A 72,089-nucleotide genomic window follows, 5' to 3' on the forward strand; every position below is an offset into this window, starting at 1 on the left:
ATATATATATATATATATATGTTTCAGCCTCATTATGGTTAGGAATTAGCATTTAAAAAACCTTAGAAATTCACTGAAAAAAACCATAGGTTTCACCCATGTTATAGTTAGCTGGACATTTCTCTCATACAAAACCATTGAAATTCCCCCGTTATAGTTAGTTCAGCTAACTATAACTTGCGCGCCCGCATGCACTGCTGATGACGTCACATATTACATCACTCATCACATGGTCAGTGACATCACTGATGACATCACTGACGACATATCAAATGACATCACTGATTACATCACTGGTGACATCATCCAGTGAATGTGTGTCTTTCTGAAAAATAAATATTTTTTATATATGTATATCTAAAGGTCGATGGAAGAATAAATGGGCAAATAAGTGTCTAAATGGATGTTTTTTTTGTAAAATTGATTGTATAACCGACTTATTAAGTGTATCTTAGTGAATACATGTATTAGCGAGTAATGTTTAACCCTTTGCATGCTGATGACGGCCCCCTGCCGTCATGTACTACAGTGCTCGTGTGCTGATGACGGCTGGGGGCCGTCATGACCGCACCCGTTCTGAAATCTGCAGCACAGGAGCAGAATCGCAGCAGCATGGAAGGGGTTAAATATGTAAATATCTGTATCAGTGTCTCACTTTGTGTATAAGTGACTGCATGGGTTGGTGAGTAGCTACACGACTGTCTATATGGGTTATTAGTTGTTTTTTTGAGTATCAGAATGAGTGTCTGTATGGTTTGGTGGCGGGTATTACTTAGGGCACAGATGCATGAATGACTGACTCACTGTTTGTATGTTTTGAAGACAGCATGTGTGCAGGACTGTACTGGTGGATGAATGTGTGTATGGGTGTGCTAGTGAGTGTTTGACTGCCTTAATGGTGTCTTTATGAGTAAGTATATATGTTTTAAACTATGTATGTGAGTATTGATGTATATAAGTAAGGATATATGACAGTGACAGATTGAAAAAGTTCCTGTATAAATAAGTATGTCTTTCTATAACTATTAAGAGAGTAAGTATGTGTACATTTCTGTAAAAGTAAGTGTACTGGTGTGTGTATATCTGTATATGCAAACAAATGGATGTTTGATAGTTTATTTGCATGTGTGAATATATGAGAGTAACTGTATGGATGAGTATCGGTGTGTAACAGGATGTATAGATGTATGAGTACATATAATGAGTGAGTACATGTTTAAGTGACTATATAGAACTGTTAGTGGATCAGTGGATGTGTATGTAGATGTTGGAATTACTGAATAGGTGGTTGTAACTGGTATTGGTATAACCATTTTTTTGAAAATTTTAGTATCTATTTTTGAATGTGTGTATTATAGGTTATATTAGGGTGAGAGGAGGTCTGCCACTCTTTCACATGGATGATTTCACCAGTGATGTCATTTGAGAGATCATCAGTGATGTCATCAGTGATGTCATCAGTGATGTCACTGACCATGTGATGAGTGATGTAATATGTGACGTCATCAGCAGTGCATTGCAGGCGCGCGAGTTATAGTTAGCTGAACTAACTATAATGGGGGAATTTCAATGGTTTTGTATGAGAGAAATGTCCAGCTAACTATAACATGGGTGAAACCTGTGTTTTTTTCAGTGAATTTCTAAGGTTTTTTAAATGCGAATTCCTAACTATAACGTGGCTGAAACCTATGGTTTTTTCAGTGAATTTCTAAGATTTTTTAAATGCTAATTCTTAATTATAACATGCCTGAAACCTATGTTTTTTTCAGTGAATATATATATGAACTGGAAATCTAAACACCCACTTCCTCTACAAAGAAATGGAAAGTTTGCATCTCTGCAACCTCTCTAATTTTTCACCTTAATCATCTTCCACTCAATGAACTCAACAACCACAAATACACACACCTATTTGCTACCATTCTTGCCTAAGCTTATCAATACTTCTTCTTTAATTCAAATTCAAAGTGCAGGCCCTTTATTCAGCCTTCTTGGTAACTACTACCTGTGAATAGCAGTCGGTAATTTGCACACTTCTGTCCTTTCTTGCATCTTTTCTACCACAACCTGTGACAGGTTTACAAGCCCCTTGCGCCACTTTTGCATAATTTTTCCAACGACCTTGTAAATCTGCCCAACTGTGTGTACTTTATGCACTAGATTTCTTCCTTAGTCGTTGTACTAGTTTCTCTTGCTCCCACTGCGGAATCCAACACCCTATCTGTGAAATGACCTGGAAATCCAAAGATCCACTTCACTGACAATGCAGTGTGTAGTTTGCGTCTCTCCAACCTTTCTTATTTTTCACGTTTTTCATCTTCCACTCAATCTACACATCATCCACACATACACACATCTAATTGCTGCATTCCTTAGCTGTAATTATCAACTATTCTGATATTTTATATTCATATTCAAAGTGAAAGCCCTTTATCGAGCCTTTTAGTTGTAACTACTGTTCCAGGAATTCTGCTCATTCACAGAACTGTACATAAAGACTTAGGACCTCAGTGAATTACGGTGTTCCAAAACCCACCTTACTACACAAACCCCCTCCCAAACCAGCAATCAGTGACTCATTGGTTCTATGCCCTAGAGCAAAAACACCAATGACTAGTCAACCTAGAACATGCGACTTAGATTACATGAAGTAAAGTGGATAACAAAAACACTCTTTCAATATAGTCTTACACCAGTCGAAAAGAAGATGTAAATAAAGACACGTGAAACTTTCAAATGTTTATTTCTAACACCATAATCTCATGCACAGTACCTTAGAAAATACAGCCAAACATATTATCAGAAACAAGGTTGTCAGCGTTGTTACTATTCTATGAAATACAAACGGAAAAAGCATCCTATAATGCTAAAGGTAAACAAATTAAAAATATACCTACATTTCACCCTCCCTACCTAGCAGATTAGTTTATAACTACAGAAAGTCTCATAGGATTACATGGGCAGACCCATACCTCTGGTACTCAGCAGTAGTGGATCACATTCAGTGCTCCACAAACTGTCAAGATACGAATGTTCTCCAACTGTGTGTAACTTTGCGTCCACAATGGATTATGAAACACGCAAGTATCAGAGGTGGCCACAGCTCCATATGTATTATGGCTCGAACATACAAGGATCATTCTGAATAACAGACACAGTATTCAAGATACCCTTGATGTTCGATGCTCTCAATATACACACAAAAGTAGTGAGGCAGTTTACAAATCTAGCATACCAAATTATTCTCATATAAAGCAAAATACTCAGCCTTCTCTAAACCATATCATAAGTACGTGTCGTGTGCAAAGCAGAACAGGAAAGCAAAAATAGTATATAAGCTTCTAATAAACTCAAGCTAACTTAACAGGGTGTGAATGCAACGCTCAGCCCCACGGCACCCTTTCTTGATCAAAGCACGTGATATAAACGAGGGCGAATTGAAAAAGCAGAGTCCAAGCATAAAAAGCAAAGTCAAGTTCACATTTCCAAAAAAAAGTTACTCGCTCTTTGATAGAAAGCAGTAGCTAAAGTAAATATGTAGAAAGAGTCTTAATCCTACAGCGTATAAGCACAGTATGTAGCAACAGCCTCCAACAGGAAGTCATTGTTCTCATCTGAAAACATTTCAGCCATCCAATTCAATAGTGGGAATGAACATACATGTTTCTCAACGACCGGAGCCTCAATCACCATTGGAGGAAAACTCGGGTCATCTTCAATGTAACAGTGCCAAGAACTCAAGCGCCGCTGCAAAAACGTTCCAACGTCCCATTATTCCATGTGTCGCTGCTAAGGCCATAATCCCGCTGCCAGAACAGAGCACGTCATGAACCAATAAGGGGCTCATCAGCTGGTCATAATCCTCATTGGGAGACACCGTACTGCAGAGACACAAATCCAGGGCCCAGTCGAAATCACAGCTCAGGCAATGGAACACAGGTTGAACGCATGTGAAAAAAGAGAATCGAAACGATAATCCATATACTGCTCCATAGTAACTAATCATTCGGGTGCAAAGCAGCAACAGCCGGGACATATTATCGTCTGCTGCAGGATGTGCATCCATATTTATGTAAACAAATTAATAAAAGCACACTGGCAACTAATGCGAGCATTAAGCGCAAACCATCAAAGATGCTGCAAAAAATCGAATGAAAAAATCCCGAAAAGACACCAAATATACTTTCTACAGAAGTCACAAGGCCACTGCTTCTAACTTTAAAAAAGTAAGGTAACCCCGTAGTCAAGGACACATTAAAGATATTCTAAATTAACTCCCCAAAATTCAAGAGCACGTCTGTATTTAATAAAGCATGCACTTCTGCACGCGTGTTTGCTACATGAAGGACAAATGTTTCTGTACCAGATATAAGAGCGACCTCTTTTTGAGACAATAGCGCTCTTATACAACGTATTTGGTTGACTCTGCTTTCAAGGTCGAAATCGACAGCCAGATGGAAACATCCAGCTTTCCATACAGAGGAGTTAACACAACTTTTTTTTAATCAAACCACACGCTCAGGTACCGTAATCTTGTAAGCGATGCCTGCTAACATTGCACAACAATCTCCATTATTTCAAAGTAAATAACTCCCGTTTCCAGTAAAGTGAACGTTGTTATGATAGCAGGTGCCGGACTACCTTTCAAAACTCAGTCCAAATTAGGTGCATCTTGTAAACAAGAGCCATGCAATTGTATGTGTCTACAAGTTAACTAGTGAACTGCTACTATTGTGCAATCCTCGCCATTCACATAAACTTCTTTTCCCTCCCTTAGACACCTATATGTAAATGGTAATAACCAAGCTTCATGCAGATAAGCGCTCCCTAAACATCCATATCTGCCTATAGCATAATATTTCATGCAAACCTCCAACTTAACCAGGTTAAAAAATAACGTTGTGATACTCTGGATAATCCACACACCTGAATTGGATATCCAATGAGTGATCACTTCTAACCATTCTCATAGCGCGCCCTGTGCTCTGATTTGACAGTGAGAGAGTGATCGCACCATAGTTTGTACTGCTAATCATTCTCAGCATACGCTACGAATACCCTTTGACGTTACACGTCGCATCAAAGCTTCCGTGTGACGTCATGTACTGCACCCTGTACAAAAAAGACGTGAATGTTTTTAATTGTTTAAAAACATATATTCATGTATTTAATGAACATACTAACAGAAGACTTAATATAGGATAATTATGGAATAATTTTTTTTAAGTTTTAAAAATCCAATATTACCTCTATATTGTATAAGTGCAGCTGCGTGCCCCTCCGCCTGGTACCCTAGACTCCACCACGCCCAAACCCGGTTCATAAGCACGCGCGATCGTCACCACAAAACCATTCGCATGCATATCGCTTTTCCACACATGCTTTTACAACTAGTATGCATTTACCACACATGATAAATGCATAATCTTAATAATGTTTTTTTGTTGACCAACACGTGTTGTAATGCCTGTGCCTTACGTCCTTCAGATTAGTTTCTAGCTATACGTGTGACCAAGTCTGATAAGATCGGAGACCAAGGACAAACACCGTGGTATCTGTGGCACGAAATCTCATTGATCACAGATAAAATATGCACAGGGTAAAATGAAAGTAACAGGTATAAATAACAAGCATTTACAATGCAACGGTTTCGCTTTTGTAAAAGTTAGAGCTTTTGTCATTGCTCATGACAAATTTTCTTGTATATGTTGTTGTAGAAATCTAGTGAGTAAAAGGCATGTAATTGATAATGACAATAACTTAATGTTTTTAATTGTGAGTAGTGAAGAGTTGTAGTAGGGTTAGTAGTAGAGAGTGAGTATTATAGTTATTTGATGGTAGAGTAGTAGAAAGTGAGTATTAGAGAATGAGTAGTACAGTAGTAGGGAGTGCTGGTGATGAGAGTAGTAGAGTGAGTATTATAGAGTTATTATAGTTGTAGAGAGTAGAGAGTGATTAGTATAGTGTGACAAGAGTATGAGAAAGTCCACCCTTGAGGGGTTCATTTTAAAACGTGTCACAGCGTCACACTGCGAGGCAGGTGAACACCGCACACTGCCACAATCTTCCTTTGGGGGTCTAGGCTGGTACCGGGGCCTCTGTGGTAAAAGGAGGCATGACTCTGAAAGTGCGCTCCTCACACCGTGGGCAGGAGGTGCTAGACTGGTGCATGAGGCGCTATGTGAATCAGAGAAAACGCAAGAGCACTGGGGGCGCAAACAATGGAGGGGAGTGGTGGAGTGCCGTGGCATGCACGGACGGCCCAAGAGGCGCTTCGCTAGGATCGACGGGGTTCATTCCTTCATTCATTCACTGAATTGTCTATTCAAAGATTGATCTATTGGTCCCTCACAACCGAGGGAGGGAGGGCTGGGGCTATGTCTGGCACACACATATGCGGTACAGTCTCCTCGCCTGCCATCTCCCTTCCCCCACCCCACGTGGGTGCAATGCACCATCACCCCGCACCACTGAGCCATGCCTCTAATGCTGGTGCCACGTGCTCTCGTGTGCACAAGGCCTGTTATCAAACTACAGCAGTTTTGTTTCTGCTGCCTGCTTATGAGTTCTTCACTATTTTAATATTCTTACTCTGTGTAATTTTAATTGTGGGTACTTCGGTAGCATCTAACCCAGACAGCAGCAACCCCACTTTGTCTTTACTCCTCTTGTGCCATCATTGCTGTCTTTTGCAACCATCACTCCAGTTGGAAGGAGTGTCGATGCATTAAACAAACTTCTGTGGAAAAAATAATTCCACTTCTGACCCCTGTTGTTAAAATCACAACCCACACCATCCACCGACGGTGCAGTGAAGGCCTGGTGTGTGCCAGGCCAGCCCTGATGCGACGGTGAGGTCTCCTGCAGAGGCACTGGCAGGTACAACGGGCACAAACACACACGATCATATTTGTCAGGTCTGAAGGCACTGAAAACCTGTCCTTTCTTCCACATAACATTAAAGACTCTGGATAACAATGAACAACTGTGGCCTAAATAAACAATACATCCTTTTAAACGACATATATACAAAGCCTGGCATGGGCAAACAAAGTTGCCGACTTCTTACAGCCACGTGGTTCCCTGTGTGTGTATAGAATTCTCAACCTGTAACCAAAGTAACCATTGCAGGGGTTATACATGGATGCATGTCAGGGAGGGAGGCAAACAGTGAAAAATGATTTAATTTAAATGCATTGACGGGCCCCTGAACAGCATGGCGCCACGCTGCACAGAGTCCCATACTTCATAGTACTGGGACAATATGCCCCCTAAACTTCAGGTCTGTGGACAACCTCCCCCCCCGTTTACAGGTCTTTCAAAGATGCATCGTGACATCAGTCCATGTGACCCTAACTGGACAAAATACAAGTTAACAATTGGTCCTTGTCCTTGCAGCTATCAATTGTTATTCTTACCTGGCTGGTGAACTGCTGCGTTCACATACACGCACTGCACACGACGTCCATCAGTCTAGACAGCAATCTGCAACCATTAAATCAAGCTGCTGGCACTGCAGTAAATCATTTGTCTCACTGGCTCACCAGACAAACACACAGTGTTAAAAAAAAATGGCGTCCACTCAGCTTAACAGACAGGCTCTGGAAGCCTCAGACACTACAAGTCGAGTCTGCGCAGGTTCATACCATCTTATGTATATCTTATATCATGTTACGTAAAGCGCTCTGACATCTTCGGCTAAAGTTCGCGCTATAGAAAAACGCATTAAATAAAAAAATACCAGGGTGAGAGGAGGATCCCCAAGGATGCGGCGGATTCGGAGCACCAATGAAGTTGTTGGCAGGGGCAGAGACCGGCACACGGGTTAGGGTAGGGAGTGTAGATACTGATCAGAACCGGCGGCCGCGATGTTCGTCTACAACTTAGCCCACGTCTAAGTGCAGCCTAAGAGGAAACAGACTTTTGGACATAGACGGGGTACTACTCGTTGCCTAATAATAGTGATGATCCCATTCCAAAATGGCGTCGGGTTCGAGTTAAACTGAATTTTCTTCCCCAGCGGAAGATTACTTTTATTTATTTAACGCTTTCTAGAATTTTTATTTGGTGGTTGTGGTACAGGCTGTTTAGAATAAATCAAAAATGTGAAATGTCTGCACAAGTTGTTCTCAATTCATGCTGGCTTCATTAAGAACTCCACCAAGCGACAGTGACAAACGAAGCCTGAATGAACAGCTGCAAAACAGTCTGTTGATAAAAGACTCCTAGAAAGGCTGTAATGGTTGCGGCCGGGAGAGAGAAGTACAGTGGCGCAGGCCGGAACGGAAGACAAGCATTTACAAGTGGGGCCGGAGACACGGACAGCGGGAGGGGGGGCGGGCACGGGCACACGGACAGCAGGAGGGGGGCAGGAACGGGTACACGGACAGCAGGAGGGGGGGCGGGAACGGGCACAATCTTTGAAGAAAAAAAAAATAAGCAACCGCCCACCGCCGCATGATGTTCAAAAAGGGGCGGGATGAGAAAAATTCTCCGGAACGCCCACGAATCTGTTCGGAGAATAACGGACAGATCTCTCTTCCATTGGCTAGCCTCCATTTATGGGGCTAGCCAATGGAAGAGACAGGCGGGACAAAGCCCCGTACTGCTAAACAAAAGATTTCGCCTGTGCGAACACTGCTGCGCAGTGGACGCCAGGCGTAACCTAAAAATAACGGAGAAAAACTACTAAAATGGAGGTTGGACGGAGTATGTAATCAACGTTTGGTGCCTCGACACTACATTTCAAATAAATATACATACAATATGTTTATTAATATATTACAAAAGTATAACACCGGATGACATACATGACCAGGGAAAAGAAAGCAGAAAATGTAATACCTAAAATCAGGAGAGGTTTGCTTGGCGAACTTGAAAAAAAAGTGCACTTGCAAACAAGGCTGCGCATGCGTAGAGAGTACAACTGATAGAAATCATAGAAATAAAGCTCTAAAAATTGCCCCCCCGGACCTAATAAACAAAACGGACTTCTAGTTTTTTTTCACCTTTTCCACTGCGTACAAGTACTGCACGAGTACCCCACCATTTTTTATTTTATTTAAAATAAAAGTTGAGCCTAAACATTCATGTACCATCCTCCTGACAAAGACTATAGGGTCGGAATCTTTCTACCCTGCCCCCTTTCCTTATTTCACAACTTTCTTTTACTGTTTTCTTGTGACTCGGCTCTCACGACAAACAAGATGGCTGCCAACATTTCCTGTTTTGGAGTATTGACAACCAATCAGCATAGAGCTCTTGCTTGTAATTGTACGTATTTCCATACGCGTACGCCGCGATTTTCCTTTAAAAAAATAAAAATGAGAAATAGATCCTAAACATCCATGCACAACCCCCTGAGCAAGCCTAGAGGGTCAGAATGTTTCTAGCCTACCCCCTTCCCTTATTTCTCAACTTGGCTTTACTGTTTTCTTGTGACTCGGTTCTAGCGAGGCACAAGATAGCTGCCAACACTTTCTGGTTTCGAGTGTTGACAGACAGTTCACAGCCAATAATTCCTGGTACCAATTCTGTATTCAAAATCATGTATTTCTGTCAGTGTTTTTAGAACTGTTGTACTTGGTCCTTATAGTGCCAAAAGATTATCCCATGCTAGTCTCATATCATTATACAATAGTGCCTATTCTGCTGCATAACTAAATACTAATACTAATAGGGTCCAAAAAGCGAGACCTATTGGCTATGCCAATGCTTGTTTCTATTGGGAATGGGTAACCCAGGCTTAGTAAGTTCCTAAGGCAAATGCCCCTCCTGTATTTAATGCCTGGTCTCGGTTTGATGAAGATATTGAGGTATATGTCCTCCCTTAAAATGTGCCAGTGTCTGTTCAGACTCCTGAGAGGTACTTTTGACAATGTGTTGTAATTAGTTATCATCCTTATTTTGTCATCGTTATTCTTTTTTTGCAATGTAGTGCCTTCTTTCAGAGTTTCTTGTCTCTTGATTTTACTAATCCGAGATCTTGCTGAGTTTACACACGACTATCGTACCCTCTCCTTCTGAAATGTGCCAACATGTCATTGGCACACTCATCAAACTCAGGGTCATAGCTGCAATTTCTCCTAGCTCTAATAAGCTCTCAATATGGGATTGCTTTGATTTGATGTGAGGGGTGAGCACTTGAAGCGTGCAGTACTGCATTGCATGATGTGGCCTTCCGATATAGTCGGCCTTGTATCTTCCCATCTCTAATATATAGTTCTGTGTCCAGGAATGAGATCTTGTCTTTACTGTTTTCATACGTGAATCTAATGTTAAAATCATTGTCATTAAGGTGTCTCACAAACCCATCTAGTTTCATGTTATCTCCTGTCTATACCAACAGGCAATCGTCAATGTATCGCCCCAGTATAAAATGGAGTCATTCCAATTGCATCCCACGGTGCGCCAGATCCACACCTCCTCAAGCCAACCCATGAAAAGGTTGGCATACGAAGGCAAGAACCTGGAGCCGATGGCGACACCCTGTATGTGTCTGTACTATTTGTCCTTGAAGATGAAGATGTTGTTATCCAGAATAAGTTCTATCATACTGATAATCATTTCCATGTATTCCCATGTACTTGCTGACCTGACACTGAGCATCTTTCTAATGGCCTTCAGCCCACAGTCTCTCTTAATGCTTGTGTAGAGAGCAGTGACATCTTGAGTCACTAAGTCAAGTCAAGTTTAAATTTGTATAGCGCACTACTCACCCAAAGGGTCTCAAGGCGCTTGAGGGAGGGGGGGAGCTTTACTTATCAAATATCCAAGTTTTTTGTTGTTTCCTGAAGGAGAGGTGGTTCTGTGTGAGCCGGAGGTGGGTGGGGAGGGAATTCCAGGTCTTGGCCGCTAAGTAGGAGAAGGATCTACCTCCCATGGTGGATCTTTGTATGCGTGGAATTGCGGCGAGGGCTTGATTGGACGATCGAAGTTGATGGGTGGGGGTGTAGAAGGACAGGCGCGTGTTGAGGTACTTGGGTCCTAGGTCGTAGAGGGCTTTGTGTGCGTGGGTGAGGAGGCGGAACGTTATTCTTTTGTTGACTGGGAGCCAGTGGAGGTCTCTCAAGTGACCGGAAATGTGAGCTTGGCGGGGGATGTCTAGGATGTGTCTGGCTGAGGCGTTTTGGATGCGCTGGCGTTTTTTCTGTAGTTTGGTTGTGGTTCCGGCGTAGAGGGTGTTTCCGTAGTCTAGTCGGCTTGTGACCAGTGCATGGGTGACAGTCTTTCTTGTTTCGGTGGGGATCCAACGGAAGATTTTGTTGAGCATACGTAGGATGTTGAAGCATGATGATGAGACGGCGTTGACTTGTCTGGTCATCGAGAGGGAGGAGTCCAGGATGAAGCCCAGGTTACGTGCGTGGTCTGTTGGTATAGGTGCGGTTCCTAGGGCCGGTGGCCACCATGAGTTGTCCCAGGCAGAGGGGGATGATCCTAAGATGAGAACTTTCGTTTTGTCTGAGTTAAGTTTTAAGCGGCTGTTCTTCATCCACTCGGCTACTTCTTTCATCCCTTCGTGTAGGTTGGTTTTGGCGGTGTTTGGGTCTTTGGTGAGGGATAAGATCAGCTGAGTGTCATCTGCGTAGGAGATAATGTTGAGGTTGTGTTGACGCGCAATGGATGCGAGGGGACTCATGTATACGTTGAAGAGGGTGGGGCTGAGTGAGGATCCTTGGGGTACGCCGCAGATGACTTCGGTGGCCTCTGATCTAAAAGGGGGGAGGCGGACTCTCTGAGTTCTTCTGGCAAAGAACGAGATTATCCAGTCCAATGCTTTTCCTTGTATTTCGACGTTGATGAGGCGTTGTATGAGGGTGCTATGACAGACCGTGTCGAAGGCTGCGGAGAGGTGAAGTAGGATGAGGGCCGTAGTTTCTCCGTTGTCTAGTAGAGTTCAAATGTCGTCTGTTGCTGCGATGAGGGCGGTCTCGGTGCTGTGTTTGGCTCGGAAGCCGGACTGTGAAGGGTCGAGGGATTTGTTGGATTCGAGGAAGGCGGCGAGTTGACTGTTGACGGCTTTCTCAATGACTTTGGCAGGGAAAGGGAGGAGCGAAATGGGGCGGTAGTTCTTGAGTTCAGTAGGGTCCGCTGTAGGTTTCTTCAAGAGGGCGCTGAGTTCGGCGTGTTTCCAGCTTTCTGGAAAGGTGGCGGAGTTAAGGGAGCAGTTGATGACGTCTCGGAGATGGGGTTCGATAATGGACTCTGCTTTGTTGAAAATGTGGTGGGGACATGGGTCGGTTGGCGATCCTGAGTGAATGGTGTTCATCAGGCGGATGGTGTCTTCAGTGGTGATTGGGTTCCAGGGGTAAAGGTAGTTGGAGGGGGGTTTTAGTTCGGAGGTAGGTGGGGTGGGCTGGTCTTCAAAGCTGTTATGTATGTCGGCGATTTTGCTGTGGAAGAACGAGGCTAGAGAGTCGCAGAGGTCTTGGGAAGGAGTGATGTCGTTGGTGCCGGCGGTGGGGTTGGTAAACTCTTTGACGATGTTGAATAGTTCTTTGCTGTGTGGACGTTGTTGTCGAGTCGATCCTTGAATGCTGATTTCTTGGTGGATCGGATCAGTTGGTGGTGTTTGCGGGTGGCGTTCTTGAAGGTGGTCAGGTTGTCAGTGGTTGGGTTTTTTCGCCAGGCTTTCTCAAGGGTGCGACAGTTCTTCTTGGATTTCTTAAGGTCATCATTAAACCAGGGGGCTTTTTTGCTGCCTTGTTTGATTTGGTGGTTTTTCAGGGGTGCTAATTCGTCAGCACTGTGGGTGATCCATTGTGTGAGGTTGGTGGCTGCTTGGTTTGGGTCCGATGATTTTGCAAGAGGGTTTTGGTGAAGCGATGTGAAGAGCTGTTCGGTGGTAATTTTATTCCAGTTTCTCCGGGGAATAGGTTGTGGGTGGTTGTGGGTCGTGCTCTTTATGAAGTTGAAGTGAACGCAGCTGTGGTCCATCCAATGGAGAGCTGTGGTGTGATTAAAGGAGATGTGCTTGCTGGAGGTGAGGATTGGGTCGAGCGTGTGCCCAGCAGAGTGGGTGGGGGTGTCGACAAGTTGTTTGAGTCCGAGATTGGCGAGGTTGTCCAGAAGGGTGGTGGTGTTGCTGTCGTTGTTCTTTTCCAGGTGGAAGTTGAGGTCTCCCAGTAAGATGTATTCCTCGGAGGGGAGGGCGTGAGGGCTGATGAAGTCAGTGATGTCTTCGTTGAATTGTGAGCGGGGTCTGGGTGGTCTATAGATGAGGGTGCCTCTGAGTGTGGTCTTAGGGTCGGTGTGGATCTGGAAGTGAAGGTGTTCGGCGGTTGTGAGGTTGTCATCGGAACTGTTCGTGATGCGGATGGTGTTCTTATGGACGATGGCGATTCCTCCACCTGTTTGGTTGATGCGGTCCTTTCGGATGATCTTGTAGCCGTCCGGGATGGCTATGGCGATGTCGGGCGCTGATGAGGCGTTCATCCAGGTCTCTGTAAGAAAGGCGACGTCCGGTGATGTGGTGTCGAGTAGGTTCCAAAGTTCAATGGCGTGTCTTTGGACCGAGCGGGTGTTGAGTAGGATGCACTTCAGGTGGTTAGTGTCGGATCTCTGTTTGGAGTTTTTTGATTTGGTGTGGGTCCTGATGCAGTCGAACTTGCAGGAGTGGCAGGAGAAGGGTCCATGGGTGTGTCCTGGGGCGGCTTGGTAGCAGTTTGGGAGTCGGCCGGGGTTAAGTGCTGAAAGGGTAGCGGAGTCGTACGTTCTGCGGGTGGAGAGGAGTTTGGGGGGACCAGGGGGTTTGGCGCTGGGTGCGGTCCAGACGCGGACGGGCGTAGACGGGCTTACCTTTGGCACGCCTTCGGCGCGCATAGGGCGCGTTCGCTGTGCGTGAACGCTGCACGCAAATGCGCCTGTCATAAGTGGATAGTGGGGGGGGGCGGAGCGAGGGAGGGTCAGCTGGGAGGCGGGAGCGGGTGAAGAGGCGGGCTGGGAGGCAACAAAACAACAACAAGATGGCAGCAAACCAAAGTCGAAGCAGGACGAGATTGGGGCACAGATAAGGATATTGCACAGATGTGGGCACCGGCACAATCAGGCACAATTACAATTAACAAGCAATGCGATCTTACACAAAAAGCGCTACAAGGTCACACAGGCACGATGTGGGCTATGCACTGAAAGCGCTATAAATATCACTTAGGCAAATTACAAGCAGCCACAATTAATGCGAGCAGAGCACAGATGCTGATAATGCGATACGATTTCAATTGGTGATGGCAGCAGAGATCAACAAAGCGCTACGATACCAGAATTTGAGGAGGGAGCGTGGGGAGCGACCGCTTCTTATCGAGTCAGGACGGTCACAGCGTAGGTGCGGAGAGGTTGGCCTCTAACTTCTAGTGGGAGGGAGGGTCAGCTGGGAGGCGGGAGCGGGGTGGAGAGGCGGGCTGGGAGGCAACAAAACAACAACAAGATGGCAGCAAACCAAAGTCGAAGCAGGACGAGATTGGGGCACAGATAAGGATATTGCACAGTTGTGGGCACCGGCACCGGCACAATCAGGCACAATTACAATTAACAAGCAATGCGAGCTTACACAAAAAGCGCTACGAGGTCACACAGGCGCGATGTGGGCTATGCACTGAAAGCGCTATAAATATCACTCAATATCTAATTATCTAATCTAATCTAATCTAATCTAATTATCTAATTATCTAATATCATGTTGTCCTCCCAAGTTAAGTCAGACAGTGTTCCTATGATATGTTTTGTGCAAGAATATAGGAAGGGAGATTGCTAACCAAGGGTTTGAGGTAGATGTCAACATATTCAGACAATCTCTACGTTGGTCCTGTGTTACCCAAAATAATTGGTCTCCCTGGTGTGAATGGGAGATTCTTATGTACCTTGGGAAGCGTATAGATTCATGGGTATCTGGGTCTGTCAAACTTCAGGTAACTCATCTCTTCATCATCAAGCAACCCCATACCATGCCACTGCCTAAGGTGTTTATTAATGTGTTCTGTTAATTTCCAGATGGGGTTCCCTGGGAGAAACTCATAACAAGCCTCGTCATTCAATTGAGAGAGAATTTTCCGCATCATAATCATTGCTAGTCATAACCACAATATTTCCCCCTTTGTCTGCCTCCTTAATAGTTATGTTATCATCCTTCATCAGACTCTTTAGTGATTTTCTTTCCCCCATTGAGAGGTTGTCTGCTAATACTAACTCGTGGAAGATATCAATGTTGTTCCCCATATGTAAAGTCGGTGTCCATTACTATTTGTCTTTAAGGCCGCTTGGTACCAGTGTGTCACTGATCACATCTAAATCTCTCATGACAATAGCAGTGCTCACAACCTCATCCTCACGCTCAGTCAGCGACAATAGTAGCCTAGTGTCCATGATCTCTTGAATTTTAATTTCACTCAAAAGTTGTGTGTGTTTCAGGCGTACTGGTACTTATTCATTTCATTACATAACAAAAAGTGTTTTTTAATCTTTATCCGTCTAATAAACTTAAACAAGTCAATTTTCAATTCACATATATTGCCATAATTTCTGGGACAAAAGCCCAGTCCCTTTTTCAAAAATGACAAATCATCATTTGTTAAGTTTTGCTAGACAGGTTCATTACATTCACATCATCTATTTCCTCTGATCCCAAGAGCGCGTTCTCATCCCTGGTCTGTCCTCTCCTGTTGCCCCCTCTTTTCCCCCTCCTTGTTTTATGCCTGTAATGGGACACCTATTTTGTTCTCTGTCCCCCCTCTTGACACGCTATACTTCCCGTAAAAATATTTTTCACTATTTTCAGTTTCTGTTGAGCCTTCCCCTCTCTCTGATTCTCCTCCACTGGTCGCTGGGGCGTCTAATGATGTCGAGCTTGAGCGGAGTGAGGCACTATCTTTTGATTTGTTCTGATTGTCTTTGCTGATTAGTTCATCGTATTTCCTAGCGAACGTAAATATTCTACCGTTAAGGTAGTCATATTCGTCTCTCTTGAGTTTTTTAGTTTTTTTTAGTTTAATCTCAGCTAGGTGGCGTTGAAGCACTTCATTCAGTATCCCATAGTTTTTTTCTGTGACTAAAAGAAGCCTATTCAGGTTTGTGTGGCATTTACCTACGTTAGAGTACACATTTGGGTGGCAGGGCTCTCACGTGTGATGTTTAAATATAGGGATAGGAATAGCACCGTGTGTTTACAGGCAGAGTGGCGAATAGTCACATTTTAGAACTATCATCACACATAATTCATGATCATTTTAATTGAATCACTGTAAAGAACAACTGCAACTGGAATGTTTGACTGCATAGCAATATACAATCTGTAAATAGTAAACAAACTATATGGATGATGGATGATGGTCACCCTAAGAAGTATTAAGTGTCACAGTGGAGGGGCTCAAGTGCAATGTCTTAGAGCCATGAACAATGGATCATTGTGCTATGATAGTGACTGTAGTCTATCTCTCATGTAGCCTTGAATAAGTTGCATGTAAAAATATACAGAGGCGACGAAACACGTGTTGGCATTTGGGCTTTGGAACAGTCACAGTATCTTACATTAAAGAATGATCAAGACAAAGAATTAAAAAGACTGAAGAATCACATTTATTTTTGCATCGGGATTTCCTCTCTACAATAACATACTCTAGTACTGTTGTTTTGTACAGTTGTTGTGTGCTAGGGAATCTTATGTACACATATCTAGATTCACTGAAAAAAACTGTAGGTTTCAGGGACGTTATAGTTAGAAATTAACACTTACAAAACCTTAGAAATTCACTGAAAAAAACCACAGGTTTCAGGGCCGTTATAGTTAGTCGGACATTTCACTTGTACAAAACCAGAGAAATTCGGCCGTTACAATAAGTTCAGCTAACTATAACTCGCACCCCCACAATGCACTGCTGATGACGTCAAATATTACATCATTCATGACATGGTCAGTGACATCACTGATGACATCAATGATGACATCTCAAATGACATCACTGATGACATCATCCATGTGATAATCTGATGCACCTCCTCATACCCTAATATAACATTTGATACATGGTGAATTTATAAGTTCTTGGGTTTTGGCGGAGTGATTGGATGAGTACATGGTGCTGGCTTGGTGATTGGAAGACTGCCTGGGCAGTACAAAGGTGATTCAACCACTGCATGTGTTAGCACCTGGGTCATTGCATGAGTACATGGGTAGTGACTGGGTGATTAGAGTACTGCAAGGAGAGTGCATGGTGATTCTATAAGAGCTTGGATTTTGGCAGAGTGATTGGCTAAGTACATGGTGCTGTCTGGGTGATTGGAGGAGTGCATGGGTAGTGACAGGGCGATGGCTGGACTGCATGGGTACTACCTGGGTAATTGCAGGAGTGAATCAGTACTGTGTAGGTGGTTAGAGGTCTTCATGGGTAGTACACAGGGGATTGTAGCAGTGCATGTGTTAGTACCTGGGTCATTGCATAAGTACATAGGTACTTACTGGATGAAGAGCGTACTGCAAGTAGAGTGCATGGTGAATGTGAGACGTTGGTTTGGCATATGCTGTCCACTATTCTAGTGGGCACCTTTCACCAGCCCAAACAACCCTTATTGATGGTAGATTAAAGACAACCTTAATAGAAAGCTATCCTATTGGTAGCTGTGGAGAGCAGCCATCAGGCTAAGTCTTGGAGGAATGTAAAGCAGCTTGTTTTACCAGTCTATATCTTGTGAATGATCAAATGAAAGGAGAACCACACCAGGTATATATATAAAATATATGTATTTATTCTAAACACATCCCTCTAGTCCCTTTATGAGGCAAGAGGCAAAAGTACATTCAGTAAACGTATTAACACACAGTAAATTAGCACAATATATGTTGAGCCCTAGGGGCATACCAAACCATATTTTAAGAAAGTGGTATAAGAACCACGACTGGCATAGAGACACAGCCTAGAGCCTGTAGAACCGCTGGGGCCACCAGGAACTAAGCATGGGCGGATTTTGCGGATTGGCAATCCGCGAACTTGCGTATTTACGGATTCGCAATCCGCGAAGATCCGCGAACTCTAGCGGACTTGCGGATTTTTCTGTTTTTTGTGTTGGCGCGTGTTCGCGCCGATTTTGGGACAAGTTCGCAATTGCGAACTTACTTTTCGGCTTGCAACGGCCGCGACTATGTTGTTTCTACGTCTGGTTTATCATCACAGGTTCACAGCACCCTCTGTTTCACCACTGCCACCCTCTGGGACACCCATGCCACCCTCTAGTACATCCTCACAGGCACCTATTAGGTTTATTTATTACTGTAGATTATGGTGGTTGAAAAAAGCTAGCACACCTGCCCTTCTTCAACTGCCATCAATTAATTTGTGTTTCATTAATGTGTCAGTAATTTTGAAAGTTCCAGTCTGGCTGGCACCTGCTTCCTTCCTTATCTGTAATTTGCTATTTGTTGCAGTGATTTTTTTTTTTTACAGGACCTTTATGGTGCTATTCTATGAGCCTGCTGTTTGGGTCATAGCAGGGTCATAGAATTGTTGCAAACTCTGGAGGGGCCCATCAGGAAGCACTACCTTGAATGTTACTAATGTTAATTTTGAACTTTTGCACCTGCTCATTGCTTTCATTTTAGCTAAAATCGTTTTTTTTGCAATTTCGCGCGTTATTTGGGGCGCGAATCCGTGCGAGATCGATTTCGGAAGCCGCGAATACGTGCGAATACAAAATTGTTTTTGTTGCGACGTGTATGTTCGCGTGATCTTGCGCGTGTTCGCGAGGCGCTTCTAGCTATTCGTTTGCCAAGTTACCCTATCGGTCGTACACGGGCGCGGCCATCTTGTTGGCGTGACGTAATTCCGTTTCCGCCCGCTATGTGTAATCTCGCAAAGTGTGCTGCTCGCGAGTACAAGTTCGCGCGTACTCGCAAGGAAAATCTCGCGCGAACTTACCCACGCGGTCGTGAACGGGCGCGGCCATCTTGTTTCTCATTCATTGCTATGGTTCTGGGCATGCTTTCTCTATCCTCTCTCAATCTCTGCCATCCTTTGCTTGTTTGAAGTTTTTTTGATCTAATTTTACTTATTATCTAACCCTCTATTTTTCTAGCTCTATATTTTTGTGTTTTCTGCAGCTTTTAGTTACTTTTAAACTACTTTTTTAAACTCTTTTATTTTCTTCTTCACTATTCTATTTCTTCTTTATCATTTAAGTTTATTTCTGCCCAGACCATGGTAAAGGGAGCCGGGAAGCACCCTGAGAAGGGGAAGGGTCCCGCACCCCGTGCCCGGCTCCCGTGCGGGCGTTTAAGGGGGGAGCAAGTGGTCCCGAGGGAGATCTTTAGCGCGGAGGAAGTGGCGGCACTGATCTTCCATGTCCAGCGCCGCCTCCCCAAGACGATCCTGGGAGGCGGCAAGATCGCGACCGGCTATGGCATCCGGGAGCGCCGCCAGCGGTGGGAGAAGGTGTGCCGGGCCATGTACAAGATCTCTGGGGTCCGGCGCACGTATAACCAGGCCACCCACCGCTGGACCGATGTCATGGACCGGGAGCGGGACTTGCTGGACGCGCTCGGCGTAGAGGTCCCCGGGCTTGGTGAGTAGTAGTAGTAGTACATTTACTACTCTGTTTTATCCGGCTCTGTTATTTGCAAATCTTTGTTCTTTACCAAGAGCAATAATGCTGCCGATTACATTGAGGTAAATTATATTTCAAAATCTTCTATGCATTTCATTTTCAGGTGCACTGCTCTCCTTCTCAGTAGCCTTGCTTGCTACTATGCTTCTTTGTTTTGTATGTTGTGTTCAGAAGCATTTCATTGGCCTGAGAAATTATGTATCAGTGTACTGTAAAGAAAAGAACTGCGTAATGCTAGACAGTAAGGGTCATATTTTCAATTACCGGCGCATCCCTGCAAAGTAGCAGGGATGCGGCAGTAATTGTGTGCCATGCCACCACCACCCATTGGCCCAAAACGTCACAGAAGCCTTACGCATCTGTGCCGTAAAGGCAGCGCATTGCTGGAGTTGCGTGCCAACGATGGCGCAGCTCCAGCAATGCTCTGGGGTACCCTATCTCCCCAATGCTGCATCAAGCCGTACGTCGGCTTCAAGCGCGCAGGGTTTGAGTCATGCATCATTGTCATAAAAATGACTGATTGACATCTTGTAGATTTCCCTCAGCCACTTTTAGGATTCGTTCCTGCGCAGGTACGCCCTCCCTTGCGCCGGAACGCCCCCTGATGGCGCAGGGCTTTACAACGTGATGCATCGCCCATATGCCCATATGTGTTTTTTTTTTAATATATACGCCGCACCAACACCATGGCGAGTCTTTTGTTCTGCCGCTGCGTCAGAAAAGGCACGCAACAATGGAGGAAAATCAGCCGCAACTTCCGCAAGGGACTTATAAATCAGCCCCAACAGACTGAAGTCCAGTGTCCTTCCTTTAGACAGTCACATGGCTATCAGAAGAAATAGTGGCGGTGGTGGCGGGTGGATTGATAGTTTGAGTATTCACTGATCTGCAAGCAGGATGGACTTTGTCTGTCACGTGTTGTGCACTACTGCCTGCAGTGCCAGGCCTAGGCAAACCTCTTTAGTAGTCTGTTTATTGAGTTACATAGGAACTTTCTAAGTCAACGTTCCGCAAATCAGGCAATACGAATAACGTAGTATACCACATGAGATAGATCCCGTGGAATAGTTGTCTATCTATTTGCTATTTTTCCAAAATATGTTGTTATTGTTCTTTTGAAATGTTTGATTTGGTTGAAAAATCTCATCCATGTTTTATGGTTTTTCTTTCTTTCATGTTGTACATCAGCTCCCCCCAAGGGCAAGAGGACACAGGAGGAGGGTGCTGAGGATGCAGGCCAGGATCGGGCAGGCGAGGGCTCCTTTGCTGGCCCCAGTAAGTTTACATTTTACTAAACAGTACCTATTTTTTCCTAGCGTTCCTCATTCGATTTTTTCTAAATCGTCTTTGATCTTCTTGTAGACTGAATATAAATTCTTATCCTGCCTCGAATATGATGACTCCCTGTGGTATTACTAGACTATTTTTATTAGTCTGTCTGTGTAGCTAACTAAGATTGGACATTTGGCAATTCCATTGGACTCCCATTATATTCAGCAATACCTCTATGCACTGTCTCCTTACTGACTAGATAGTGTGGCAGAGTCATTCAGCTCCCGAAGTCACCGATTATAGATCCCCAATGATCTCTAGATTATCGTACGCAGGACAAGAGAGTAGTACGGAGTCACAGCACAGTCAAGAAGTGTCAGAGGCACTCATGCTTGCAAAAATTCCAAAACCTTTAGCTCATCCACTCTAGTCTAGAGGAACAAAAACCACAGAGTCTATTTAAGTGTAAAAGCTTTATTAAAAGTAAACACATTTATTGAAATCTACTTTGTCATAAAACTATTTAACTGTAAACGGAAAAGTGGTTAGTGCTGACGATTAATTGGACACATTTCTTGTGGTCGAGCCGAACTCTCACCTACTTTGAACTTGATCCTGGTCGTGTTCTTAGGACTCAGGAGTCAAGCTTCTGTCTGTTAGGAGAAAAAGTGGTGCGTGTTAAAAATCAAAAGCAAGCATTCATCAGTTGTGCATAAAAGTGCAGCAAGACAACAGCCTTCCCTGGAAAATGGGACATTTTTACTATGGAGTAGACAGTCACAAATTATTACATTGTATTCTGTTTTTTTAACATTTCTCCTAGACCAAATATTATATAGTAGTGAGTGGTGTATTCTAACTTTCTTAAATGTACTTTGTAGGTGTAACATCTGGTGACGGGGCCAGCGCGGAGGTGGCTGATGTGTTGGACTTGGACTCGGAGGCCTCTGGGGAGGATGCGGCGGTAGAAGAGCTGGTGGCCGTTCCTGTGGGGGATCAAACGGTGGTGGCGGAAACAGGTAAGCTATATATTCCTTACTTATTGAGATTGAAGACTGCATAGTGTGCTTTCTGCACGGGTGTATTACAATTACAAATCAACCAGGTAGTAGCCTCCTCGAAATGTACTTCGACTTAGCTGTGAAGTTTTTGGTGAGAAGAATCCCAATAAGTTCTTAGACGAACGTGATGGATGGGATGAACGAAAAGCGAAAGAAGGGTGTAAGTAAGTGGGACGCGAACTTGTATGATGGCTGGCAAAGAAGAACGATATGTGTTTGCTTGGACCCAGAGGTGGCTGGGAAGGAAAGAATATGGTATGGTGCATGGCTGGGTCAATGATGAAGCAAGGATGGGTGGAAGGACAGCAGCCTGGGTGGGTGAAACAGAAACTGTATGTGTGCGTATACTTTGAATGAATGGATGCCTGGAGCATGGTATTCTCTGACTCTTACATAGCAAATGTGTATCTAGAGAGAGTAGATGGTCGCCAGGTGAAGTAAGTGTTACCTTGAAGAGCATGTACCACCGCACCCGCACGTCCGTCCCAGTGCAGGGAAGGCAAGGAAAAGAAATTGTAAATGTGTCCAATACTTCCATGAATAGTAGCAGTACTTTGTATTGCGTTTGCATTCACAGCATATATCTGGTTATTACGGTGGACACTCCGTACCTCTCTTAATAACTTTAGTTTACTTGTAGTACGTCATTCATGTGTGGGTGTATCACTGTGTTCACTCAATATTAAGCAAAGCACCTAAAGTCATCTCATCTGTCATTAAATACGTCCCATGTGAAGTGATAGATAATCAAATTAGTTAGCTTCTTCAGTTTCCTTTTCTAGTACTCATTTGCACTGTAGGGTGAAAGGTAAATTAATTAAGCAGTAGCCCTTGTAACAGAGTATTCTCAGTGCCACCCGTAATAGAAAAGTAATAGCTTCACCACCTGCATGTACTGGACCGGTACAGTAACGCAAGTCTGTCTCCATCATCATGGTGTGCAACTTTTTTTCTCGGGTGCAACTTCACTGTGCTGTGTCCATGTCATTCTGCCGGCTTGCATAAGATAACGTACCCATTTCCCTAAACAAGAGAGAAGAAGAAGAATAAGACTGGTGTACTGTCATAGTCGACTGTAATGGAAGTCCATAGTGGTCGTAGAATTAGTTCATTAAACTACCACTACTGTTAGAGCAAGGATGCAGAAGTGGGAGGGTTACATAGATACTGTCCTCAATAGTTATGTACTGTGCTTTCAATTTGCTACTTGTACTCTGTGACCCAACTTTCGGCTCAATCACTTTGTGTTATTAATAAGGAGCATTGGTTACAGACTATGTCTTTCTTTCTTCATATAGTTGCTCCTTCTTCCAAATCAACAACAAGGAGGGAGCAGGCTAGATTGGCCCGGCAACGGAGGCTGGAGGCCACAGTCGCCGAGTATCGGCGGCTGGTGGCCCTGGAGGAGGAGGAGGACACGCAGTCGAGCGGGGCAACATCTTCGACTGCATCCTCCTCCGTGACTAAACCAGCGGGACCGAGCCGGGCTAAGAAAGCCGACCGCCACCGCCAAGCACCGGAAACACCAGCTGCCCCCCACAGGAGCTGCAAGGAACGCCAACACCGCCTCCGAGTCCGCATGTCCAACCTGGAGCAGGAGGTCCTGAGGTATAAGACCTTGGTTAAGGGCCTCCGCTCCGAGCTTGCCACCCTCCGCAAGGAGTATGATGCCCATGCCGCATCATGCACCAGCACCAGCACCCTCCAGTAGTGGAGTGTCCCTTGCCCTTTTTTTATAGACTTTTGGGGGGTGGGATTTGGGAGTTGGGATCGTTTTGGGACGTTTCAGAGACAATCGTTGGGGTTAGGGTGGGTGAGGGAGATTATTTTGTTAGGGATAAATAAATATATTTTTCAACTACTTTATCTGACCATACCTGTTTTTTACTGCTTTTCAGTCTGGTGGGTGGGGGGCGGGGGTGTAACAGTAACTTTGTTTTCCTGAACAGTCGTAGGACTTTAGTAGTACAACCGTCAAACTCTTGTCTACTCCGAAATAATACTCCATTATACTACCTCCCACCAAACGCTTATCTTACCTGTAATTTGTGTTAGAAATTAGGGCTAGGCCCAGGGCTGGCTCCAGGTGAAATGGGGATTAACGTTGTCATTCCTGGGCGGGTGACATTTCCTCATTGCGGTGTTACTAGTGGTGTGACACAGTGGCAGTTGCATGCCTATGGAAAAAAAGAAAACGAAACCTTGTTTGTACTCCTTACTGTAGCATTACAACGGTTACGGTACGATCGAGAAAATAGCAGGTGACAGTACACTAGAACAGTGCCATAATGTAGCCTAACAAATGGTAAAGTATTGCAAGTATAACTAGTACTTGCGTTGAATTTATTTGACATTGGCTACTACTACTAGAAGATATAGTACTGAAGCTGAGTAAGTCTAGAAGATATCCTCGTATTCCTTCACCAGCCTGTTGCTGCTATCACCTTATCCTCCCCAGCAAGTGTGTGGAATTATTGATGTCATTTTAGTCAGACATCAAGCAAAACAACACAGCCCGGGGGAAGAGGGTTAGGGTTTGTAAAATGGATGGGAATGGGGGTTTCTTTTTGGGTAGGTTTTGTTGAGAGAAGAAAAAAAAAGCAGAGCATGGACAAACAATAATTGAAGATACAGAGTTTACAGACAATCTTTGGTTACAAAGTAAAGGTAAGCACATGCAGTCACACTCATAGAATAAAAGACAACAATGGATACTGTATCTGTATTGCGTATGTTGTTGGAGTTGTCCTGTTGAAATTGGTAAGTAAGTTGCATGCAGCAAACAATTCCTCTTATTGGCGGCACTCCTCCATTCCAGCTGACGCTTCGTCCATCAATGTGGTGGTGACCACTGACAGAAGAGACACCCTGTCCACTGCCTGCCTGGCGGATGTTGACTGAAACCCGGCCTGTAATTATTGAACGGAAAACAGGAAGTGCTATTACAATACCACTGATAAATAAATAAAAGGTATGTACGCTGTGTGGTTCAAAAAGTCACACTTTGATGATGCCTAGCAGAAAAATGGTTACAAAACGTACTTTGAAAGTAACAGTAGACCCAAATACAGACCGTGGATTGTATTCAAACCACTTGCCTGCAAGCAAAAGTATCCATAGCCAGCATCGCTCCAACAGTGCTCTACAACAACAGAACCGCGTTGCAATAGAACCCCCCTAAACACATGCAATCCTGCTGCTAGGGCTAACCCTAACGAACCCTAACTTACAAAGTGCCAAAACTGGTGTTTCCTTATGGATTTTGTCCAACTAACTTCTAGCCGGTATTAGACCTTCCCAGGAATGCCCCAGGCAAGACCCGCCAACCCACCCGCAAAAAAACACCCGACACAACACCACCAAACAGCGAAAAAGCTAAATCTCATACTTACAATGTCTCTCGGCCTTCGGTCCAAACGCGGCGCTGTGCAGCTAGGTCGTCATCATCATCAATCATCATAACTCCTGTTTTCCACCACGGATTTCCTGAAAAGCAAATGCAATCAAGATTAGACTGTCGCAGCAGTGCTTCGACAGAGACCCCGGCCGCAACCCACCCACGAACAGCAGGAAGCCCCCCAAAATGCTACATTGAGCAAGATGTCTGAAGAAATGGCAAAAAAAAGGCTGTTCCTTATGGATTTTGTCCAAAACACTTGTATCCGGTATTAGACCTTCCCAGGAAAGCCCCAGGCAAGACCCGCCGGCGCCAACCCACCCGCAAAAAAACACGCGACACAACACCACCAAACAGCGAAAAAGCTAAATCTCATACTTACAATGTCTCTCGGCCTTCGGTCCAAACGCGGCGCTGTGCAGCTAGGTCGTCATCATCATCAATCATCATAACTCCTGTTTTCCACCACGGATTTCCTGAAAAGCAAATGCAATCAAGATTAGACTGTCGCAGCAGTGCTTCGACAGAGACCCCGGCCGCAACCCACCCACGAACAGCAGGAAGCCCCCCAAAATGCTACATTGAGCAAGATGTCTGAAGAAATGGCAAAAAAAAGGCTGTTCCTTATGGATTTTGTCCAAAACACTTGTATCCGGTATTAGACCTTCCCAGGAATGCCCCAGGCAAGACCCGCCGGCGCCAACCCACCCGCAAAAAAACACCCGACAACACCCCCAAACAGCGAAAAAGCAAAATCTCATACTTACAATATCTCTCGGCCTTCGGTCCAAAGTAACGCGCTGTGCAGCTAGGTCATCATCAATCATCATAACTCCTGTTTTCCACCACGGATTTCCTGAAAAGCAAATGCAATCAAGATTAGACTGTCGCAGCAGTGCTTCGACAGACACCAAAAATTACACACAAACCCCCGGAACCCCGCCAAAGAGCACCTCAAAGGCAAGCAAGTCAGCAAAAACGGCAAGAAATTTTCACCTCATATTTGGTCCAAAACACTTTTGTCCATTATTAGAGCTTCACAGCAATGGGCCCAAAACCGTCAACTCACCCGCAAAGAAGTACAACACCCCCACAAGTGCTGAGTCTTTCTTCATTGTGCGTAATCCAGCACTCTGCTTGGAGGGAAATCGCAGTCTGGAGGAGGAGGATAGAGGAGCATGTTCTTCAGAACTTGTGAACCTGAGGAATGTAGACTGCGGCACCTTCAAATCAATAAGCAAACAAGTGAAGACAGTACTGATGATGGTCTTCTTTTTGGGATTAGGTGATTAAAGTTTGAATTAAATTAACTGTGCAAAACAAAGAAAGAGAGACACAAAGCACACAGGAATAAAAGTGAATAAGGACGAAAAAGAAAGTTCTTGATTGATTGTCTCATTTTCAGGGCTCGGTGTCAGGGAATAAGAACAAGATTTCGTCATCATACTCTGCGAATTCAGGCTGGATGAGGTCAGTGGCACCGAACAGAGAAAAAATCCCCTCATCTACGTTGCTGTCCTCATCGTCTTCATGTGGCGTGCTTTCTCGCACTTTGTAATCTGGTGGTATGAGGTGCTGATTCATCTTGATCATTGTCAGCCGCTCCACATTTTTGGGCGATAGGCGGCTCCGTTTGGCAGTTACAATGCCACCAGCAGCACTGAAAACACGTTCAGAAGACACACTTGCGAGTGGGCAAGACAAATAGTTTATAGCCAGGTTGTAGAGCTGTGGCCACAATTGTTTTTTGCCATGCCAATACTGCAATGGCTCCTCATTAAGAAAGACCACTGTTGAGTCATTCAGATAGTCCTGCACCATCGACTCAAGGTCATCAACTGTTCCTCCACTTTGCTTACTTTTTGCTGTGCCTGTGACATTTTTTAGAGAACCATACCCCATCAAACTTAGCCAATCCTCCTCCCCAGCCACTGTTAGTGTTGTCATTGTGTGTGGTGCAGATGATCCAGTTGCCGGTGTCTTTAACGGCTGAGAGGTCACTTGTGCCCCAGCCACAGGTGCAGAAGTGGATTCTTGTGACTGCGGATGGCCTGCTGATGCTGATGCTGATGTACTGGCTTCTCCTTCAATAACCTGCCGTTCTTTTTCAAACCTCTTGGCTGACCAGGCTAACCAATGTTTGTACTTTTGAACATCTGCATCAGCGAAAGGAAAGAATGCGTTGTCTGCCAGCGCCTTTTTGTAGCGTGGATCCAGAATAGTAGCACAAATGTAATGCTGATCTGAGTTGATGTTTTTAAGACGTTCATCACCACGTAGGCGATGTAATAATTTCTCAGACAAAATGAAATGGTTTTTTTTTTTTTCATCTTTTTCAAACTCAGAAGAAACCGCCATCAGTTGGTGCTCCAGTATGCACAACAATGGGATAGCTTTTCCCAAATTACAGTCCTCCTGGCTGACTGCACGCGTGAAGAACTCAAAAGGACGAAGCATGTCTGTCAGGCTTTTAACTATGGCCCATTGCGCCTTACTCATCCGCAGGTCCTCCTTCTGAGATGTAGCCTCTGTCAAGAAATAGTGATCGAGTACCGTATACTGCTCATGCAGACGCTCAAGCATGTAGAAGGTTGAGTTCCAACGTGTTGCCACCTCCTGGATGAGTGCTTTCACTGGCATTCCACGTTGAAGTAGCAGTCTCCGCAGATGCTTCCGGGCCTTAAAAGAATGGCTGAAATGGTTGCACATTTTGCGGCAGGTGGCCATTACCTCGAACGCTGGACTCTCTTTATCACTCAAGAATTTTTGAACTACCAGGTTGATACAGTGCGCCAAACACGGCACTCTAACATGGTGACCCTGTGACATGGCCTTAACTACATTGGCGCCATTATCCGTGGAAACATAACCAATCTTGCGTTTTAGGGGGGATAGCATTGACAACACCTTTTTGTCAAACTCTTCCAAAAGGTTTTCTGCTGTGTGACTTTTCTCCAAGGCAAACATGGCTAGTGTTGCATGTTTCCGAGCAGCTTTGAAAACTTGGTCCGGGTCAACACCTGCGTTTAGCTTTGCTATAACACCTGAAAAAGAGACCCAGTGTGCAGTGATGCACATGTAATCATCGCCTGGGCCACTGGTCCACATGTCTGTTGTCAGATGTATTGTGTGAACAGCACTCTTCTGCAAAGCTGCCCCAATCGCCTGCAGCACATCTTCATGTAGTGCTGGAACCGCAACTCTGGCAAAATAGAACCGGCTCGGAACCTTCCATTTAGGGCAGAGCGTTGCAACTAATTCAAGAAAACCTACCGCTTCTACAAAAGAAAAAGGTAGAAGGTCCACAGCTAGCATTTTAGCCAGCTTAGTGTTATACAGACGCGTCAGTGGGTGGTTGCGTTCATATGGCACGTCTGAAGTAAGCATTGTTCTAATGTTGCCCTGGACCAAGCATTTACGGGCTGATAATGACTTCGTTGACCCAATTTTGCTCGCTGGTGAACTTTTGTGCGTTGGTGTCTCACTCGCTCCAACACTCTTAGTGTGCCTCACATTGGGTGTGCTGCTGACAGGGGTACTGGGTGTAAGGGAAGTGTTTGACACGTCTTCTTCCTGCTCGTCATCATCAGATGAAACATCAACGTTTCCTTGAATTTGGCCTTTCTTGATCGCATCTAGGTGCGCAAACCATTTGACAGTGTGCTGTCTCCTAAGATGACCTCTCTGGCCTCCGGTACCATAGTTGGTACCTGGCTTACCACGACTAACTGCTTGCTTACAAATGGTACAAATGGCAAACTTTGGATTTTTTGGACAAACAGTAAAGAAGTCCCAAACGGGGGACTTGAAGTGTCTGTGGGACATGGAGGAGGCGGCGATACTGGTGGTGGTGGTCATGAAGCTAATGCCAGATGAAGTGGAGGATCTGGATTGCCCAACTTTTGTACGTTTTGCACTTTCACCGCCACTAATTAAGGTCGAGGTTGACGGAGGTCTCTTCTTGCCAGAAAGAAATATGGAAGCGGGACGAGTTGGTGTACTACTTAACTCCAATGATTGTGGTGTTTCCACTGCCTCCTCATCGACAACATCATCATCATCATCACGCTCAGCAGCTCTTCGGGCTAGGGTCAAAATGTCTGTTTGCTGCATGCCCGCTGGGGCTGCAGTGACCTTTATGATGACTGGGTCGTCGTTGGCAGAGTCTTCATCAGCAGCAGTATCCGCCACTTCTTGTTGAGCCTCATCACACTCCATAAGTCTGAGACTTTGGACGAGCTTCCTTTTACGCTTAAGTACCTTTGTTGGATCATGGTGTGCCTCACTCTCAGACGGCTGTGGTGCTGGTTCCCAAGTTTGATCCGTATCATCAGAAGGAGGTGTGCTTGAAGAGGATGTAGACACCACCCTTGATCTCTTCCTTGCTAGGGTTGTGGAAGACAATGAAGGATCATCAGGAGGAGTGGCTTCCTCAAATGATACCTCGCCTTGATTGTCGATTTCCTGATGTGCCCCTACTTCGGGAGGAACAACTATTGTGGGCACTTGTTGTGACCCTCCATGCACCTCTGCATGCGCATCTCCTTGCGCTGCCTCTCCTTCCACATGTACTTGGGCTTGTACTTGCACATGTGATTGTTGTTGCCGCTGTGGTTGTTCAACACTCGTCAGATGAGCTACAACAACCTGTGTTGATTGAGGGACATTGCTGCTGCTTTCTTGCGATGAGCCAACATCACTGGTCGATGGTGATTGAAGAAGTATACTGGCTGCCTCTGCAGCACTCAAGGGCTTGGACTTAAGTTGGCGTGGTGGTGGTGGTGGCACTGAGCCCAATGGAGCGGGGGTGCTGCTGCCAGCTTGGTCCCCAGCAGATCCCGCTGCAGCTGCTGCAGGCATACTTTTTTTTTTACTCACAAAAAAAGGGGCGGGCGGCACACCAGTGTCCTTGGTAACTTGCTTCTTCTGCTCCTTACTGGCACCTTTCTTGCTAGAGGAGCTACGGGTTACTTTTTTTGGGGCCATCTTCTTCAGAGCAGGTCAGCAGGCAGCAGTTGCACGAGTTGCAGAGGGTTCTGTGTCCAGACGTGACGTCGCGTGACGTTATGCTGCACACACCGCTGCAGGACTTCTTCCTGGCACTGGTGGTTCTATTGAGTCTTCTTGTGCACCTAAAAGCAATGGAAGACAGAGGAACATCAGTTCAGTTATACACCCCAAAAAATCGACAAAACACAGAAAAATGAGCACAATCCCATGCCATCCATGATGTTTACATTGAAGACACCCCACAGAAAGACTAGGGACATGCAAGTATGCAACACTCACTACCCCTGGGCATAAGGGATGAAAAGTAGGCAAAATAAGTGCAGGCCTCAGACACTGCCTCTCCTCAAAATGGCCCCCTTACACCCCAAGCACATGTTGCTGCCTGTACCAGCCAGCACTCAAGATGGCCACCACCACCACCCACATGGCCAGTCCACATCAACAGTACACCCCCAAAAAACAGAAAAACAGCCAGAAATCACCACAATCCAATGCCATCCATGATGTTTACATCAAAAAGAGTGAGACAACACCACAGGCACACTCAGTCCATGCACCACCACCACCCCTGGGCAAGCAAAAGGCCACACCAGCAGCCCCCCAAAAACGACAAAAAACAATAAAATAAGCACAATCCCAGCCCATCCATGGCCTCAATTATGTTTAAATTCAAGAAGACACCCCACAGAAAGACTAGGCCCATGCAACACTCACCACCCCTGGGCAAAGGGCCACACCAGCAGGCCCAAAAAAACGACAAAAAACAATAAAATCTGCACAATCCCAGCCCATCCATGGCCTCAATGGTGTTTAAATTCAAGAAGACACCCCTCAGAAACACTAGGCCCATGCAACACTCACTACCCCTGGGCATAAGGGATGAAAAGTAGGCAAAATAAGTGCAGGCCTCAGACACTGCCTCTCCTCAAAATGGCCCCCTTACACCCCAAGCACATGTTGCTGCCTGTACCAGCCAGCACTCAAGATGGCCACCACCACCACCCACATGGCCAGTCCACATCAACAGTACACCCCCAAAAAACAGAAAAACAGCCAGAAATCACCACAATCCAATGCCATCCATGATGTTTACATCAAAAAGAGTGAGACAACACCACAGGCACACTCAGTCCATGCACCACCACCACCCCTGGGCAAGCAAAAGGCCACACCAGCAGCCCCCCAAAAACGACAAAAAACAATAAAATAAGCACAATCCCAGCCCATCCATGGCCTCAATTATGTTTAAATTCAAGAAGACACCCCACAGAAAGACTAGGCCCATGCAACACTCACCACCCCTGGGCAAAGGGCCACACCAGCAGGCCCAAAAAAACGACAAAAAACAATAAAATCTGCACAATCCCAGCCCATCCATGGCCTCAATGGTGTTTAAATTCAAGAAGACACCCCACAGAAAGACTAGGCCCATGCAACACTCACCACCCCTGGGCAAAGGGCCACACCAGCAGGCCCAAAAAAACGACAAAAAACAATAAAATCTGCACAATCCCAGCCCATCCATGGCCTCAATGGTGTTTAAATTCAAGAAGACACCCCTCAGAAACACTAGGCACATGCAACACTCACTACCCCTGGGCATAAGGGATGAAAAGTAGGCAAAATAAGTGCAGGCCTCAGACACTGCCTCTCCTCAAAATGGCCCCCTTACACCCCAAGCACATGTTGCTGCCTGTACCAGCCAGCACTCAAGATGGCCACCACCACCACCCACATGGCCAGTCCACATCAACAGTACACCCCCAAAAAACAGAAAAACAGCCAGAAATCACCACAATCCAATGCCATCCATGATGTTTACATCAAAGAGAGTGAGACAACACCACAGGCACACTCAGTCCATGCACCACCACCACCCCTGGGCAAGCAAAAGGCCACACCAGCAGCCCCCCAAAAACGACAAAAAACAATAAAATAAGCACAATCCCAGCCCATCCATGGCCTCAATTATGTTTAAATTCAAGAAGACACCCCACAGAAACACTAGGCCCATGCAACACTCACTACCCCTGGGCATAAGGGATGAAAAGTAGGCAAAATAAGTGCAGGCCTCAGACACTGCCTCTCCTCAAAATGGCCCCCTGACACCCCAAGCACATGTTGCCTGTACCAGCCAGCACTCAAGATGGCCACCACCACCACCCACATGGCCAGTCCACATCAACAGTACACCCCCAAAAAACAGAAAAACAGCCAGAAATCACCACAATCCAATGCCATCCATGATGTTTACATCAAAGAGAGTGAGACAACACCACAGGCACACTCAGTCCATGCACCACCACCACCCCTGGGCAAGCAAAAGGCCACACCAGCAGCCCCCCAAAAACGACAAAAAACAATAAAATAAGCACAATCCCAGCCCATCCATGGCCTCAATTATGTTTAAATTCAAGAAGACACCCCACAGAAACACTAGGCCCATGCAACACTCACTACCCCTGGGCATAAGGGATGAAAAGTAGGCAAAATAAGTGCAGGCCTCAGACACTGCCTCTCCTCAAAATGGCCCCCTTACACCCCAAGCACATGTTGCCTGTACCAGCCAGCACTCAAGATGGCCACCACCACCACCCACATGGCCAGACCACATCAACAGTACACCCCCAAAAAACAGAAAAACAGCCAGAAATCACCACAATCCAATGCCATCCATGATGTTTACATCAAAGAGAGTGAGACAACACCACAGGCACACTCAGTCCATGCACCACCACCACCCCTGGGCAAGCAAAAGGCCACACCAGCAGCCCCCCAAAAACGACAAAAAACAATAAAATAAGCACAATCCCAGCCCATCCATGGCCTCAATTATGTTTAAATTCAAGAAGACACCCCACAGAAAGACTAGGCCCATGCAACACTCACCACCCCTGGGCAAAGGGCCACACCAGCAGGCCCAAAAAAACGACAAAAAACAATAAAATCTGCACAATCCCAGCCCATCCATGGCCTCAATGGTGTTTAAATTCAACAAAACAGTTGTATCATGCACCCATAACCAACCCTGGTCCTACTGGATACTGTGGCTACCCACAATATAATTTATTTAATTTTCTGAAAAAGTTCCAAAATTGTACTTGCAGCAACTGTAATGCCCCAAACAAACTTACTTGTGAAAGTTGATTTCTAATCCAAAAGTGATCCAAAGACAGTCAAAAAGGCCTCAAATCCAAATATCCAGCAGCACCCACAAAAAGTAATCCTTCCAGCTCCAGATCCAAATGAAAGTGACCAGGAGATGGACAAAGCACTGGGAGGAGCCTGCTGGACAGGAACAGGAAGTTGGAGACTGTGGGGCACTTCCTTCCTCCCCCCCCCCCAAAATGGACTCCTTGCAAAAAAAAAGGCCATGCAAATGTCAACCTGAGGAGTGATTCTGATAAAAATCATAATTTTCTGAAGGTTTATCCTGTTTGCTGGTGATTTTCTTGTGCGAAATTGCAAAATCTCTATTTCGCAAGTGCGAGATTGTTCCTTTCCGCCGCAACTACATGTTCGCAATTGCGAACTCTCGCGAGGTGTGCTGTGCAAGGTGGCAAGCCGCGAGTACGTATTCGCGGGCGACAAACTCCCGCGGGAACACGCAGCAAGATCTAAAATGGCGCGTCACTCGCAAAGAAAAACAACTCGGCAAACGCTAAAATGACGGAAAGTGAACGCCGTGCACCACGCCGCGCGCCGCAACCAAGCAAAAAATCCGCCGCGAGCGGATTCACGGATTTTCGACAAATTCGCGAGCGTTCGCGGATTGCGGATTTGCCGAAAATCCGAAAAATCCGCGAGCGGAGCGGATTTTACGCCCATGCTTACCAGGAACCACCCAAGGTAGTGACACCTCGGACCCACGGGGGACGCGTGCAGTGTCTAAACACAGCCGCGAATCACCATTAACTTCTATGGGGAAAGTCGCGGTTGGAATTTTAAAGATAAAGGACACTTAGAAGAGGACTTGGAGCAAACCTCTTTAGAACTAGGAGGTTCTAGAGTCAACACCCATGGGAGCACTGAAGTACTCGAGCTACCTCACCCAGTGAAGCCGGGTGCATAGGTGTGTCTTTTGGTGTCGGGTCTCGTTGTCATTTTTACTGGCAAAGTGCTGCTGCTGAAGAAGTGGAAAGTGTCCAGTGTGATCCACGCTTGGATCGAAGATCTGAAGAACCTGAAAGCAGAGGGGACAGAGTCTGGGTCACTTGCCAGTGACCAGGAGGACGATAGGCGGATGCCCACCGATGTCGGGTGATTTCAGGTGAAGAAGGTGAAGCTTGACTCTTTAGCGACGAGGACCCGGAGGTGTCAACAATGACCAGGTCCTGGATTCTAGCTGTCCCATGATGGATGTCGAGTGCTGCAGAATTGGTTTCCAGATTTAACCCAACAAGCCTTGGCAACAGCAACCCACACAGAAAACAGAGATAGGCTACGGTGCAGACAAGCAAGGTCTGAGTGACTCACCACTTGGTAGGGAGTCAGGGCACTTCTGGAACAAGAAGGGAAACCCAAAGAAAAGTAGAGTTACCTTTGAGGGGAACCACCAGTCAATGGACCAGGGAATGTGAAGGAGCCTCAAGCAGAAATGCAAGAAGCGGGCTCACGGAACACTCAAGGAGTGTAGGCCCACAATCTTCAATGCAGATGGTGCTCGTGGCTTGGGCTATAAGAAACCCAATGCAAAACTTCAGAAAATCTCGGGAAGTTGATGCACTAGCAAATGTGCATGGTGCCCAGGGGTTCTGGTTCCACGTCACTCATGAAGGTTGATGGTCTTAGCTTTGCTGGAGACTTGTGTCGGCCTCTGAGAAGTCCAGAAATCCTCATCCTGTGTCGCAGCTACTTCGGAGTCCATCAGGAACTTCAGAAATGCAGATCAGCAAGATGCTTTGTTGGTGCCTGCTTGAGCAGGGGAGTCACTCCTTTACCCCAAGGGAGATTCTTCCGTCCTCTAGTCTTTAGCAGAGCATCAAAGTTCCAGGATTTGGTTTCAGAGTTTTGTCCAGGTGTAATCTAAAGTCCGGTTGCCAGGGTTCCTTCACTTATACTAAGCATAGGGGTTGGACATACTCTGGGGACCCACCTATGGGAGGGTCTGGAAAGAGGGGTGGCTACACCCATTTCCTTTAACCAGTTTTGTGCCAGAGCAGGGGCTGATAGCCCATGCAATAGGTTTGAACTGGGCTATGCACAGGGACACCAAATGTGCCCCCTGTGCTGACTTCAAAGCAATCTCAGAGTGCACCCACCCATCCCCAATACACAAAATCCTGTCTGGGAGGTGGTTACACCTCCCTGTGACAGGAAACCTAGTGTCCAGGCCTCCCCTGCCTGTGTTTCATCCAGCAGCCGGAGGCAAGACTCGTGTCTGTGGCTGCAGCATCTATTTTGTGATACCAGGGCTCTTTTAAACTATTAATGGTTAGACCAGTGTGTACATGTCTCTCCCTCTAGAAGGGTGGAATTCTACCCCCGCTGCCAGGACTGGCAGGGGGTAGGATTCCAAAGTGTTTGACACCAAACATGACATGTTTCCATGCAGCCATTCCAAAGTTAGCATTTACTGCGATGTTATAATGTACTTAAGAGTATATGGCCTGGATGCATCACAGAACAGCCTCAGAGAATGGGCTCCGAAAGCCACAGAGGTTCCCAGCTCATGCATGGGCACCCTCTCACACAAAATCAAACACTCTGCCTTCAGGATTGATAAGGCCTGCCATAGGAGTGACTGATAGGCTTATATGTGTCAGTGTTAAAGGTAGATATAGGAAACCTATATCTTAGTAAGGGGTGCATGCACCACCTTACCCAGGCTGCAGTAGCAGTCCTGTGGTGCCATTTCGGAAGGCTTCCCAGAGGCGGCATAATACATGTGTGTGATCCCCTGGTAGATCTCTGGGGTACCTATGCCCTGGGTACCTGGTGTACCATATAATAGGGACTCACAAGGGTAACCCAGTAACCAATCTGGAGTGTACCTAATGTACATGCAATCAATTTAGAGAGGAAGCAGCTAGGCTGGGGTCCTGGATAGCAGGGCCCTAGCCAGACTAAAGTTGAAAAACAGGGAAACACCAGCAAAAAGTGGGGGTAACCATAGTAAGCAGATCCTACTGCCCTACACAACCCCCCCTACCCCCCCAAACACAGGGACATTAAACTAACCTTGACCAGTGGAGTCTTCATGTTCTAAGTGGAAATATCTGGAGAGTCCATCTGCATTGGCATGGTTACTCCCAGGTCTATGTTCCACAGTATAGTCCAACCCTTGTAGGGAAATGGACCACCTCAAAAGTTTGGGGTTTTCACCATTCATCTGTTTTAGCCATAAGATGGGCTTGTGGTCAGTCTGAACAGTGAAGTGAGTGCCAAACAAGTATGGCCTCAGCTTCTTCAGAGCCCAAACCACAGCAAATGCCTCCCTCTCAATAGCTGACCAACGTTTCTATCTACTGGTCAGCCTTCTGGTAATAAAAGCTATTGGCTGGTCCTGACCTTCATCATTGAATTGTGACAGCACAGCCCCTACCCCCAACTCAGATGCATCTGTTTAGACAATGAATTCTTTGGAGTAGTTAGGACTTTGCAGAATTGGTGCATTGCACGTGGCCTGCTTCAGGTCATCAAATGCCTTTTGACAGCTGACTGTCCACTGAACTTTCTTAGGCATTCTTTTTGAAGTTAAGTCATTTAGGGGTGTCACAATGGAACCATACTCCTTGGCAAATCTTCTGTAATACCCAGTCAGGCCCAAGAAAGCTCTGACCTGAGGCTGGGTGGTTGAAGCAACCCAGTCCATGATGGTCTGGATTTTGCTCTGTATTGGTTGAACTTGGCCTCCACCTACAAGGTGGCCCAGGTACACAACCTGACTCTGCCCTATCTGGCACTTAGTAGCCGTGATAGTTAGGCTTGCTTTATGCATGGCCTCCAAAACATGTCTCAGGTGGACCAGGTGATCCTCCCAGGTGGAGCTAAAGACAGCAATATTATCTAGATATGCTGCACTATAGTCTTCCAAGCCTGTTAGGACTTTGTTCAATAACCTCTGAAAAATGTCAGGTGCATTTTTTAAACCAAAGGGCATTACCACAAATTGATAGTGCCCACTAGGGGTAGAAAATGCTGTCTTTGGCTTTGCATCACCAGCTAATCTGATCTGCCAGAAGCCAGCTGTAAGATCAAATGTGCTCAGAAACTTGGCTGAGGCCAAAGTACCTATAAGCTCATCTGCTCTTGGGTTAAGATGGTCATCAGTCCTAGCGACTGCATTGAGACCCCTGTAGATTATAAAACCTCATTTCTCTTTTACCACCCTGGGTGTAAGGTTTAGGTACCAAGACCACTGGACTAGCGCAACGGCTATTTGAGGGTTCAATAACTCCCAAATCGAACATTTTCCGGACTTCAGTTCTGATACAGTCCCTGGCATGACCAAGTTACCTGTAAATCTTATTTTTAACAGGCAGACTGTCCCCAGTGTCCACTTCATGAGTGCACCAGGTAGTCTGACTTGGAGTCAGTGAGAACATGTTCTTATATGGATTGAGCACATGTCTACAATTAGCTTGTTGCTGAGCAGTGAGGCAGCCGGCCAAGGCTACACCATCAACTGCCCCATCATCAGGGTTCTGTGAGAGCTGGTCAGGGAGTGGATCACTCTCTTCCTCTTGTCCCTCATCAGTAGCCATGAGCAAGCCCATGTCTGCCCTGTAAACATAAGGTTTCTGTCTGTTGACATGAAGCACCCTATGGGGGCTCCTGGGAGTTCCAAGGTCTACCAGATAGGTAACCTCTCTCTTCTGTTAAAAAATTGTATGGGGGCTACTCCACTTGTCTTAGAGGGCTGCTGGGGCCACAGGCTCAAACACCCACACTTACTGTCCTGGCTGGTAAACAGTCAGTACAGCCTTTTGGTCATGCCAGGCCTTTTGCAATTCCCTGCTAGCCTCAAGGTTTTTAGTTGCCTTTCTCATGTATTCAGCCATCCTGGAGCGGTGACCAAGTACATAGCCCACTATGTCCTGTTTAGGGGGTTTGAGAGGTAACTCCCATCCCTCCTTCACCAGACACAATGCTCCTCTTACAGGATGCCCAAACAGAAGTTCAAAAGGATTGTAACCAACCACCTTCTGAGGAACCTCCCTGTATGCACGTAAAAGGCAGTGTAGTAGAATGTCCCATCTCCGCCTAAGATTTTCTGGGAGACCCTTGATCATATCCTATAAGGTTTTGTTGAACTTTTCAACCAAACCATTGCATTGTGGGTGATAGGGTGTGTTGAATGTATAATTCACTCCACACTCCTTCCACATTGCAGTCAAGTAACTGGACATACATTTGCCCCTCTGTCAGAAACTACCTCCTTAGGGAAACCCACTCTTGAGAACACTCCCAAGAGGGCTCATGCCACCACAGGTGCTGTAGTGGTCCTAAAGGGAAATGCCTCTCGGTACCTAGTGGCATGGTCCACCACCACCAGGATAAATCTGTGCCTAGATGCTGTCTGAGCATCCATGGGACCAATTATGTCAATCCCGACCCTCTCAATGGAAACCCCCACCACAGGTAGTTATATTAGGGGGGCCTTTGTGGTACCACCTGCCTTGCCACTGGCTTGACAGGTGATACAGGAGCGACAAAACTCTTTTGTGTCTTCAGAAATGTGGAGCCAATGAAAGTGAGGGACAATTCTGTCCTAAGTCTTGTTTTGGCCCAGGTGACCTGCCAGAGGAATATCACGGGCTAGTGTCAATAGGAAGCCCCTGAATTTCAAAGGTATAACCAACCTCCTGGCTGTACCAGCCTTGGGGTCTCTACTCTCTGAGTACAGGAGTCCATCTTCCCAATAAATCTTATTAGAAATCACCAGCTTTCCCAGAAGCCTCAGCAGCAGCCTGCTGTCTGAGGGGTTCAAGAGAAGGGCAGCTCAGCTGCTCCTGACTCAGATCTGCCCTGGAAGGGCCCCCTGTCCCCAAGAACTCAACCTGATCAGGCTCAAGCTCATCTGGGACAGTTCCTTCTTCAGGACTACAATCATCTCCCTCAAGAGACTGATCTGTGTTCTGATTCAGGGGGGTAGGCACTACCTTAACCCTACTGCTACTTTTCTTGGAAGGCACCTGTTCTATTATTCCAGAATCCAGGGCCTGTTCAGTGTTAGACATTTTGGCCTGTGACCTAGTCACAGCAAACACATGTGCAGAGATACCTAACATTTCTGCATGGGTCCTGAGCTCCCCTTCAGCCCAAGCTGAAGTCTCTAAATCATTGCCAACGAACCATTCTACAGGGAGGCCTGCACTTACCACAACCTTCTTGAGGTCAGTTACCCCTCAACCGGAGAAATTAACAACTGTCAGGGCCTAGCTGGTCCTGAAATTGCTAGCATTGGTCACTTGGTAAGTTTTACCACGTATTAGCTGCTCAGGAGCCACAAGGTCTTGTGTCACCATTGTGACACTTGCCCCTGTGTCACTGTAGGCCATGGGTACTCACAAACTTTCTCTTGGGGGCCCAAATTCACAGTGTAGTTTGTGTCCGAGGGCCGCACCGGTGGGGGCGGGGGCGGAGCTAGAGCAACAAAAAAAACTGCAACCATGAGGTTGAACACAGGTCCCTGCAGTGGACGCCTTCGTCCACTGCAGTCACCAGATCCGGCATACACACATCTTTCTCTCTCTCTCTCTCTCTCTCCCTCTCTCTCTCTCCCTCTCGCTCCCTCTCTCAACCTCTCTCTACCTCTCCCCCTCCCTCTCTCCCTCCATCTTTTCCTATTTCTCCCTCTGTCTCACTCAGACTGTCTCACTCCCTCTCACTCCTTCTCTCTCCCTCTCACTCACTCTCACTCCCTCTCTCTCCCTCTCTCTCTCCCTGACTCCCTCTGTCTCACTCACTCTGACTGTCCCACTCCCTGTCTCTCTCTCTCTCTGTCTACCTCTCTCTCTCTCTCTCTGTCTCTCTCTGTCTCCCTCTCTCTCTCTCTCTCTCTCTCTCTCTCTGTCTCCCTCTCTCTCCTTCCCTCTCCCTCTCTGTCTCCCTCTCTCTCCTTCCCTCTCCGTCTCTGTCTCCCTCACTCTGTTGCCCTCCTCACTCTGTCGCCCTCCTCACTCAGTCGGCCTCCTCACTCGGTCGATCACCCTCCCCCTCCCTCTGTCTGTCACCCTCCTCCCTCTGTCTGTCACCCTCCTCCCTGTCTGTCACCCTCCTCCCTGTCTGTCACCCTCCTCCCTCCTCCTTCCTCCCTCCTCCCTCCCTCTGTCTGTCACCCTCCTCCCTCCCTCCTCCCTCCCTCTGTCGTTCCCTCGCTCTCCCTCCCACTCCCTCCCTTTCACTCCTTCCCTCGCTCTCCCTCTGTCTCCCTCTGTCTCCTTCCCTTTCCCTCCTTCCCTCGCTCTCCCTCTGTCTGCCTCCCTTTCCCTCCCTCCTTTCCTTCCCTCCCTCACTCTTGCTATGTCTGCCTCCCTTTCCCTCCCTCCCTCGCTCTCCCTCTGTCTGCCTTCCTTTTCTTCCTCCCTCGCTCTCCCTCCCTCCCTCTCCCTCCCTTGCCCTCCCTTTCCCTCCCTCCATCGCTCTCCCTTCCTCTCCCTCCCTTTCCCTCCCTTGCTCTCCCTCCCCTCCCTTTCCCTCCCTCCCTCTCCCTCTGTCTGCCTCCCTTTCCCTCCCTCCCTCGCTCTCCCTTCCTCTCCCTCCCTTTCCCTCCCTCGCTCTCCCTCCCTCCCCTTCCTTTCCCTCCCTCTCCCTCTGTCTGCCTCCCTATGCCTCCCTTCCTCGCTCTCTCTCTGTCTGCCTCCCTTTCCCTCCCTTGCTCTCCCTCGCTCTCCCTCCTTTTCCCTCCCTCCCTCGCTCTCCCTCTGTCTGCCTCCCTTTCCCTCCCTCCCTCGCTCTCCCTCTGTCTGCCTCCCTTTCCCTCCCTCGCACACTCTCCCTCCCTCTGCCTCCCTCCCTCTTTCTCCCTCTGTCTGTCTCCCTCTTCCTCCCTTGCTCTTCCTCCCTTTCCCTCCTTCCCTCGCTCTCCCTCCCACTCCCTCCCTTTCACTCCTTCCCTCGCTCTCCCTCTGTCTCCCTCTGTCTTCTTCCCTTTCCCTCCTTCCCTCGCTCTCCCTCTGTCTGCCTCCCTTTCCCTCCCTTGCTCTCCCTCTGTATGCCTTCCTTTTCCTCCCTCCCGCACTCTCCCTCCCTCCCTATCCCTCCCTTTCCCTCCCTCCCTCGCTCTCCCTTCCTCTCCCTCCCTTTCCCTCCCTTGCTTTCCCTCCCCCTCCCTTTCCCTCCCTCCCTCTCCCTCTGTCAGCCTCCCTTTCCCTCCCTCCCTCGCTCTCCCTTCCTCTCCCTCCCTTTCCCTCCCTCGCTCTCCCTCCCTCCCCTCCCTTTCCCTCCCTCACTGTCTCTCTCCATCACCTCCCTCCCTCGCTCTCCCTCTGTCTGCCTCCCTTTCCCTCCCTCTTTTTCCTCCCTCCCTCTCCCTCTGTCTGCCTCCCTATCCCTCCCTCCCTCGCTCTCCCTCTGTCTGCCTCCCTTTCCCTCCCTCCCTTGCTCTCCCTCCCTCTCCCTCCCTTTCCCTCCCTCCTTCGCTCTCCCTCTGCTGTCTCCCTTTCCCGCCCTCCCTCGCTCTCCCTTGCTCTCCCTCCCTTTACCTCTCTCCCTCCCTCGCCCTCCCTCTCTCTCCCTCCCTTTCACTCCCTCCCTCGCTCTACCTCTGTCTCCCTCCCTTTCCCTCCCTCCCTCTTTCTCCCTCCCTCTACCTCCCTCTGTCACCCTCTTCATCTCACCCTGCCTGTGTGTGCCTGGGCTGAGACAGCTTCCGGGCACACACACACACAGCCGCACCCAAGCACTTCACAGGTCTTTAAAAGACCATTTGTATGTTAATGAAGCTTTTGTATTTCACCTCTTAGCGCCCCTGCAGCTCCACTCTGACTATCACTGGAATGCCCGACCCCCACAGAACAGCAGAGTCTCAGCGCGGTGTTCGCAGACACTCTTTCATTTCTTTTTTTTTTTAAACACAGGTAAATTGTCTGCAAGGTCCGCGGGCTGCCAAGGAAGGCTTGCCGGGCTGCTGGTGGCCTGCGGGCCGTACTATGAAAACCCGTGCTGTAGGCCATAGCCCTCTTTTCCATTTCTCAAAGGCTGTTGTCTGTATTATTTGCCCAAGTTGCTGGGACTCACAAAGCAGGACATATCCATGCCTCCATCACAGATCAGTACAGCCTGAGTTGGAACTCTGACTAGGCCAGAGTCCATCTCAGAACCAAGGGTTAACCCTACTGTACCCTTATTGTGAGAAGCACCACTTGGAGCTGAACTAGAGGGAACAGTTGCCTTAGGGGCAATGGTGGCTGGAGTTGATTCTTTAGGTCTAGTGCAATCACTCTTCCAGTGGGTATTCTGCTTATAGATTTTACACCACGGTTTCTTTTGGCCGTTCTTTTTGGATGATTGGGAATCCCCCCATTAGAAGATTTTTGGGGGCCTTGTGAAGACTTCTGGTCTTTACCCTTCTCCCCACCCCTACTAGGATCTGGCTTCTTCTGGTCACTAACTTGGTTCTGTACCTTCTGCTTCACCCTGGTTCTGACCCATTTGTCATCCTTTCCCAATTCTCGGGGAGAGGTCAGATCAGAGTCTACCAGATTCTGACAGTTATTAAGGATCTGCTCCCTCATAATCAAGTTGTACAATCCTGTATAATCACACTCCTTACTGCCAAGTAACCAGCCCTCCAGAGCCTTGGTAGCACAATCAACAAAGCCAACCCAGTCCTGAGTCTGAGCCTTTTGGGTATCTCTGAACTTTATTCTATATTGCTCAGTGGTTAGGCTAAACCCTTCAATCAGAGCACTCTTCAGGACTATATAATCATCAGTATCCTCTTCTCTGACAGTGAGGAGCTTGTATCAACCATTGTCTGCAAAGGAGAGCCACAAGATAACTGCCCACTGCTCCTGGGGGACCTTCTGAACTTTGCAGGCCCTTTCCAGCGCAGTTATCCATTTGTGGATGTCATCCCCACTCTGGTAGGGAGGGACAATCTTGCTTAAGTTTACTTTCCCTTCCACTAGGGAAGTTGCTGCCACCATGGGACTCTAGTCCCATCTTTTTCATTGCTTTTTCAAGCTCTAGGGACTCCCTTTCTAAGGCTACCAGCTGTCTCTTTATTCAGCTGATGTTCCTGAATTCTCATCTGCCTTTCTCTCTTTTCCTCAGGGGTTTCCCCCCTATGAGAATAGACAGAGGTCCCTACAGACACACCAGAATAGTCAGACTCCACAGAAGGAGGTCTGGGTCTTTTAGGCATACCTCCCACTCTTCCTGGGACAACAAAGAGAGGGCCTCTTTGGCCTTCTTCTTCATCTCCAGTAGGAGCTGGATTGTCCAGGTTCAGGTCATTGTTACCTGCCTGGTCAGCAACAGAGTCTGAGTCCTGTTGGTTTGTACCACTGATCTCTCCCTCTACTGCGGCCCCATCCCCACTGCCTGACCCCTCAGGCACTGAAACCTTTCTAAGATCATCTAACAGTAGTACCTCTCTGAAGTGTTGGGTATTGGAACTTTTGCCTGTCTTCAATTTCCTCATAGTACCACAGAGCCCTTAAATCTAAAGTAAGGAAATGTCTCATACTTGGACGCCTGTAACATACTGTTAAAGAAACAGACCCAAATATTTAGCCCATGGCATATAGAAAATTGTGAAAGAAAAACAATACTCATGCACTGGAAAGGCTGCTAGGGAATGAGTATGGCTAAGCAGGGTTTCAAGAGTGAAATTAACTCTTCATCAGAATTCAGCCCATGTGGGATTTTGCCAATGAGCATGTTGATATATCAAGATTCTAGCTTTCTCAATTGGTACTCTCTATTGCCTCCTCTGGGGTTTTTGGGAATGACATCAACCACATAATACACCAGATCTTTCGCTGAACCATTGTGGTGCTCATGGATATGTCTGGCTACAGGGTAGCTCTTGTCATAGTTGCCCTGAAATGTTACAGTATTCTGATATGGACCATATGTATGGTGCTGCCTACTTATTGCTTGGGGCATGTGAATTCCAGTATGTACACTGTAAAATCTATCTTGCAGTTGTACCTACCCTTGATGGTAACAGGTGAGTTTCTCAAAGGTGACTGAATGTTTTTCACATTTTTTCTGGGTTTGCAGCCTTTACACCTGAAGCATCTCTGAAAACCTTTGTTGTATGTAAGCAACTCTGACCCATTGCTTGGTCTAGGTGTACTTTGCACCAGTTCATTTCTCATTGATTTGGCCCTTCTGACTGAGATAAGAGGTACACAGGGTATATCTTGCCCTATTACAGGATCACTCGTAATCAGCCGCTAGTGTCTGTAAAGGAAGTTCCAGAGTCTGACATGATACGTCGAAAAACCATTGATCAGATGTATCTCACTGGAGTCCGTGTCTCTACTCTTTCTCCTTTTAGTCCCAAAGAGCAGATCTTATCTCTAGCTTTGTTCAGTGTTTCACTCGCATAACCATGCTGAGACAAATGGGTGGACAGATCTGTCTGGGCCTCTCTGACCATCGCACAACAATATCCTTTCTGTCTTTCAACTTTTTTCATGGTCAGAGCATACTGCTGACCAATGCTTGAGTTGGCATGAAGGAACTGTTTGCTCGAGTTCACTGCCAGTTTCTTTAGGTCTGAGATAACTGTTTCTGAGAATATATCCAATGAGTCTCTCTGCATAATCGGTAGGAATACTGATTTGGGCTTGAAGGGTGTCTGCGTGCTCCCATATACGTCAAGTCCCATGGCAGCTGCCAAGTCTTCCGATGATCTGCCCACAGATATTGGTTGTGTTTCATTTTGCAGTTCATCTAATGCCTGTAACAACTGCATATCTCCTACGGCTAGATTGCCCGCAATTTCTTCATCTAGATTTACCGTGTGAGGCATGTTGGATTTGCCATTGAAGAACTTGAGGAATACTTACCTGTTAAATGTTTACTATGCGTATGCCTTTACCATACATGCCTTTACAATGAAAATTTGATGTAAAGGCATTTGTGGAAAAGGCATATGCGTGGTAAGGACTTGCATGGTAATGGAATGCGTGGTAGTGTCGCGGTCATTGTAATGACCGAGGGGTAACTGCAAGCGTGGTAATGGCATGCATGGTTCTATCATACAACCTGGGATTTCCTTCAGGAGTTCTCAAACAGAGTTCTCATTATCTTCTTTTAGGGTCTTTTTGAAGCATTCCATCAACTCATTGGTTTGTGGGTGCTACATGGTGGACAAGTGGCTAAATCTGACCCCTCCTGAGGGATTTCCCAATTGCTGAACAAGATATCTGACAGAAGGAGATCCAATTTCCTCTAGAGGTTCTCAGAAGGAGTTCCCATCATGCTCTTCTGGGATCTCTTTGAAACATGGTGGGGAACTGGTAAGTTACACCGGCTTGCTTCTACATCGCCCTTATGTCTGAGGAGGTGAAATTTGCTTCTCTGTCTGAAATTACATATTAGGGAATCTGGCTCTGGAGAAGATCACAAGTAGGGTGCTCACTTCTATCTTAGCAGTTGTGCTCCTCAGGAGTACCGCATGGGGGATGTGCAAAATTCATGTAATTTCCCTTCACGTTATTCTGTGAAATTTCATCAAAATGATGTGAAATTACGCTTTATTACACAAAGCGCAAATCCATCACTCAACTTTATATTTTAGCATGAAATGCAGGAGAGCAATTTGAATTAAAAAAAATAGTTCAAAAGCACTGCAAGCAACAGCTTCTCATGTTCTGTTGTTACAGTGCATTTGTGGTTAATGTTTACAGTGAATAGTGCATTCGGTCAACATTTTTCCCTCGCATGATGCGTATTTACTCTAAGAGGCAGAATTATGTGACTTTCAAGTAATAAGTGTAATGTGAAATTACCAAAACTATGCAAATTTCGCCTGCATGATTAACATTTCACCCAGGCCTACCCTGCATCCAAAATGTATTTGTTGTCTGAAGTAGAGGGGGTATCAAATGGAATGACTGTTTCTATGCTCACCTTCTTGAGAATCACACCAATCACAGATAGAGGTACCTGCATTGCTTAGAGTTAGCCTACAGAAAAAGGCACCCACTCGAAAATGTAGCAGCTTCTACAAAACCTCTCTACATCTCAGCTCATGCCTGGAAAGTAGAAGAAATGTTCGAACATATTCCTGGATTTCTTCTAGCCCAGATAGTCTGCTGAAATGTACCTCATGGGCTAAGGACAATAGACATTTTCTGTGTGCCTGTAGATCCACTAGTCATTGGCCAGCATCATATATATATACATAGGATCCACAGGCTCACTTTATAGTGTTTGCCAACCTCCACTGTGACAAGCTCCTGGGAAACCTTACCCAAGACCAGTAGAGCAGGCTTCACGTTCTTGGCATAACTACTTCTGGGACAGTTCTGAACTGCTAGCAATCCTCACAGCTCTTGTTTTTTGCTGGGGATCTGTTGGCCATGTTTCTATTTGTAGTGTTTCTAAATAAACAATTTAAAAACAAATGGTTTTTAAATCGTGCTTAAAGTGTACTTTAAAACCACTTGTTTTTACACTGTTTATTTGAACAAAACACTCAGTAGCCAGTTCTGCCTGGCTCTCTCACTAACCCAGACTCCAATACCCAGTCTCAAGCTATGGCACTATCCCAAGTGCTATCAGGTCATTGCACAGCAGGCATCCCAGACCTGTTTCTCTCGCACCCAAAAGACAATGATCATCGTGCTATTGGCATCTACCTTAACTCTGGCAAAAGTATTCCATATTATCCCCACTGGCCACAAGACCATTACCAATTATACCAGGGAAATTCTCAAATATACTCAGACAGTTGCCACTACCCCTTAGAGCAGGATTTTTTCTCCAGATATATCCACCTTACTGACACACCCGATGGTCTTTGGGTGAATATGCTTAAAAGTATTTAGATCCCTTTACCAGATCTCTATAGGTATTAGGTTGAGTGCCACAGGCTTCTAAAAGTTACCTATCTCTAATGTGTGTTGGACTGCAGTTACAATAATACATGTACCTCCAATTATATGTGCTTAGCTCAATAAGGCATATTTACAAACCCCTATCACCACCAAAACGTCATTTTTTTATGTTGTGGTGGCAATCCATGCTTTGCCTTATTTAATAGGCATTGTTAAGCCACTTACGTGGCTTAATGCTACCTTGTAAATAAGGCACCCTTTCACGCTATACTTAGTGTGAAAGAGGTGGGTAATGGGTGTTGCGGTGGGTGTTCCGCCGCAACACCCATTGATTTTGAAGCTACCCCATATTTACAAGAGTGGGGTAAATATGGGGCAGTGCCAAAATTAACCTGGTCTTAACAGGGCGCAATGAGGAGAAATGCTTTATTTCTACTTGTTTTTGCTGTTTTTATGTGTTCTACATTGTGCAGCACACATAAAGACAGCAACATGCTATGCATAATTGTTTATGTGCAGGAAGGTGCCCCTCCTGCACATAAACAATAATTTAAAAAAGGACGAGTTGCAACTCCTATATATGCTGCACAAAGCAGCACACACAGCGATTACAAATCGCCATTTACGATTGTGTATGTACAGGAAGGGACACCTTCCTGTACATAAACAATCATTCCCCACAACGCAGGCACCCTTGCACTGTGGGGCAAAGGTGCCTGCATTGGCGTTACACAGCAACATTTAGCGCCAGAGCAGGGGGAAATGCAGGGTTGCATTGTAATGTTGTAAAAACAGTGCAGCCCTGCATTTCAGATGTGGCGGAGCACGGTGTTAAGCCAAGAAGGCTAATGAAGCACTACGTCACTTCTTTGTACATATGCCCAATGTTTCTAGAACTAGAGTTAGAATAGTAAATGCACCCCTCCCCACCAATCTTAAGCACTTACTGCAATTCTTAGAGGTCTGTAGTACAAATAGTAAATATGAACCCTCCTCAATGCTGTGCAAGTACCCTAATGATTTTAGGACTATAGTTAAAATAGTAAATATGCAAGCTCACGTATATGTGCTAACAACAAAGTTTGTTCAAATGGAGTTAGAATAGTAAACATGTCACCAGCAAAATTATGCGAAATTACCCCAATGTTTACAGCACTGGAGTTAGAATAGTACATCTGACCCCGGGAATAATATGCATTTACACCAACATTGGTTCATTTTTTGGACTGGAGTTAGAATAGTACTTACCTCATTGTTTAATTGACTGGAGTTAAAATAGTAAATGTGATCCATCCATAAATTAGATGTATTTGCCCCAATGTTTGTATGACTGGAGCTAGAACAGTAAGTATGCTCATTCCCCATTCATAAGTACTTAGCCAAAATTAAATTAGAATAGTAAATATGCTCTCAATCATATGTAGGTAGTCCATGATTGTTGTCCTGATTTTAGAATAGCAAATATGTCTTCACTTATATGCAATTAACCTAGTGTTTCTATGACTGGAGTTAAAATAGTAAATATGTCACCCCCCAATGTTACCCATTGTTTACCCAATGTTTGTAGAACTTTAGCTAGATTAGTTTATAAGTTCCCCCCAATTATATGCACTTACTTCATAGTCAAATGATAGAATAGTATATACTAACTGCCTTAAATTATATGTACTTATTCCAATTAATAGAGGATTGGAGTTAGACTTGTTATTATGCTTCACACCAATCGTTTGCAGTAATATCGGTGTTGAATGGCCTGGAACTAGAATACTGAATATATTCCAAAATTATAGGAAATACCTCAATGTTTGAAGCACTAGAGTTAGAATACCAGAAATACCATCACCCCAATCTATATGCACTTACATCAATGTTTGTAGGACTGAAGTTGGATTCGTTTATGTGGTTCCCCTCAATGATATGCACTTACTCTATATGATCCACCCCAAATTAGATGAACTTATTTTAAAGTTTGTAGTATCAGTTAGAATAGTTAATATTCCACCTAAATATATGCAGGCACACACTTTTTGTAGCAATTCTGCGTGTTTTTTGAGTGAACAGGAAGAATTGCGCTCTCAACAGTAAGCGTTAGGGTAAAAGCGTGCAGAATAGATACAGTGCTAACAGGTCAGGGGAAACCCAAACAACCCCTGGAAAATGAGGGCACGGGCCTACACTGTACAATTCAAAACAAGTTCTGGGCACACGTTTATGGAAATCGAAAAGAGTGTCAATCAACTACAATCGTATTGCAAAAAAATAATAACAAGGGTCGACACCAGTGGATACTTTTTTGGATTGTATTAACAAATTTCTTCTGACAGTAACATCATAGGAAAACCAGCCGACACGTGTTTCGTCACTCGGGTAAACTAGTTACGCGACCCCCAGCTTTGGAGTCCGTGGGTAGGGACCTAACCGTTCTCCCATTTTCCTTTATCTACACGCCACCAATTGTTTTTAGTTCCTGCATACCCATTCTGACCGGATGGTAAATATCACCGATCCAGCGATTTTACACGTTTATCATTCTCCATTCAGCCCTGAAGAGTCACAGGTGGTTACCCGAGTGACGAAACATGTGTCGGCTGATTTTCCTATGATGTTACTGTTAGAAGAAATTTGTTAATACAATCCAAAAAAGTATCCACTGGTGCCGACCCTTATTATTTTTTTGCAATATGATTGTAGTTGATTGATACTCTTTTACATTTCTATAAACGTGTGCCCAAGACTTGTTTTGAACACACTTTTTGTAGGACTAGAGTTAGAATATTAAATATGCTCCCTCTCAATTATACACACTTTCCCTAATATTTGTCAGACTGGATTTTGATTAGTTTATATGGATTTTGATTAGTTTGTGTGTCCATTTCCCCCCAGTTTATATGGACTTTAATATTTATCGGTCTGCAGTTAGAATAGTAAATATGCTCCACACCAAATTAAATGTACTTATTCCAATGTTTGTAGGAATGGATTAAGAATAGTACATGTAACTCACAAGTAAAGTTTATTATTTTTTTACAGTTTAGTTAAGTGATTATTTGTTTTGTATTGTTTTACATTATTTTAGATATTTTTCTTCTTTGAGTTTCACATTCAGTTATTTTTAATTTAATTTAATTATTAATTCTTTTGTAGAAGAATTTTATAAAAATGTATTCACCTTTTGTTAGTTTGAAATATGAGATTACAGGTATATGTTATTTTCTGAAAAATGTATGTTTATTTATTTAACAATTTTGTGGATTTCTAAAAAAGTTATATTTTGAAAAGATCTGAACTAATTTATTTGTGAAAATGTTCACTTAAAATATTATATTCCCGGGTTAGGCCCATGTAACGATGCAGCTTATTTCTTACATTGTCCTCACATTAATATTTGCACATATGTGCATACCCAACAATGTTAGATTAGTTTCTCTGAAACTACTTTGTTTACACATGTAGTTACCCACAAAATTGTCATGAGGCCTCGAACATCATGTACTAGGACTCTTTACGCACTATGTTCAAATTTCGTCCTATCTTCATCCAAGGGGTGACAAGGTTATCTATATATCCATAACATCGATCTACACATACATCGCAAGTCTGGTTTCTATTATAAATAATGAGCATCCCGATAGATTAGCAGAGAAGGCACTTCAGCTGACACCGAGAGTCCCTGCATACTGAGACTTTACCATGCAGTGGTCTGACATCTCCATGAGGGGGTGTCCAGTTTGTGACCAAGACAGGCTCCTACATTGTCTCTCACCAGGTAATGGGGTTGACTAGTCCCTAGGGAGGATTCTTGGCTTCACACCTACAGACACTCTAGGTACACTCAGAGTAGGGTTCTGCATAGTAGGAGTACGCCAGTTACTGCCTTGTCATATGCCTGCATATATACACTGTTTTAGCACCGCGGTAGAACTATGTCAACTATTTATGCTTTTGGTGCTTGTAATCACTTTCATCTGCTTCTGTCTACTGATTACCACAGCACATGTATTCCATACAAGAATAACGTTGGTTCAATAAATATATTGAAAATGTCCCATTGTGTATTCTGTATATTTCTCTGAGAACAAGTGAGCATGAGTGACTGAGCGAAAGGTTCTGATCTCTTCTCACGATCCCTGAGGGGTCAGGATAGTCATGTTCATTGGTTGCCAGAATCTATTCACTCCCTGATAAGGTTAGGGCGGCTTATGGTGGCATTGTGAGCTAGCTGGTCTTAAGGGCAACATATCCGGTAGGGGTGTCCGGAAACAGTCTAGGCACCAAGCCCCTAGTTTATGTTGACCAACAAACATGCAGATCCTACAGATTAATAGGAACTACACGACATGGCGCCACCAACGTTGGTTGGGTTCCTATTTAACAAGTCTATCTGAGTAGTTCAGTCGTGCTTTTCTCAGAGAGCCTTACCTTCAAACCTTCGACGTCCGTGGTTGGAAGGAAAATTCTCCTCAGCTGAGTAGGTATGTCCTATGTATTGGCTGTAGGGTATTCAAGTCTGTAGGATAGAAATTCTCCCACATTGTGCTAACCCTATCTCCATACATTCATTTAGCTAAAAATCTTTTTCTTTAACAATGACTGACCAAGCTGAATACATTGAAGAATGTTGGCCTTTAAATTAGGCTCATGTCCCACTCCTAAGTCTGCAGCTCGTAACCTTTAAATTACCATCAACAGTTCTCCGTCCATGAAAACTCATGTCAACCAGGTTCTAGGTGTCTGCTATGGGATGATGCACAATCTCTCCAAAATCTTTAAATGGCTACCCATTGAAGCTAGTAAACCTTTGGTGCTGGGCCTAGTTATTAGGCATCTTGATTATGGAAATGCCCTGCTCACGGCACTTAATGAAGACCTGATATTCAAGCTGCAGATTCTTCAAAACACCACAGCCAGACTTGTCATTAATCTTCCCCACACATCCCCCTCTGCCCCAAATCTCAAAACCCTTCACTGGCTTCCGGTGGGGCAAAGAGGCCATTTTAAAATCTTAAGATAATGTATGACACTGACCCTAATTACCTAGCAAAAAAAACTTTAATGGTACATACCGAGAAGATCTTTAAGATCTGGCACTAAATCATTCCTTGTTCAGCCTTGCATCTGCACTTCTCGTAAAGGTGGCCGTTCATTCTCATATCTTGCCCCCATGCTATGGAATAAATTACCATCACACCTCTCGTCCATAGTTGACCACAAATGCTTTCGTAGAAATCTGAAAACCTGGCTTTTCCCTCAGTAAGTTTGCTTTAGTTTTCAGGTTGCTGTTGCTGTATCGCTGTTTTTTGTTGCAAGCGCCTTGAGACCTCACGGTGATATGTGCGCTCTGCAAGACTATATGACTTTGACATTGACAAGAACAAGAAGTTAGACTAAATATTACAGAAAATTACAGACATGCAGTTACCATGAAAGTATTACATTATGGCCTCTCAGCAACGGGGGGGTTAAGCCTTCATGGTTGAGACACACAAAGCATTCAGGACAGAGGAATTCTACTCCTGGGTTAAGTTCCCAGCTGCGGATGCATGTTCACAATTGTTTCACGCTTACATTGAGGATCAAACAGCAATGGAATACTTTCCATACGTGGACATAGAAATGTAATTAACTTAGCATGAGCACATAAGTTTGTTTAAAGGCACCCTCTACCATACCATAGAAAATGTGAGACTCGGTCCGCTCAGTAAAGAAGGAGCAAACTGGCCGACCTTACCTGCTTATACACCGCATCATAATCTTGCTAATTTAAATGCAGCAGAAATAAGAAAATGATACAAAGATCTAGTAAAACTTTACAGAAACCTCAAGCAGTACATTATGCAAACACTCACAGTTAATCATGGGCTGACAGCTCAGGCTGCACAACCACTATTAACTACTACGGGTATCAGCCCTCAAACACTGAATGCCATTATGGGAAAGTTCCTATCATTCAAGAGCAAATTCCGTTCTGGATAGCACCGAAAATTGGTCATCTTGAAGCAGGTTTTCCCCATACAAGTCCACAGGAGAAACACAGAAAATTAACAATTTGCTGCCCAATGGGGATGGCTCCCACGGTGGAAGAATGTGTCACTTGGGGTACAGTCTTTGCTGCCGTTTATACCAGCAAAAGAAACAACTGATGGAAGGAATGGTGAACAATGCAAACAATCACCCCCAGTCACAAGGATCTGGGTTTAATCCATCATTGTTTTGCTCAACACGCCACCCCAGTTTGGACTCAGCCATATGCAAACCAGTCTTGACCCTGTTCCTTATGGGAACAGTCCAGCCGAAACTGCCAAGCCAGTTCCTCCCTGGACCAGAGACAAGCATCCTGAGACCGGTTTCAGGGCATCACCTAAAACCGGTGATGCCCAAAACCAGGCTAGCTTGAATCCAGTGGCGCAGAGAGCACGGGACCCTCGTCTGGGCATACCCTTCCCACTCAGGGAGACAAATGCAAAAGATGCAATTGATGGATGGAATGCTGAACAATGCAAACATTCACCCCCAGTCACAAGGATCTGGGTGTAATCCATCATTCTTTTGCTCACCACACCACCCAAGTTTGGACCCAGCCATATGCAAATCAGCCTTGTCCCTTTTCCTTATGGCAACAGTCTAGCCCGAACTGCCAAGCCAGGTCCTCCCTGGACCCCAGAAAAGCATCAGTTCATACCAGAACACATGGTACCTCTTCAATATCAGTTCTACCTGAAGTACTGAAACAAGTACAGAATGAGTTTGGGGCAGCACCTGCCCTGGACTTAGGGATGAAACTGGTAGGGAACTTTGACACAGTACCCTTTATATTATTAGGAAACATACAAGGGGAGGCATTAGCGTTGGCCATACACCACTGCCTAAGGACCTCACTCCTGCATAGCAGAAGCTAGAATTGCCTAAAATTATTGACGAAACCTATGCTACACTGGGTAGAGAGAATTTAGGAGCGAGATCTGGGAAACCAAAGGATAAGGGTGATTCTGAAAAGGATAACTAAGCAAGCACCTACTTCTTCCAAAAAGAAGTGGGATAGTAAACAAAAAAATAAACAAAATAAAACATGATCACAGGATGGGTCTCCTTAAGAAGAACCCACTAATAAAAAATATAACCTGAGAAAATAGGAAAATATTAGAAAGCTTGACAGGTATCAGGATACTGATACACTTTCTTCTAGTTGTTTTCAGGATTCATCCGATACGAGCTCGGAGAGAGGTGGACGGTAAGAGCACAACTCTGAAGAGCATGTGAGGTTGAAAAAGGACACACGTCACACTTCAAACTACATCCTTAACCCCTTGCGCGCTTATGACGAGCTCAGCTCGTCATGATGCACAGTGGAGCTGTGCTCATGACGAGCTGAGCTCGTCATAACGGCCGCGGACGGCCCAAGCGGGGCTAATTCCCCTCTTGTGCAGGCGTTCTACGGGAGTGAGCGGAGTCGGGGCACATCTCCACTGTGAAGCATGATGAGCTGGGCTCGTCACGAGCACTGCGGCGCCGCCCCCGCACCCCCCGCACCGCAGGGGAATTAGCCACGCGTGGAAGGTGTTAAGGAGGACAACATAAGACTCCTAAACCTCAATTCAAAAAGAAGAAGGTGACCGGGATCAAAGTAAGACATGCCCAGGTTGCTGAGGGCTCTGCTTCTGAATGGGGAATAGGCAGGGACGATGCTGGACAGTGTGGCAGAACTCACAAAAGCTCACAGGAACCTGATGGATTATCTGGCGGTAGTAGCACTGAGTGACCATATCACAGTGGAAACACATGATACAAGGGTAAGTGTCTCTCTTCGTTTAAATGAAATTACACTCCTAATGGACGGGGACATACCCAGGTAAGGGTCTCTTGTGGGAGGACCTGACTAATGATTACAACATTCTTTTGGCTGAAAAGGATTTACCACCTGATTTCATATTAGAGTGCCCAATGGGAGAAACAAAAATGTTACTGGCTTTCTCCGAATTAGTTCCAGAATCAGTTAAACATTCATACACGCAGGAATGGAAGCTAGCGCTAGCTCCTGTACTTCATCAAAACTATGTTGGGTGGGATTATGAGTCTCCTCATTACGAGTTCCCATTAAAAACAGTCCCTCAAACCCAGACACAATCCCCAATGAAACATTAAGCTAAAAAGCTGAAATGAAACTGGGCAATTCATACAGTCTGGTCATAGGCTACAGACATTTGAACACTTCCACATGCACATTTGCAGTATACAATGCACATAGTGGTGCACTAATGAATAACATTGTGTAGAAGAAATACAAATTAACACCAGATATCTCAAATGGATAATTTGCCAAAACATAGCACTGTGAAGCAGATACTTGATTGCATTCTCGGCGTTAGGGTCTCAGCGAACATTTTGTTGTTTACCACAAGGGTATAAGAATAGCCCCGGACTGTTTTCTGCAAGAGTGACAGAGTTACTTCAAAATATTGATGAGGAGGCATTATCCTAGGTAGATGATATTTATCTGATGGACGATGAGTTAATAGAACACTTGGCTAGAGTTAATCACATAATCCTAGGGTTTGCTCATCTGGGTTACAAATTACATTTAAAAAAATCAATAACATTTCAACAGAATACAAGTTGTTAAGTGAAGGCAAAAGCCTGGCAGCAATTTTTTTTGAAAAATGTGCACTGCTCCAACCTCTGACTCTGAAAAGACTACAATTCATTGTAGGATTTTTTTTAATTTTGGCAGAACATACATTTTTTTTGAATATGCAGAACAAGTAAAGCCGTTCTATGACCTAATCAGACCTGATTTTTCAATGAACCATTGGACAAAGGAACATACAAACATTTTATGTTCCATACAAGCTGACAGGATAACTTCCAAACATTTGCACACACATGTAAATTCAGCTAACCTGGTAATCTGTGTAATCGCTAGACCAACCGGGTATCTCTCTATCACTTTCAATGAGGGTGATTTGGTACCCATTGCATACAAATCACATTTGTACACATACGCTGAAATGCATTTTGCACCCACTGGGAAAATTCTCACAGCAGTACAGACTGCTATAACGATAGCACTGGCTCAGGGTAAGCAAATAATTGTAGTTACCCCAGTACCGACCTTAGAGGCCGTAACCAAAGAGAGTGTTCCAAGCGCTAAAGGCTTGCATCTACGATGGATCCAATGGGCTAACTCTCTCACTGCAACAGTTGTAGAGTACAAATTTGACTCTATCCTCCAAACACAAGCATTTCTGCAGTACGAACAAGAATATCCTCTGCCGAATAAAACTATGCCTCGAGATCAATATGAATACATCATATATATCGATGGATCTGCTCAACCTGCCATAGAGACACGTCAACAATATTCAGCGGCATGCGCAGTGGTAAAAAGGGGGCATGCATGACGCAAAGTTCCATCCTGAAAAAATACACATGCAGTCCCTAGGGAACTGTATAGTGCAGCTGGCAGAATTAAAATCCCTGATAATGGCACTACAAAGTATGGATCCCGAATTCTCCACACTCATAGTGTGCGATCCGAAGTATTGTGTCCGGTTCTATAATGAATATCTTCACTATTGGGGCCAAAATGGATTTTGAGATTCAAAGGGTTGCACAATCAAGCACAAGATGCTTTGGGAACAAGTAGCAAAGCTGAAAGAATTTCTGCCAAGAGCTTATGTTATCCATACATTGAGTCATCACCAGCATGGTGGCATTCATGTTGAAGGGAATTCCATGACCGATGAGGCTGCAAAGGCAACAGTCCACACCTCTGCCATTGTTCCAATCACTTGTTCTAGTACGGGATTAGAAAGAGACATCATGATGGCTGTCAATGCAACCCGCAATGACTCCCACTTGCAGAAAGGCTTTCCACTCAAGTACTCCTACAAGTTAGATGCACAAAACATACCATATGCTCAGATTCTAGGAATGGGGGATACAGTAATACCAAACACTGATCGCAGATTAGGATTGTTACTAGCTGCACATGAGGGTCTGGGGTCAGCTCATGCAGGGATTATGGCTACAGTATCATTACTGAAGCACCCCTATTGGTGGCCACGTCTTACCAAACAGACCAAGTACTTTGTCCTTAAATGAGACATCTGCCAGCAGAGGAAAGGTTGCACCATAGCACGTCCAGCACAGACACCTCTATTTATCTAACACAAGCCTTCAGCTTGTGTTTATTTGAACCATTGCACAAGTACATCTTGGTGGCAGTGGATTCATGCTCCAGATTCCAGTGGGTTTGGTCACAGCACACGGCTGATGCCAGAACTGCTATAAAAGATTTGCGAGTCTTCATCGGGACATACGCAATTGGCACACTACATTCCGACCAGGGATTGGTGTTTTGCGCTCTGGCTTAGCAAGAAGCCATGGGAAGTTTGGGTTTGGGCTTGTGGTACTTCTCGCCTACCATCCCAAGGGAAATTTGGTAGTTGAGAGGAAAAACCATGATTTAAAGCAGCAAGTGTATTCAGCTCAGTGGCAGTTGGCTCAATCACCTATGTGGGCTCCGGAGAGCACTTAATAACATTCCAAGAAAATCCCTGTGGTCATACCCCATGCGAAGTCCTGTTTAGGTTGAGAATATGGGTGCCAGACCTCAATAGTGTCGGTGCAGTGGTGGCAGAAACACCATTTGACATCAATGAATGTTTGCCTGTTTTACAGGACCCCGGTGAATTACAGAGCACCTTTACCTGTCCTAGCTGTCGAAGGCACAAGAACCGTACTTCTTCCGCCCCTTGCGGTTACAGAGACAAGAGGTTTGTCTCTATTGATCTGATGAAACCACATTATATGACAAAATCTCAACAGTAGGACACATGGGCTCCTGGATAGCCACCGATACTATGCAGGAAGGTCAGATGGAAGCTTTAATAATGACGGATGATTCCACTCTCCAAAGAGAAGCTGTAAACAACAATTAAAAGATACTTCTCCCTGTTGAAACAGGTTTGGATTAGGGCCACAACCAGAACTGGTTTGGGAGACGAGGTCAATTCCACAATGGTGATTCAGTCTTTCCTCCTTTGGAGTGTCTTTGCTGGGAAAAAATTGGGATACTCCCGAATAGTCTCTCCTCCTGCAGGGCCAGGCACAAACCTACCTTCTCTCTTTCGGCAGGCAGGGAGGCTTTCACTCTCTAGAAATACACTCAGTTCCTCGAGTAGAAGGCAGAAGGTATAGGTAGAAGATACAGCCTTCGGTTGATGTCTCCTCCCTTTTGGTAGGATTGCTGTCATGCTAACTCCAGCCATAGTCATACCACAGTCCTTTTGAGTAATTTTGATGATGATCCCTTACTTGGTCAGTCAGTCAGTCAGTCAGTATTTCTTTATTCCGCTTTTGACAAAAAAAACATAAAAGCATTTTACAATACAAAATTCATTTCGGATACTAAAATAGTCAACACGTTTCCTAATACAAGTTTAAAAAGCCGGATATAAAAAGCTCTAAGGACACAAGCATAAAATGGGCAAACCCCTTGTTTAGTTAAAAATAAATGTAAAAACATTTTGGGCCATTACATCATATTGTCTAAAAGAACACCTTCGTATATAGGGTACATAGTTAACACAGCAAAAGACCTTTATGGGAATTACAGATTAGAACGGTGGCGATGGACACATTTTAAAATTTTTACTATATACTTCGATGACCATTCATTGGTCAAGAACTGTAGTGCTAACAAGGCTGGACGACAACGCCTAAATCCCATTACTTTCAATAGAGGAATCAACCAGATTTTCCTGTGCCCACTATAATATTTGCAAAAGAAAAGTGTATGAATCGTAGACTGGTTAGAAGACTCATCACACGGGCAAGGTGTTAACTCTGGGTCCCAGTTGTTACTTTCAGGGAAAGAGACTAGGTGGTGGAACTTATTCAATCGAAACCTAATCAGGAGAAATCTTTTGTATGTTGTAAAGTTGTGGGTTAGGTAGGGCTCAATTGAAAGGGAAGTTTGTACAGTTATACAATGTTGAACTGAAGGTTAATGAACTTCGTCCATCACACGTCGTTCTTCTAAGTGAGCAAGTGCAATGTCTTTTAGTTTCTTCCTCGATATGGAACTAGCCGAGGACGGTTCCCAATACAATTTTTCCAGACCCAGGTCGTTAAAAAAACTTTTTACATAAGATAACCACGTAATTTTATCTGAATGTTCCAGGCCCATGCAATCTAATATAATTTCTTTGGTGAGATCATTTTCAACCGTCGTCCAGACACGGTGCCATAGAAGTAATGGCTGTATCTTGGCTAGGTCGCATATGTATGGTAACCCCAACTCCATGCGGCAAGCAAATGTTGATGTTGTCCTAGGTGTCACAAGGAGAAAACGCAAGAAGACATTTTCCGCTATTTGTTTATTTTTTAGTGTCCGCATTCCCCCATATTCCTGCCCCATACAGGGCTACTGATTGGCACTTTGCTCTATAAAACTGTGTGAGCTCAACTGGAGGTCGCTTTCCCAATTTCTTTGAGAACTTTACAAGAGCCATGTTTGCCCTAACAAGGTGAGACTTTCTTAACTCTATTGCGGCTTTCCAATTAAATTTGTGGTCTATTATGATACCTAAATATGGGTATTGGGGGGTTGTTAATACTTTCTCATTGTTTAAATAAATACCCCTTGCCCTTTTTCCACCCGGGCCAGCATTCATCACAAAGGTCTTCTTTATATTTATGTGTAGGTCCAGGTTGCCCATATATTTCGAGTATCTACGCAAGCCTGCTGGAGCTCTAGGGGGGTGCGGGCGAGTATCACTGCGCCGTCTGCATAGAGCAGAGCGGGGATCCGCCGATGTTTGATTTGAGGGAGGTCCTGGCTTCCTTCCAACATGGCTCTTTCTGAGCCATTTGTATAAAGTGTGAAAAGGAAGGGAGCCGGGACACATCCCTGGCGTACTCCCCTCTCTACCCAGAACGGCGCAGATAGCTCGCCCTTTTTCCCATATCTCACCCTTGCTGATGCTTTTGTATATAGCTCCCGAATAAAGTTCAGTAGCGGTCGATCGACCCCCATTTCTAATAGGATGGACCATAGTTTAGCATGCGACACACAGTCGAAGGCGGCTGACAAATCTACATACGCCATATGGATACTACCTGCCTCGGCGCGCACATATTTACCGGCTATTAGAGTCAAGTTTAATGCCTGCTCAACTGTACCCAGACCCTCCTGGAACCCAAATTGGAGGTCCGAGAGGATCCCACGATCGTCTGCCCACTGCTGGAGGCGGCATAGAATAATCCTCCCCGCCACTTTCCCCAGTGAGTCCAGCAATGAGATCGGCTGGTAACAGGATACCTCCTCTCGGTTCCCCTTTTTAAAAACGAATACCATGATTGACTGTGACCAGGATTCCAATAAACCCGCCCTACAAGCTGAGTTTACTACTGGCCATAAGGGCTGAGAGTACCTCCTTGTTGTCAGCCTCTAAAACTATTGGGTACGTAACCTCCGGTAGTTGCTGGTTAATGGCTTCCTGGACAACTGTGTCCACCAAGCCTTTCTCAAAGATTTTTGAGAAGTGTCCCACCCAGGTTATCTCATCGATTGCGACGTCCAGACTTGGACCCTCTTTATCGCTTCTCAGAAACGGTGATTTAACTATGGCCCAAAATGCAGCACTATTTTTAAGGCCACAACTTTTGTGTAGTCTGTTTCAGTTCGTTCTTTCTACTCTTTAATGCCAAATTATATTCCCTTCTAAGGGTTGCTATGCCTTGAGGTGCCCTATTGGGAGATTTCAGCGCTATTTTTAATTTTTGGAGCGCTGCCGTACATGTATGGTTAAACCATCCTACCTTTTTATCTTCTGTTGTTTTTATTTTAACTAAAAGAGCCTCGTTTATTGCTTTGAGGATGACGCCAACATTTTTTAGAACGTCCTCATCCGATGACTCTAGATCCAAACATTTGAGCACGGAGGGATAGGCCATTTTAACAACTTTCCTATTAATTTCCAACGGTTCAACCTTAGTCCATTTTATGGTGAATCCGTTGGTTTTATCTAGGCTTAATAAATTTTGTTTCAGGGTACTTACTATGCTATCACAATCATGACCCTGAAGTAAATGAAACCTTAAGGTAAGTGCACTATGGTCGCTTAACAAGTTAACCAAGGTGGCGAAGTGCATAGCCCTTCTCTCAGCTGTAGCTGATATCAAAATAAAATCAACAGTGGTTTGTCTACCCCTTGCAAAGAATGTTGGGTCCAACCTCTGGGTTAAAGGGTTTTTAGCGTTTACGACCTTAATGTCTAGGTCCAAGAGGATATCATTTAGTTTATCCCCAATACGCAAGTGGGAGAAATGGGTGATAGGGTCTTCATTTTCATCTACAAACCCACAAGTAATCTGACTACATCGTGGGCAAGGATGTGGGGGTTAAAATCGCCCCCCCATATTATCGTAGGGTCTAGACTTGTCCCATCCATGGGGGAGAGTTTTTGCCTCAGCTCACTCAAGAGCTTTAGGAGGTCCGATTCTAATAGGTTGTTATAGAAATTCACCACAAGCACTTCCTCAGCTTTATTAGCTTGAATGCGGATTATCTGATAGTTTGATTTAAGTTCTATTATCTTTATTTCTACCCTACCTATTGTGTTAGATATAAATGTCGTTAAACCACCTTTTGCCCTACCCGACGCTGTCGAAATTGCAGGGGAGAAGTAGGTTTTATAACCTGTTATATGGATTTCGGTGGTCGTCCACGTTTCTTGGAGACAGATTATACTATAGTCCTTCATAAATTCCACTGCTGTTCCATTTTCTATCTTGGGTCGGAGTCCCGCTATGTTCCAAAAAAGGAACGTTAACACATACCCATCCTTGACATCAGTTGTTTCAAATAGCGTTCCCTCATTTCCTAAATCAACGTCACCAAAGGGTCTAACTTCTTGCTGCTTTTCATTGGGAGGAAAGCCACACCCCCATTGACTAAACTACAAGTTAACTTATATGCTATGTATGAGCCCTCAGTCTTTTGAACTACCATTTGATTACCTCTTTCGATTGATGGTAGAGGATTAACACTACATTTGGTGACAGCACAATCTCTATTTGGCAGTCATTTAATTTGGGGATGTCCCTCAAAGCCCAACAGTTAAGTCAATCCACCCTTTCCAGCCCTGCGAGCATGGAGTAGTAATTGTATGTAGGAAAGTTAAAGCCTGGATTAGTAGTGGTATGTCCGCGTATGGGGGGAGGATGAGGGTGTCTCCACAATAGTGGCTGAGGATAGAAATAGGTTAGGTCTCGTGTTGTAATACCTTCCCCACCTCTTATAGCAAACCATTCCCTTATGTGTTTGGTTACTCTGTGATCCTTAAAGTTCATAATGATCACGTCCCCCCTAACGTCCTTGGATCTATTGCCCAACCACCCCACTCGTCTGACACTCAATATTTCCCCATTTAAATTTGGAGGCAGTGGGCGGTTATTTACCAGCCAGTACACCACCTTGTTTTTTAAAGCTCGATCGTCTTCCCATGCTCCTTCCTTTAGTTCCGGAAACCCTTTCAGAATTACTACATAGGGTGCTGCTTGTGGAGGAAGATCTACGTTCCTCCTGTGCACCCTTGTGGGATTGGCTGGGGTTGGGTCTTATTTTCCTCCTTACGAGTATTCCTAGTTTGATCATTTCCCAATTTAGGGAGATGGCCTTCCCCCCTTTTTTCTTTAGGGTGTACCTGTCCTTTTGTTGGTATACTAATAGTTTGAATTTCTTTCCTTGGTGCAGACTGCGCACCCTTATTCTGTGTTTTATCTAATGGAAGAGTTGAGAGCGGTTGTTTACGAATGTGGTTTTTATATGTTTTTGCTATCAGCTCCCTGGTCTGATCAGCATTTTTCTGTATGACTTCTTCCAACCCTCCCAACTTTTCTGATATAATTTTTTCCCTATGTATTAGGGGAAGTATCAGAGACTTTACTAAAACCTCCATTTTCTCCATTATCTCTTTCGTGATGGAAGAATGCAAAGATCCGTTACCTGGGGGGTTTCCCCAACTGGGGGGTGAGGCTGAATGTGCGTTCCTGCCAACCCAGGGGGACTATGTGCTATTTTTTATGACTTTGACGTTCTGCCTTGTTGAGCCCCCACCCCCTCCGTTTCCTCTTTTTTAGCAGCTTTGGCTGGATTTGTTTGACAGTTTGAAGGGTGAGTGGAGTAGGCGTGGATGAATCTAAGTGTGAAATCTCCTCAGTTGAGATTTTCAACAGCAATTCTGTGAGTGATATACCTTGTTCTGAGTCATTTGGCTTTTCTTGTTCCCTTAGCTGTAATGGGATGCTAATATCACCTTCATGTGTTGCCTTCCCACTATAATGTGGCGGGGTACTAGCTGCTTTAATCAACCCTAATGAAGAACGCTTATCATGCAAGCAGGGTGACAGTGGGGGATTGCTAGGATTGGGCTGAGACTCCAATGGAACTTTCTGTGCAATGGAGTGGCTAGACTGAGTATCCCCAATATTTTGAATGCCTGGGAGGGATACAAAAGATGGGACAAGAAAAGAGTCCTGAGAGATAATAGATATATCAATTGGTTGCACAAGTGGTAGAGTCCCAGTGGTGATTGAAAGACGTTTCTCTGTGTGCTCAATAGCGTTTGCTACCACCCCAATAGTCTTCTGCAACATGCGATCAATTGCCGTCAAGCTCGGAAGAGTAGATTGCGCCTGCTTTTTAGTTACTGGGGTAGGCATTTCGCTAGGGTAACTTATCAATCAGTTTTAAAATTTGCCCTCTAGTTTAATGGCAAAAACAGGAGAGAAAGGGATATTAATACCCAGTTTATCTAAAGCATAAATTGCAGTATTGAAATAATAAAATATTTCACCAGATGATTTACTCCAGGCACACTAGTTGTTTGTGGGCAGGTTATGAATTTAAACGTAGTCCTTACTTTGAGCAACTAAAAGTCCCACGATGTTTCAAGTCAGCGTACTAGTAGCAAATCCAAGGGGTGGGGACCCAACCCGGCCTCCTTCGGCCCCCGAACGGCCACAAAACGGCCCGGCCCTTGACCCGGGCTTAACCAGGCTGCGCCTGCGCGCGTCCCGCAACGCGGGACCTCTAGCCTCCTTTACAAGCGCCAGCTGGCGCGAAATCCTGCGGTGGGCCGGGTCAAGCGCAGGGAATGCTGGTGATTGTGGTCTCCCCCCTCGGCGGCCGTACACAGATGTCAGAGTGCAGCGGCGGCGGGGGAGACCTGTGGGGGACTAATAGATGACTGGTCGTGCCCCTCCTGCAGCCTCAGCCTCACGGAGAAATTCAGCGGCGATTCACGGGTCTCAGCGAGAGCAGGGAAAGTCAATGCCCAAAGTGAAATATTACAAAAGGAGCTCCCGCTCCACAGCACCTCTAGCCTCCTTTACAAGCGCCAGCTGGCGCGAAATCCTGCAGTGGGCCGGGTCAAGCGCAGGGAATGCTGGTGATTGTGGTTTCCCCCCTCGGTCGGCCGTGCACAGATATCAGAGTGCAGCGGCGGCGGGGGAGACCTGTGGGGGACTGGTAGATGACTGGTCGTGCCCCTCCTGCAGCCTCAGCCTCACGGAGAAATCCAGCGGCGATTCATGGGTCTCGGCGAGAGCAGGGAAAGTCAATGCCCAAAGTTAAATATTACTTGGTCATGAAGAACTTGGAACTGTGACAAAGTGGTTTGGCTTAGATCAATCTTTTATACACATTTTTCAGACTGGGTTGTGGATCCATTGACTACGTTTTCAGAACCAGTTTAGGGTGGTTCTCTTTCAACTTCCATTTTGTGACTATTCCTCAGAAAGTGCCTTTGGTTAGGTGGTGGTTCTAACAGCAGGTACCAATAATGTTGGCCTCAAGCAGGAGTATTCAAAACAAGGGCACAATGAATGGTGCAATCTCTATACCTGGTTCCCATCAGACTTCCTGAAGCAGTGATCAAAGACATAGAAAAGGGCAGGATCGGCCTAGAAACTTCACCTTGAACAAGAGAAACTGCATTCCCGCCCCTATCATCTACCAAATGGTGGTGTGCAGGGAGACCTAATCAGAAGTGTTTAGAAAAAAAGCCCTAATTGAATTTCTAAGGGGAGCCCTGCCACCATACAAGTTCACTTCCGTACCTGAGTTTCCAGCCACTAGCCAGATGAATTGTGTCAGTACACTTCAACTATCTGGGGAAGTTGCTCCCCCTGCATCTTGTGCCACGCCAAGCCAAGGATTTTTAAAACCCATCCAGCTGTTCTCAGAACACAGACTCTCACCACACATGGGGGATATTACTAGAAAATGCTGGAGCGCAGTGTTAAGTCAAATTTGTCAAGGCTACACTCCAACATTTTCAAAACCCAGGGAGCGCCGTATTTACAAAAATATGGCATACCCCTGCATTTTCCTTAACATTGGTGCTTAAAAAGCTACCTACCCTTGCACCATGTTGCAAGGGTGCCTGCGTTTGAGGGGTGATTGTTTATGTGCAGGAAGAGACACCTTCCTGCACATAAACAATCAATAATGGCAGTTTGCTCTTTCTATTTGTGCTGCATAATGCAGCACACATAGAAAGAGCGAGAAACAAGGAGAAATAAATATTTTCTCCTCGTATAGTCATTCTATGATGGGGTATTACCTGGCCTTAGTTTTTGGCGCCACCCCAGCCTTTAAAATCTGGGACAGCGTCAAAAAGCAATGGGTGTTGCAATGGAACACCCACTGCAACATCCATTGCCCGCCCCTTTGCTGCAGCAGACTGCTGCAGAAAGGGGCATATTTACAAGGTGGCGTTAAGCCACATTAAGTGGCTTAGAGCTACCTTGTAAATATGGGGAATGATGCAACGCTACCGGAGCATCAGAAAAAGTGACATTCTGGGGCATAAGGGGCGTGTAAGTATGCCCCAGGGAGTCCTACTACCATACATGTGCCACACTTTCACTGCACATTCGTACATGGAGTGTCAGCTGAAGGCGGTGGGGCCGGGTGGGGGGATTTCGAGGGATGATGCAGAGAGAAAACTAAATAAATAATTAATTTTTCCCCTGCATTGTCCCTCAAAATCCCTCCCATGCGGCCCACTGCCCCACCGCTGTTACCTGCACGGACCGCGGCTGACTGAAGGTACTGGGTTTCACTTAACAGGGATGGTATTTGAGCGGGGTCAGTAGACTACCATCTCCCTGCCACACAGGGAGAGGTCTGGTCGCACTACTGATTAGGAAAACTCAGGGGCATATTATCAAGGACGGGCGATACATTATCGCCGCTTTTATCGGCAGGAAACTTCCGATAAAGCGGTGATAATGGGCTTGATAACATGCTCTCTGAATTCCTATTGAAGCCCATGTTAGATGGGAAGACATCTAACATGGGCTTCGATAGGAATTCCATAGAGCATATTATCAAACCCATTATCGCCGCTTTATCGTCAGTTTCCTGCCAATAAAAGCAGCGATAATGTATCGCCCGTCCTTGATAATATGCCCCCTAGTTCGCTCCCACCACCACTTTATCTGGCTTACCAGAGGCATGGACAGTAGTTCTAGGCTCTCTATGAGTGCATGCTTAGCGTGCTACTCCAGGTCGCACAACAGATACTGGACCTCTATTTATTAAGGAGAGGCCTCTGCACACCCTGGACTAAGGTGACTCCAGGGCCAAATAAAAAGTCAGGCTACCAGCTTGGCAAGCAATCAGGACCCTCATTCGCCATGCAAGGGGCATTCCCCTTCCAACAGCCATGCTTCCCAATTTAAAGAACACGCAGTATCATGCCTACTAACTGACCGTACCTCTGCGGATCTGTACTACCTTTACGTACTGCAGGCCACTGAAAGAAGAGAATGCTACTTGTCTCTCAGATGCACACAGTTAAGAAAAAAACAAAGGAGAAATGTAACCAGATGGCCCCAAAGTGCTGAGCACACAGACGCGTGTTGAAGTCACTGGGTGTGGGCGCACAAACAAACAAGAAGGCGCTTCCCGAGGCCGACTGGCAGCAGCTAAGTGAGAAAGGCAGGACGTGTGCTTCCTTCCTCCCCTGAGTGACCACATTTCAAGTCACACTCTCGAGCTGAACAGCAAGTTTACTATTCAGGCAACGGGTCCCCATGTACCGAGCAAGGTACATGGTATACAGCGAGGATGAACACCATAAAATACTGTCCCTGGTTAGAAAGAAGAGTCCAGCACAGAGTGTACTGCTGCTAGGCGTTGACATTGACCTGCCAGTACCTGATCTTCGCCTCACAGCTCGCACATACTAAAACAGTCCGTCCAATGGCTGAGAGGAAATCTCTTACTTAGTCCTAAACCCGGCGTCCGATTGTGAAAAGCTTGCTAAGCGTCTCGCGGGGGAGCCCGGAGTGAAACCGAGAATGCATCTGGAAGCCACAAGTAGGCCGGGAGTTAGTTGTCATCGGGATGTTGACCTCTGCATCCAGGAGGACACCCACACTACAACAGATCTGGGCAGGTGTTTAGCCTGCCAGAACTGGCGCGGCCGTGCCACATTATCATCTGACTCATAGGGCTCAGACTGCGGGGAAGAGAGCAGGACTCTAGCCAGAATATCGATGGGTCCTACTTGTGGGGCAGGATCGACAAGTCACTCAAGGATGTATTTTCAAGAGGTTACGTCAGTCTATGGTTCATTCGGGCGACTCATGGTCCCCTTGATATTTGGCATCTAATACTGGGGTGTCACCTACTAAGACGGTCTAACAAAGGGAAAGGCTCGTCGGCCGCCCCTCTGCATACACCACAGTTGCGAGGCATCTGTTTCCGCTAATAAGCTCTGAGTCTGAACACAAACATGTAGCGGAATATTTTAGCTGATTTTTGAGTTGTTTGTTTATTAATATAAAGTGGCATTTCATGGCTCAAAAGTCATGTTTAGACACTCATAAGATGGCAAACCATTACAGCGTAAGGAGGAGGAGAGTAAGGAAGGAGAGGGTGGGAAGGAGCCATAGAGGAGACAAAGAACAGCATCCTTACCGTGCAGCCGCCTCGGACACAGCATCCTTGTTCAAAATCTTAGAGAACTGAGTAGATCTTGATGAAGAAGGTGAATTTAGGCATCAATAAAGATGGTGTCTGAGAAACAGCGACCCTGAGATCACACTACTACCAAGAGCTCGTCCTGTCCCTCTCTTTTTTACTATATATATATATATATATATATATATATATATTTATATATATATATATATATATATATATATATTACCTACTGGCGGTCGCCAGTAGGTATATATAGTTAGGATTTTTTCTCTATGGGTTTTTTGAAAATTCTATGTCTAATAACTTTGGCGTTTGTGGACGGAATTGGCTGAAATTTTCAGGAAAATGGCACATTTTGTTTCTGAGCAGCCCTTGAAAATTTGGGGGGGGTTCGTCAAGGGGGGGCCGAGAAAAAAGGGGGGTCCCAAAACGTGTTTTTAACATTGAGTTTTCCATAGGGCGGTTGGCCTCACTTTTAGCCCGAACGGCTGAATGGATTTGCACGAAACTTGGCAAAATTGTAGGGACTGGTAGCCCGATGTGCCTTTTGTAGGTCTCAATATATGTGCTCCAGTGGATTTTGAGAAATTAACGTTTAAAAAAAGATATATATCTGTAACAGCGGACCGGGCAGCGTCCTAGGACGCGTACTTTTCGCGCAACGGAGCTTTGTGAAGCGAAGCTGATTGGTTCTCCGGCGTCTGTCAACATTCCAAACAGTCCGTAGCGGCCGCCATCTTGTCTCTCGGTAGGATCGAGAGACAAGAGGAGGCCAAAGCGAAGGGGCAAATGACCATAAGGGGGAATAGTAGATCCTCGCTGACCCCCTAGGTTTGATGTGGAGGTTTTAAAAGGGCCCCGCGGGGCAAAAAAAAATAATAATAATAATAATCGAACACCTGAATGGATTTGCACGAAACTTGGCAAAATATTAGGGACTGGTAGCCCGATGTGCCTTTGCTAGGTCTCAATATATGTGCTCCAGTGGATTTTGAGAAATTAACGTTCAAAAAAAGATATATATCTGTAACAGCGCTCCGCTTCGCGTACTTTTCGCGTTACGGAGCTTTGCGAAGCTGATTGGTTCTCCGGCGTCTGTCAACATTCCAAACAGTCCGTAGCGGCCGCCATCTTGTCTCTCGGTAGGATTGAGAGACAAGAGGAGGCCAAAGCGAAGGGGGAAATGACCATAAGGGGTCATAGTAGATCCTTCCTGACCTCTTAGGTTTGATGTACCATTTTGCCAAGTTTGGTGTAATTCCGTTCAGCCATTCAGGCTGTAGACGTATGTAAATGTCCTATGGAAAATTGCATGGGGAAAACACATTTGAAAGTGTTGAAATTTAGAACCAATTAAAATGTTACTTTGGTTTTGTATTTGTGTGTGATGAAAGTTAATTGGTTATGTATATATGTCAAATGAGAGGAAACCACAGCCATTTTGTGATACTACTGTCTGAGGTACATTTGTGAGGAATTTTTGGTGGTGAATTTCTGGTGTTTGATTTACACAGTACTAACACTTCTGCTACTTTTAAAAAGGTGAGTTGTTAATTTGTAAGGGGAACTATGTTGTACACTTGAAGATAATTTGAAAAATGTTTTCTGTTATTTATTTGCAGTCCTTCTGTTATACTAAATAGTTGATGAAGTTAGTTTTATATTATGTATTACTAAAAACGATAAATGAAAGTGATTATTTTTTTCTGCAATTTACAGCAAGCAATTTCAAAATAAAATGGCTCACAATGAAGAGACCGTGGCAATTTCTTTTGAATTGTCCACTACATTGATTGAAATTGAGAGCACCAATAATGAAATATTGTCACAAGGAGGACATGACTTGTATGATTCCATTAGATTGATTGAAATGGACAGCACCAAGAATGAAATATTGTCACAAGGAGATGACTTGAATGATTCCACTACATTGATTGAAATTGAGAGCACCAATAATGAAATATTGTCACAAGGAGGAGATGGCTTGTATGATTCCATTAGATTGATTGAAATGGACAGGACCAATAATGAAATATTGTCACAAGGAGGAGATGACTTGAATGATTCCACTACATTGATTGAAATTGAGAGCACCAATAATGAAATATTGTCACGAGGAGATGACTTGAATGATTCCACTACATTGATTGAAATGGACAGCACCAATAATGAAATATTGTCAGAAGGAGGAGATGACTTGAATGATTTTTTTGATCAATCTCTTGATGGCGAATTTATCGAGTGTTTGGAGACCATAGAGTTACAAGAATCATCATTGCAGACTTTTAATGAGGAGATTCCAGATGAGATGATTGAAGAGGAAATTACTGATGAGGACATGTTACTAGTTGTTTCAAATTTAGAAAATTTTGAAGAATAAATTTATATTTAGAAATCAAAAATTGTTTGAGACATTATTTATTTTTATTTTTAATTTATGAGGTTGTAGCGAAGTGATTGTAGTATAAAATGAGACTTATAGTATAGAGTGCAACATTTTTATGTTACATGGTAAGTTTACTCATATTTACTTCCCTTCTGCCACTATATTATCTCCAATGTGTATTTGACATGTCTTCTTCATCTCCGGCCTCCTTTCTCTCACTGTGTGTCTCCGATGCATCTTATCGCTGGTATTTTGTGTAATTACAGAAGAGAGTAAAATAAAATAGTTCGGAACGTGAAAAGGGGGCAAAGTAGAGTACTCCTCACCCCCTAGGCCTTTTTAGGCGGTCCCAAAAGGATCAGTTTCTGCTTTCCTGAGAGATTATGGTATGAGTTCCATATACCACAATAACTTGCATTACAACATGCAAGATATCTATCTCCTATTACCAACTTTTGGAGATATTCGCGCTAAGCGCGAATATCTCCAAAAAGTAACACCTGCCCTGAGCAGTTCTTAGCCATGTTATCCAATGGGAGGTGGATAACATGGCTAAGAGTATTAGCTCGGTAATGCATGAATATCGCTGAGTTTTTAGCGATATTCATGCATTGCGGCCGTTTATTATCGCATTTGCGATAAACCTTGATAATAGTAAGGTTTATCTTCGATAATTTCTGACGATGCTTAGTGGTAAAAAATTGGTTGGTAAGCATCGTTAGCGATAAATATCGCTTAACTTTGGTAATATGCCCCAACGTCTGTTAACGTTCGATTCGAAGGAAATGAGGAAGTGTTGAAAAACATTGTCTGCGCCATCTTGCCTTTTTTGAAATGCCACACTTTTGTCGTGCACGGCAGCCATTTTAGATGTCTTGACCAGACCCACTCTCTGCACGCTGTCGATTCGTAGCATGGCTCCTCACCCTCGCAAGCATCTTCCCCAGGCACTGGTCACCCCCGCTCTCTGTCTTATGCATGGGCAATAAACCTCCCCCCATCTGCGCTGCTCTTCCCTGAGAATCACACTGTGCCCGCCCGACACCTCCCTTTCGCCCTATTCACTACCGCACCCTGTGACACTCCTCTTCCTCTGTGTCCGATTGTCCAGGCTATCAGCTAGCCCTGCAGATGTAGTTTATGGCCCCAGCTGTAAAGAATCACCCCTCTTCAAAGGAGTTATAGTAGATCAAGGCCCACACCCGATGAGATCCGTCACACCACACGTGTTCCTACTATCTGAAAACTATCCTGTATTGTGATTGGGGAGGGGACCGAGCCTGAAGCGGAAGATTCCAGGAATGACTCTTTGTACATCAAAGTTTTTACAATTATGTGTCACATAAAAAATATATAGCACTCCAACAAAGTAGTAGGAATATAAAACTTTAATAACATATAAATATATACA

The sequence above is a fragment of the Lissotriton helveticus genome, chromosome 2_1, assembly GCF_964261635.1.
Source record: "Lissotriton helveticus chromosome 2_1, aLisHel1.1, whole genome shotgun sequence".
NCBI lineage: Eukaryota > Metazoa > Chordata > Amphibia > Caudata > Salamandridae > Lissotriton > Lissotriton helveticus.